A 66,743-nucleotide genomic window follows, 5' to 3' on the forward strand; every position below is an offset into this window, starting at 1 on the left:
TCAAAACCCTCACTAAACCCTACATTTAAACCCAAAATTGTCAACTCTCATCCTGAAAGGCAAAGCTTGATCTCTTGAGCACAAAATGAGATCAAAACCACTTGAAAAGACACACAACAACCTAAAACAACACATAAACCAAGCTTGGAAGCTTGAACCAAGCTTGGTAGTGAGAACCTATGGTAAATGCATCAAAACCCTCACTAAACCCTACATTTAAGCCCAAAATTGAGGACAATCACTAAACTTGCTTCATGGAGCCTAAACCTGAAAAATACTTGAGCTTAGACCTCTAAAACCTCATCCAAGACAATTTTATTGGTGCAAATTCCCATTGTTGGGCGGGGTGAGCAAAAAGATGCCAATTAGCCCTCCACGAGCTACTAGCCTTCTTGGTCTACAAAACTGCATTTTCAAGGACCCGTTTGGTTTGGGCTTGTTGGAACTTGTGAAACATTTGGTGAGCTATCTAGGAACACTAAGATAGACCCCTCCACCTTCTTGAAAAAGGACAGAAACTTGGGGTTTGCCACCTAGCAAAGGGGTTTGAGTAGAAGAGAAAAAATGTCTAAGTGCTACAAGAACATACATGATCAAAGACAAAACCTTTGCCTTGCTTCATAGAACCTTTGGAGGAGTTTGCCTAGTCTTGGTGCAGTAGGTATGTATGCCTAGATAGCAGAGCATTGAAGTTAGAAGAGTATACAATCAAGGAGGAGTGAGTTGAGTAAGGGTGTAAACCTTCATCAAAGGATGGATGTTGGAGAAGCTATGCATGAGATACTTAGCATTAAAACCTAAAGATGATTCTGCAAACATACATGACAGTCACAAATAAGACTTTTGGAAACCAATTGAACCATTAGACCTAATTCACCTTGTTGAGTACTTCTCTAGCATTCTCCCTATCATAGTGGTATCAGAGCCATTGAAAGATTCAGGAGAAAAGGGTCATTAGAAGAAAACATGGTGGCTAATGCTGAATTAGCCAAGAAGGTCGAAGACCAGGAAGAAGAAAATAGAGCACTCAGAGAAAGGTTGGATCAACTAGCAATGAAATTAGTTGAAGTAGAAGTCAAAACTAAAGAAGTCCATGATAAGGTTGGAGATCAGGTCAAAATGGTGGCAATAGAAGATGAGGTTCCCATACCTGACCTTGTCATTGAGCAAGAACCATTATTGAAGGCTTTGAGAGCTATGAGTGGTAAAACCTTAGAGGGAGTGACTCTTTTCAGTGGAAAGATGGATCCAGATGGTCTTATAGAGTGGATTGAAGGTCTAGAAAACCATTTTGAATGTGATGGAATAACTAAAGCACAAAAGGTTAAGGTAGCAAAATCAAGGTTGAGAGGGGCAACCTTAACTTGGTGGAAGTTCATCCAAGAGGAAAGGGTGAAAGAAGGTAAGCAACCAATAGCCACCTGGAAAGCAATGGTATCCAAAATTAGAGAAACCTACCTTCCTGAAGACTATGAAGTCCAACTTCATAGGAAAAGACAAAATTTGACATAAAAAGACTTAGATGTCAGTAGCTACACTGAGGAGTTTCAAAAATTGTGCATGAGATCCAAGGTAATAGAGGATGAGAGTATAAAAGTGGCAAGGTACTTGAATGGATTGAGAAGGAACATCTAGGAAGAGATGAGTTTGTTATGCCCACAAACAATACACAACGTTATCAACTAGCAGTTAAAGTGGAAGAGAAAAGTAGGAGAAAGCAAGAACAAAATAACAGAGGAAGAGGTAGGGGTAGAGATGGTAGAGGCCATAGAGGAAGTTTTGGTGGAAGAGGAGATCAAAGATCCCAAGGAGAATCCAAACTTATTGAGCAAAGTGGGGATTCATATGGCAAGAGCAGCCATAGAGGAAGGGGATCTAGCAACCCAAGTAGAGGTAGATCTAGTGGACCAGGAAGGGGGTCCTACTTCTCCACCATGAAATGCTACAACTATCAGAAGTTGCAGCACCCTGCCTATAGATGTCCAGAGAAACCCACCTCATCGGAGGGGGGTGAAAGAAGAGTGAGTTATGTGCAAGAAAATGCAGCAAGTAGTAAGTCTCATGAAGTGAGCTTAGCATCAGAAGATGGGGAAAGTCTGATGATGAGAAGAGTCTTGATAAAAGAACCAATCAAGGAGGAACCTACTCAAAGAATGTCATTGTTCAGAATTAAGTGCAAAATCATGGGAAAGGTATGCAAGGTGGTCATAGATTCTGGATCCACAGATAACATAATCTCAGAAGAAGCAGTTGGTAAACTCAAATTTGAGAGAATCCCACACACACATCCCTATAGAGTCACATGGTTGAATAGGGAGCAACATGTCCTTCTAAATGAACAAACATGGGTAGAATTCACCACAGGAGGGTATCAAGATAAGATCCTATGTGACATTCTTCCAAAGGATGCTTGCCATCTACTTCTTGGTAGACCTTGGCAATTTGATAGGAAATCCATCCACAATGGGGAAAAGAACTCCTACTCTTTTAAGAAGAATGGAATTACATACAAAATTCAGTCCATAAATGATGAGAAAGAGGGCAGCAAGTCAGCGAATCAGAATGTTCTAATTGTGAGTGAGAAAGATTTCATAAGTACACTTAAAGAAGGTGAATGAGTGGGATTTGCACTCGTAGTGAAACCCAAGGAAGTAAAGATAGCAAATAAAGTTGAGATACCATATGAGGTGCAACAGATCCTTGATAACTTCAAAGCAATAATTAGTGATGGTACACCTGCAACCTTACCACCTCCTAGAGCCATTAGCCATCAAATTGATTTCATACCTGGAGCCTCTTTACCCAATAAGGCAGCCTACAAGATGCCCCCTGAACAAAATGAAGAAGTAGCAAGACAAATACAAGAACTCTTAGACCAAGGGCTGATTAGGAAGAGCATTAGTCCTTGTGCAGTACCTACAATGTTGGCACCTAAGAAGGGTGGAACATGGAGACTTTGCACAGATTATAGAGCCATAAACAAGATCACCATCAGATACAGATTTCCCATACCCAGGATAGAGGATTTGATGGATTGCTTGGGGGGTGCACAATATTTTAGTAAGATTGACTTGAAGAGTGGTTACCATCAGATAAGAATCAAAGAGGATGATGAATGGAAGACAACTTTCAAAACGAACGAGGGTCTCTATGAGTGGCTTGTTATGCCATTTGGACTCTCTAATGCTCCCAGCACATTCATGAGACTCATGAATAAAGTTTTACATGATTTCATTGGCAAGTTTGTTGTTGTGTATTTAGATGATATTCTTATTTTCAGTAAAACTAAGGAAGAGCATCTGAATCATTTAGCTGTTGTTTTGAGAAATTTATCTGATGAACAGCTAACCATTAGTCTAGAAAAGTGTGATTTTATGAAACAAGAATTGGTCTATCTTGGTTTTGTTGTATCAGGAGGCAATCTAAAGTTGCAGCAATAACTAGTTGGCCAACTCCTAAAACAACCACTGATGTCAGAAGCTTTCATGGTTTAGCACAATTTTACTGGAAATTCATCAGGGGATTCAGTGAGATTTGTGCCCCTATGTTAGACACAATAAAAGGGGTTGTGAAGGTAAAGTTTCAGTGGATAGATACAGCCAATAAAAGGGTTTGAATTATTGAAAACTAAAGTAGCTTCTCAACCAATGCTCATTTTACCTAGTTTTGATAAACTATTTACTATTGAATGTGATGCTAGCAATATTGTTGTAGGAGTTGTTTTAAGTCAGGACAATAGACCAGTTACATTCTTTAGTGAGAAGTTAAATGATGCCAAGAAAAAGTACTCTTCCTATGATTTAGAACTTTATGCATTAGTACAGGCACTTAGGAAATGGAGACATTGTCTTCTTCCTAAAGAGTTTGTTGTATACACAGGTAATCAGGCATTGAGTTTCTTGAACTCACAGGATAAACTGAATCATAGGCATGTTAAATGGGTAGAGTACTTGCAAACTTACACTTTTACTCTTAAGCACAAGAAGGGTCAGTTGAATAAAGTAGAAAATGCTTTGAGTAGGAGGTTGTTAACTGTTCATGAGATTCAAGTATAGAGCATTGGTATTGATAGTTTTAAAGATATGTATCCTACTTATGATGATTTTGCTGAAGCTTATAAAGTTTGTCAAGATTTTGAGAATCATTTCCATGGTGCATATGTTGATTTCACTTTGCAGGATGGTTTGCTATTCAGGGGTGGACAATTATGTGTTCCAAAAGGTTCTATTAGAGAGAACCTCATTCAGGAGAAGCACAATGGGTGCTTAAGTGGACATTTTGGTCTCAACAAGACCTTAGAGTTGGTTCAAAGATTCTACTATTGGCCCAAGATTCCAAAAGACATTAGGAGGTATGTTGAGCAGTGTTTGGTATGCCAAAAAGCAAAAGATAATTCCTCCAATGCTGGTTTATATCAGCCTCTTCCCATTCCACATAGGCCTTGGGATTGCATTAGTATGGATTTTGTGGTAGGATTACCTAGAACTCAAGCAGGATTTGATAGCATCTTTGTAGTAGTTGACAAATTTAGCAAAATGGCTCATTTTATTCCTTGTAAGACAACACATGATGCAAGTCATATTGCTTACTTGTTTTTCAAAGAAGTTGTTAGAATACATGGTTTGCCTACTAGCATTGTTTCAGATAAAGATGTGAAATTTCTTGGTCATTTCTGGAAAACATTGTGGAAGAGACTAGGTACTAATCTCTCTTTTGGTTCAGCTTATCATCCACAAACTGATGGCCAAACTGAGGTTGTGAACAAGTCTCTTGGAAACTTGCTTAGGTGTTTGACAAAGGAATATGGACAGAGTTGGGATCAACTCATTCATCAAGTAGAATATGCCTACAATGTTAGTGTCAACTGGTCTACAGGTAAAAGCCCTTTTGAAGTTGTTTATGGTATGCATCCAAGGGGTATAATGGAGTTGAGAGATATAACTAACTTGCAGCCTAAGAGTGGAACAATAGATGACATGGCTCGATCCATGAAGGAGGTTCATGAGCAAGTAAGAAAGGCTCTTCAAGATACCTCCCAAAAAGTCAAGGCAAGAGTGGATACTACAAAGAGAGATGTTCAATTTTTTGTAGGATATTATGTGATGGTTCATTTGAACAAGGCAAGATTGCAAAAAGGAGTTCCAAGCAAACTTTAGATGAGGAGAATAGGCCCTTGCAAAATCTTGGCTAAGTATGGGTCTAATGCTTACGAAGTTGATTTGCCTACTAATATTTCTTTATCTCCCATTTTTAATGTTGCAAATTTGATTGCTTTCAAGGGGCAGCCACCTGAGGAGATTCAAAGAGTTTCAGATGTTACACAGTCCCTTTCTGATCTTTATTTACCTCCTCTCTCTATTCCTCAAGCAGAACAAGTTCTAGACTCCAGGGTTCTCAAGAAGACAAGGAATCACACCTATATGGAGCACCTCCTCAAATGGAAGGATAATCCTATCTTAGAAGCCACATGGATACCTGAAGATGACTTTCATAAAGCTGGAATACCTTCTTCTTTTCTGCCTCAAGGAGTCACATGACTTCTTTGTCTTTGGGGGAGTATGGTGCAGGAGCACCTAGTTGAGTAAAAACTCTCCTTTTTGAGTATTTCATGCTTTCATGTTTGTAATGTCTTGTGTTAGGTTTATGTGTTGTTTTAGGTTGTTGTGTGTCTTTTCAAGTGGCTTTGATCTCATTTTGTGCTCAAGAGGTCAAGCTTTGCCTTTCAGGATGAGAGTTGACAATTTTGGGTTTTTAGGCCAAAAAGGGCAAAAATGTGTAAAATTGCCTAAAAGGTCTAGAAATGCTTTCCAAAGCATTGCAAAATGTTTTATAAGTGTTTTTAAGAATTTCTTAGCTATTTAGATAAGTTGATGAGGTTAGGTTGTCAAAAATGCCTCTTGGAGCAACAAATGTTGTCATTTGGGCTTGAAAAGTTGTCATTTTTGGACATTCCTAGTATAATGAAGTTGTGGAAGCCTCATGTCCATACTAGGCTTGATAACTAAATTGAAGGACTATAAAAAGGCCTCCATTCTCCTTGAAAAGGGTTGGTGATTGTACTAACTAAGGTTTCCTAATATGAAAATGATGAAATTATGGCTTTGAATGTGTTTTTCTCTCTTTTAGAGCAGCAGTCCGTACTGTAGCACATCTGGTCCATACTGTACCTTGTGGGAAGTGTTCATATTGTTTTCCCAATTCTCTCCAAGTGATCATTGTATCGGTTTTCCATTTGCAAGTTGATTCAATAAAATTTCTTTCATTTTGTATGCTCACTGTCCTGTCAAGGGTTTGGAGTTTCAAAATGCAGCAACTTGACTAATCTAGGTCTGGGCTCCCACTAAATGGATTTGGTCAAGTTTGCATGCATGTGCATAGTGTATATATTTTCATTTTATGCCAGAGCTATGCTTGGAAAGGTGAATTTGAGCACTTATTAGGCAAGTTGTCTAACTTGGCTAATATTCTTCCTTAATGCTCAAAATTTGAATTCTAAAGCACCAAGTGTTGAAACAAACATGGATAGAGGTCTGTACCTATCCTAGAAGCATTTTGAAGGGATTGGAGCACCAAACTTTATCCATTTTGCAATATAATGTGTCACTGTTTGTGAAGGGCAGTGAATTCCCTGTTTTGGGAAAGTGATTAGTTTTGTTACTAAATTGGCTCTATGAATACTTTTGTATTGGAAAATGATTCCTGATGTTGTAGTAGAGTTGAATACTTTTTTGGTAGCATCTATTTACAATGGTGGTGTTCTATTTGTGCTCCTAACCAACTGCCTTGCAGAAATAATAGTGAAAAGTCAGAAAAACAGTGATTGACAGTGAATTTGTGCTCATTTACACTTTGATCACCAAGTGTTTGGCATAATGCTTGCTTGTTAGTGGTAGGGAATGCTTTTGTTTGTTGTGGCAGAGGTTTCCTAGCAGTGTGGAAGCTTGAACCAAGCTTGGTAGTGAGAACCTATGGTAAATGCATCAAAACCCTCACTAAACCCTACATTTAAGCCCAAAATTGAGGACAGTCACTAAACCTGCTTCATGGAGCCTAAGACCTGAAAAATCATCGAGCTTATACCTCTAAAACATCATCCAAGATAATTTTATTGGTGCAAATGCCCATCATTGGGCGAGGTGAGCAAAAAGATGCCAATTAGCTCTCCACGGGCTACTAGCCTTCTTGATCTACAAAACTGCATTTTCAAGGACCCATTTGGTTTGGGCTTGTTGGAACTTGTGAAACTTTTGGTGAAATATCTAGGAACACTAAGATAGACCCCTCCACCTTCTTGACAAAGGACATAAAATTTTGGGGTTTGCCACCTAGCAAAGGGGTTTGAGTAGAAGAGCAAAAATGTCTAAGTGCTACAAGAACATACATGATCAAAGACAAAACCTTTGCCTTGCTTCATAGAACCTTTGGAGGAGTTTGCCTAGTCTTGGTGTAGTAGGTATGTATGCCTAGATAGTAGAGCATTGAAGTTAGAAGAGTATACAATCAAGGAGGAGTGAGTTGAGTAAGGGTGTAAGCCTTCATCAAAGGATGGATGTTGGAGAAGCTATGCATGAGATACTTAGCATTAAAACCTAAAGATGATTCTGCAAACATACATGGCAGTCACAAATAAGACTTTTGGAAACCAATTGAACCATTAGACCTAATTCACCTTGTTGAGTACTTCTCTAGAATTCTCCCTATCAACAACCTATTTCAAGTCATTACTCATGACTTTTTAAGCATTCCTAAGATAATTCTAAACCTCTCTAATTCTCATACCAATTTATGCCACTTTTAACCATCAAGAAGGCTAATTTCCCACTCAAACTACTACCTATTCACAAAGTGCAAACCTAGGAAGAAAACCAACTCAAATAGGTCTATACTTGACTCAAGTCAAACATCACACTCACTCCTTGGACCCTCCTAGAGTCCTTATTAGGAACCTAACTTGGCTAAGGTCAGTACAAGCCAAAACTTGTGAAAGGACTACGAGCCTAAGTCCTAGGTGCTCCTGCACCAACAACAAAAGCCAAAAAACAACTCCCAAATAATCCAGACTATTTGTTAGATATAATGTGGAACCATGAAAAGAGAGTACTTCGTATAAACAAATGCATCCAACTACACTTCTTATTTATGGTATTATACCCCGGGACCATGCAGAGAAGGAGGGCAGAGCCAAACAAAACTCGGACCAAACTGAGGATTCTGAGCAATATAGATACCAACCTGTATGTATATATTACTATACAAATGATATCCATATAAGTCAAAACTCGGTAGGGTCTCCATAGAGATAACTAAAAGAATAAACATAACTGAATTAATTTAAAACTGAGCCATCTAAATATAATCATGACCATCAGATATGAAAATATAAGCTGCTATTTGCAAAAGTAAAGTCCATATATCAAGTGCCAAAGATGCCAGATAACTGAAAACTATTGCTCGAAAACCGTACTGGTATACATCCAAGATAACCATAACTGACAAGATCAAGATTTCTTGGGATTTCCTAAGATACTAAGTATATAACGTATAAAGAAAACATACAAAACCATAAAAGGAGAGAGTGCATTATATAAACAAAGACATCCATTTACACCACCCATAGAACAATATATTATTCCAGGAACATGTCGAGAAGGGGTCAAAGCCAACCATAGCTCGGACCAAATTGAGGTTTCTAACCAATACCAATACCACATGTGTGTATATGCTAACCTACAAGCGACATTGATATATGTCAGAACTCAATAAGGTCCCCATAGAGATGACACAATTCATTTAAAAATGAGCCATAATAAACCATTTCTAGATATATACCCTAGGAGAGCCCCATTAGAGCTCACAACCCAAGCAAACAAACAAACACATCATAAAATATTAAAAAAAGGGCTATCGTGAGACCTAGAATCAAAAGTATCATCTTGACTAAAAATAACAGAGCAACCATCATAGCAGAAACATATTAATAACTACCATAGTTAATAACAAGTGTGAGTCCATAGTTCAACTATAGTGTTTTTATATAAAGTTTCTAGGGATATGCCATAATTACTTATCAGGAGTATGTCCATAACGCATAAGTACCTATCCATAGAGACTTATTTTACCATATAGCCGACCTTAGTCCAGTGAACATAATCTTAAATACATTCGATAACAAGGCCAAGATTACTAAATTGCCTTTCCCCTACTGGGCTTAAACCATCAAAATTCTGATACCCTACCAGACTTAGCCATAGAGGCCATCACTTGACATGCCCTCATCCCCACCTCTTGTCTTTCACTTTCATCCACACCATTTTCGATGCTCAGCCTTGCAACCTTCCACTACAACTTTTTTTTCGTCTTCATCATCATTTAGGAAAGAGGCATTGGGTATGTTTAGGACTTCATACCCATAAATCCCTTCCTCCGTGAGGTATTGAGAAAACCAATGGCAGTTATTGGGCCTCTTGATGCGGAAAAGCCATAAAAGAAAATTGAGATTGCGGGTAATTATAGGTTCTCTCCTTTCAAACCCATCCCAATCCTCAATTACTAGGATAGGATATTTTGGTACTGGTTTATCCCTCCACATAATCCTATCGTAATTCCTTGGCTTAGGAATTTTGAGGTCATCATAGATGTTAATTAGGACTTTATCAAGATTCACTAGAATGAAACTCTTGACAAGGCTTTTACAGATGCCTTTAACCACCCCTCTATCTCTTTCAAAGTACATTGCTAATGCTAAGAACATGGATGCAATATCCGACCAAATTAGCCCTGGTTCTATCTTCATTTAGGACATATTCTTTCCCAAATATTTTCATTATGGCATTGATTACCAGTTCATGAGGGAAATTGATAATACCTGCTAGACAGTCCTCTGTCACTACATCTGTGATCGCCATCTACCTCTTATTGCAAGATAGTTTCACCAAGGTATCCATCCTATAGTGAAGTTTTTCATCAAGCCAAAAGATAGCAGAATTAAGAACCGAGGCGTAATGAGAGCGATTCACCACACAAGTCTAATTAAAAGCTTGAGTGTGAAATTAGTTGTCTATCTCATCATGATCTAACATTACACCTGACACTTGAAGTACTAGAAGCTAGTCCTAATCTCAAAAGATTATAATTACTCTATCGGTATTGGGATTATGCCTAAAGATAGGGCACAATAATCTTAAGAGTCCTATCTTAAGTTACAAATGGGGATATGTCTAAATAATGATTAGACCTCACTCCCATAGTTAAAACAACAGCCAAAATTAAATATTGCCACGAGTGAAAAGGTAATATATATATATATATATATATATATATATATATATATATATATATATGCAAATATACAAATATATACATGACTGTATATATGCATGAACATATATGTAACCATATAAACATAGATATAAATAAAATTATTTATGTGCACATATATATAGGGGACTCGACAATTGTGATTAATGCTCTGAGAAAGGGGTCTATGCCAGACTGGAGGCTGAATACATTACTTTAGAGAGCTTTACACTTAGCCCAATCCTTTAAAAGGATAACATTGAATCACACACACACACACACACACACACACACACACACACACACACACACACACACACACACACACACACACACACACACATGTAACTAGTACCTATTGATTTGATAATTGGGCAAATACGCATATATTCTTATCTACATACATACTCGTCTATATATATGTATGTAGATAAGAATATATATGTATTTGCCCAATCATAAAATCAATAGGTACTAGTTCTAAGATAATGACCACTCCTCAAAAATCCCTGTATTACCCAATGGTAATCCCATAGGCACCTTTATTTGCTAGTTCATCACCTCTAGAATTGCCTTCCCTATATATGTGATTCAATGTTATCCTTTTAAAGGATTGGGCTAAGTGTAAAGCTCTCGAAAGTAACGTATTCATCCTCCGGTCTAGCATAGACCCCTTTCTCAGAGCATTAATCATAATTGTCGAGTCCCCTTCAATAGCCAACCTTTCCATCCTCATCTCTTTACATATTAACATCCCTTCCACCAGAGTTGTGAGTTCAACAAAATTATTGTTTTTTATCACCTATGGGCCTCGCCAGTCTTGCCACTTCGATTCCTTCAGAGTTGTGAAGACAACATCCTATACCTACTTGAATAGGATTTCCTCGAGAAGATCCATCAAAGTTGAGCTTGAACCACCCACACTCAAGTTTCTGCCACTTACATTCATCTCTTCTATGCTTACCCTCCCCAACCCTAGTTCCTATAAAAGGAGGAATCTTAAACCCTATCCATCTGCCTCTCATCTTCTCATCCCAGGAGGTTATGTTTGCCTCCACTCTTTGCATATTCATGATTCTACTATTTACTGTCTCAATAATGACAACTTCCATCTTATTAGTAAGTTGCTCCCAACACATTCTTTTATCTTTGAAAATGCGCCTATTTCTCTCCTTCCATAACTCCCATATGACAATAGATGGAGTGGCAATCCAAAGGTCACCATACAAGCAATTCTTATTTCTAATAGGCCAAGCTTGAAACATGCTCATAATTGACTTTGGAATTGTTGAGTTCCATCCAAGTTTGTAATGTAGCCAGCTCCAGCACCGATGAGAGAATTTGCACAATAATAGTATGCAATTGACATTTTCTTCAACCTCTTCACAAAGAGGGCACCTGCTAGGTCCTACATATCCCATCTTCCCAAATCTATCAACAATTATGATCCTATTTTTTAATGCTAACCATGAGAACAACCCTACCTTAGGTAGGCACATCTTATCCCAACAAAGTTCTAGTGGGATGTTTGTCTTAGGTCTTAACTGTTTTCCCATTAGGTAATTATAGCCCTCTTTAGTGTAATAATCCCCAATTTTTGAGCCATCTCAAACCAATTTATCCTGCCCAAAGTGAAAAGTAACAGTTCTAGAGTCTAAGATTTTGGTAAGCTCCTCCCTTTCTCTTTTTGGGATAATGATGCTATCTGAAGATTTTCATCTCCAGCCTTTAGCAATATCTCCATCCACAACGTGAATGTACTTTTTGACATATTTTCCCCAATTTTCTTCCAAGAGGGTCTTAGAGATTTCAAGGTTGGCTGGATGCACCTAATTTGTTATTTTAGACCTAATCACTAATTTAACAAATAATTCTCAACTATTTAAGTGACCTTTTTGAATAAATTTAAGCATTCCATACATCCATACATCAACATTTTGCAAGAAGGTTTGATTATACAAAGTCCAAAAAAGGAAAATAGAGATTTCATAGCTAATTACTGACTTTGTATACCACACAACTAACATCCTGCATGAATATATGTGTTTTATCGTTCTAAGGTGTTGCAATTGAAACATCTATTCAAGAAATTCATAAAACTCACAAGAAAAAATGCACCAACTACCAAAACACACACAAAGGAACGGGCTTTTGAAGCCAATGAAACTGGACTTTATTAATGAAAAAGTGCTTTTACAATGATAAGCTCTAAAAAATATTTGAAATTTACTTGAAAGTGAAAACTTACATCTATTGTTTAAGTAAAAAAGTGACTGATTTGAGTTAGAAGACAATATTTTTGCTTCAAAATCTATAATAGTTGCAAGGATGAAAGCAAGAACTAAAAAAAACTCTGAGCCTACTAGATGAGTATTTATAAATTACAATGCTCGAGCATATTACAACATGTAAAATTGAAAGAGTGTGACATGTGTCTTGCCTTGAATACTTGAAGAAGTCTTCCATCATTGTTAGGTCAAATACAATTGATTTTACCCTTTAAAAGATTCTCAAACTACCTTGAATTGAAAAATTAATGAAGAGTGACCTCTTTCTTTGACTTGCCTATGAGTTAGGCCTTTAATACTGCCCCTAGATGCCTGAAATCAAATAGGTCTTCAATTGCCCCTACATCTTCTCAACCACTCCTTCCTAGATGCTGAGGAAGTTTCTCAATCTGACCTATATATCTTCTTTAGCTTGATAAAGTACTCGAACAACCCCTCAAATGCTTGCAACCATATGCCAACTGCCTTAAGTTGGATGTAGTTGTTTTCTTGCACTTAACCATCATAACTACTCCAAAAAGTCTCTTAATAGCATCAAACTACTTCTTGAATGCTTCTTTTTCCATTGGACACATTTTCACCTGTCAAAAAGACACCTAGGAACCCCAAAACTACTCCTTTACTGCACTTAAAACTCTAATTCCTACATTTGTCACTTGCTTTTGTGACATTTGTCTTATGACTGCTCCCTTATGCTTCTACATAGCAATACCTCTGATATTCATGACTATTCTAACTATCTTTATGTCGAGATTGCCACAAAACTTTGGCCTTTACTTGTCATCTTCAAACATAAATCTTCTCAATATCTTTTAATTTGACATACATATTGTTATCAATAAAGCCTGCACCCTCTGCTGAAGCTGTGAACTTCAGCTGCCTATTGAAACATGGGAACACTTCAAGGTTGTGGGTAACCTGAAGACTGAAGTGGACCTCCAGAGTAAGCTGGTTCTTTTCAAATTCTTCAAGGAAAAGAGTGAGGAGGAGAACATATGAAACTAAAATCTAAACCTAAGGTGATGCACCAAAAAGATAATCTGAGATTCACAACCAATAACACACAATAAAGCCAGCAATGAAAGACTTTCCTACACAACCCAATGATTACAATCTTTGCATCAACAATTCATAAGAAGGTTAAAATTTACAGTCTCAAGAGGAAAAAACACTCTTTCTCACAACCTAAGACTGCTATTTCAGACACAAAGCTTATAACCTACAAAATTATACTTTTGCATAAGATCCCCCACATAAAAACACAGTTTTAACGACAAAGAATGTCACAAAAAGCCTGTACTAACATTAAGGACACAATACCAGAAGAAAATGGGAAGGTATGAACTGATTATTACTGCAAAAAGGTGTTACGATGCTGTCAAACTCTCTGAAACTGAGTTACAAACTCCTTCCTTTCTGTAGAGAGAACTCTAAAAATTACAGTCTGCAAGAAGCAAAAGGTCAGAACCCTTACAAAAGTGAAGGAAGGTAGAATATATGCTTTCCAAAAAGCAGATAATGAATAAAATATTCCACCTCCTCTTGGGCGAGCAGAACCTAAAAATCCACTTTTCAGGCCCTCAAACAGGTCTAAAATGGAACACACTTGAACCAAAGTCAAGCCAACCCATACTACAACCATAAAAGCCACTAAATGCATCATAAATGACTCTGAAATATCCTTGACAGGCCTGCAAGCCTTCATTAATGCAACAAATATCTCTTTGACTTCACAATAAATGAAAGTAAATATCTGTTAAAGTGAATTTAAAATTCATTACTTAATTTAAACATTTGTTTAATTTTATTTTTATATTTAAAGTCAAAATTTATTAACATGAGAACAATAAGGTTATTTATTAAAGTGATTAAAATTACTTTAACAAGTAATTTTATTATTTTCATGTTAAAAAATTTCATAATTGTAATAAGAAATTTTTTTTCAATAAAGCGATTTATTAAAAAATCACTTTAATAAATACTTTTATTACTTTTATGAAATTGTTTTGACTTCAAATGTAAATATTAAATAAAACAAAGATATTAAGTGGTGAACTTTAAAACATTTTAATCAAAATTTATCTTATTCGAAAACCCATGCTTTATCTCCATTAAAAAAAAGACAAGGGGAGGAAAATAAAGAAAAACGACCCCCTTACATTTTCATGTGGCATGAGAAAAGGCAAATAAAATGAAACAAGGCAAAAAAAGAAAAAATGCCTTAAGGCATCGATGAAGATATAGGGAAAATAAAACCCTAAAGTCTTCATTTCATCTTCTTCGATATTTTTCTTCATTGCTGCAAAACTTTGGGCGCCGCCATGGGGTTTGTTGTAGGCTCGAATTGCTACCTTTTGATGATCTAGGGCACATTTTGGACTGAACGTGGATGGATTTTCTGCCATTATCTGCACGTCCTTTCACCATTAGTGAAAACTGGGCATATTTTCGTTGGTTCTCTAGTTGTTGGGCGCGATTTTCTGCCAAATGTCTGACCACCATGGATGATTTTATGCACATTCCTTGCACTTAGAGAAAACTGGGCGCGATTTACTGGGTTCTCTTGGATATTGGGGTACCGCCATTGATATTCTAAGGGTGAAAGGTGTGACGTTTCTGCATTTACTGAGGGTTATTGGATGAATCTTTCTGAAACCAGAACTCCATTGTAGGCTGCTTCAGGTACACAATCTTCTCTATGCATGATAATCTTGCTTAGAACAATAGTGACTGGAAAAAAGTGAAAAAATACCACAAACCCTTCCTATGAAGCTTTTCCAAATCTCTATTATGCCGCGTATTAAAAGATGTATCTTCTTGTTGGCCGTAGCTGCATATGAATCTTGGTTTGTAACTGAAAATTGGTTGATTTCTGAAAGTTGATTCTCAGAAGAAAAAAAAACTTCATGACTGAAAATATTTTGATTTTCTGGGTATAGTTCCTTTAAAAGGCTGATTTTATGAAAGAAATTTCCATAAAAGGTTGATTAATATTTAAGACCTTCCTGCACACAAAAAATCTTTCTGAAAAACCCCCATTGGAACCATATAAAAGAACCTGGCCTTCATTTTCATACTACTGCAAAATATAGTTAATAATCTTGGACTGTTGCTGCAGGTTCGCTAGTGATGTTCTTTATCTGAAAAATAACTATATCATAACCTCCTAGTGACCGCTCTTGTCTCATATCTTTCTATTTGTCATTATAGTGAACATTTGATGAATGCAATTTGCTGCTCCTTCAATACTATGAGGCTTTGACTCCATTTTCATATTCTCTATGCTTGAAATGTCTGAACTTGATTGGGGTTTGCTCTATGCATTAGATATGGACATCACGATTGTTCATGACAATGGTGCACATTACTCCTTAATTCTGGTTTAAAGACCAACAGTTGTATGGACTGAAAATATATATCACTGTCATTACCCTAGAAAGGACTGTAGCCACCCTTATTGTGATCATGACTGCCTTTTGATGTTACTATGCTATCTCCTTATATGATTGCTACTTTTGCAAAATGATCACGGTGATTGTATCTTTGATTATATACATCCCTTCTATAAATGTGTTCAACTGTATCATGCATTGTGCTAGGAAGTTGTCTTCGTCATGATTTTTTGAAAATGAATCGTATTCCTTCATATTTGCTGCCCATTGTATACCCTTGCATTACCCTATTCTCCACTAAGCATGAATGGTGACTGAAGTGACCTTAAGCTTATATGATTGTTAAAACCATGTTTGAGTTGTCTTCCTTTGTTCATTTGCTATCCTGAAGCATGTTGGGCTCAACCCTTGTGGGAGCCCATTGACCCCACATGTTATGCATGGAAAGACACTTATATCTACACATGAAACAAACACATTAGATAGGAAAAAAGACATATGATAAGTGTGTTTGATAATTATTACTTTCTGGACATCTGTGACAAACTAGCTGCCATGATGCATGTGAAGATCAGATTGTATGTTTATAGATGCGTGCATAAGTAGTGTTTGATGACCCGACATTGCTCTAACAACAATCTCTCTTTCAGGTGCAGGCATGCAGAGCAACAATGGTGCGATAACTGGATGCAAGGCAAGCGGGGAGACTAAAGACGATGCAGGGCAGCTCAAGCCAGACTCGTCATTGAGGCAATGACGAGTTACCCCTCATTACTTGTGCATTTTATTTTCATAGCACCTATAAATGTATTATGTGCTTTTCATGTGCATTATAGCAGTTAGTTTCATGGCTTGTGTGAGACATGCATTCTATCATTTTAATAAAGATTACATTCTTTCCGAAAGACTTGCCTAATCTTTCTATGCTTCGTACATTTATATCAATGAAATGATTTTACTTTGCAATCTTTGCTTTCTGCATTCTTTTGAGGTTATTTCATTTGTAATGAAATGCAACATAGAGAGGTCATTAAATACCACTTGCTCAAAAACTTAGTGGCTCTACCTGATTGAGCCTGTAGGTGAAAATCTGGTAACACATATTTCTCTTATGTTTTGTCTGAGACTACCATTATTACCAACACAACACCCTAATGACTACACAACCTTTCTTCACATGTTATCAATCTCTTATGCATGGAGTGTCTACAATCTATTGATCATACTTTTTCTTCATATTTTATTTGTCTTGGTTTTACCATTCAATATCAATGTCAAATACGCCATAACTATCCTTTACCCTTGTATGTTGCTACAGTGACCTAAACGTGTGAAATCACATTATGGCCTCCATCATACAATTAAGCACACAGACTGCTCATGTATTCATTTAATTATTTCATTGGGGTGATCTCGAAATCAACATCATCACTGGCTTCATCATGTACTTTTGGTTCATCGTTATCATAGCACATGCCAGATTGACATCCTTTTATTTTATAGTTTGTTATGACTTACTTACCCTCATGCATCAAGAACCTAAGCATCAATTGTCTTTTCACGAGAGATGACAGTCCTAATGTGAGATGATTGTCCTCTAAATTGATTTGGGAAGCCTTGTGTTTGTCTATACGACTGTCTTTATGTTATTCTTTTATTATTCATGTCAAAACGTGAATCTATCTACCTTCTTCATGCCTTGTCACTGCTTGGTGCCTATTGTCTTTTTGTGACTCTTTCTATCACACCATTGTCTTCAAACATATGAGTGCCACAAACCTATTTATTTGGCACCATTTATATTCTCTTAGTATGCACTCTACTTTGCTTGGAAACCTTGTCATTGCATGCTTCTCACTATGCTCTTTGTATAGTCTTCTCCCTTGTAACTGACAATTCCATGATGACTGTCCTTGCACATGATGCCATAGAATCTTAAAAACTCTCTTTTGAAGTCCATGGTTTTGTTTAATCTATCGTGTCTTAGGAAACTCATTACTTACTTCTGTCCATTGTCACTTTCCTAGCTTATACCATAATTGCTAGGTCCTTTCCCTTACGATGCACTTTGACCTTTTGTCTTTTCCTCTTTAGGACTGCCTTCTTTATTCTCATAGTTACCATGGACCATTGTCATATTTTCTAATTTTGATGATTGCGTAGTCCTTTTGATTATTTTCACTTTCAAATGGCATGTATTGTCCTCATTGTCACTTCCTTTTGATGTAGCTTCTTTGGATTAGGTTATTGTAAGATGATTTTCCTCTTCATAATGGATGTCATTTACATTATTTGGAGTTGGTCTATTTGGAAATGGAGTAAGCTTATAAATTATGCACCTGTAAATATGAAACCCACGGTCTCCCTTTATGCATTGAGACTCCATAGAACTCCCTACTGTCAATTGGAAGGGTATCACTATCTAGGATTATACATTACTTTAAACTATGCATGATATTATCTTGAACACCTTGATTGTATCAATATGGTTCATGCAAAAAAAATTTAATGGATGTCAATATGTCTTTCCTCATTGTCTTCGTACTAATAAAGACTATTACATGTATTTTAGGAGCAGACTATCCTCTCCTTTTCCTAAGCAATATCTTTCTATATGGTTGTCTTCATCACTATCACTAGCACAAACTAAGATCACTGCACACCACTTATGACAGTCCTTTGGTTACTGTCTCTTTCTTGTTTAATCTCGAAACTCTCTTTACCTTTATACCACAAAAAATTATCCCTCATTGTAGCTATCGTAAATGCTATAGTGACTGCTATATTGGTCCTTCTAGAGAACTGTTGTATGAATTGAATTTGACTTTGAGCCCTAAAGAGTACTTACCATTTTAGCTACAAATTCTCCTTGTCATCATACCCCTGAAGCTCATTAATAAACACACGATTAAGTATGTCCCTTAGCTAACCCTGTATAACTGAATTCATTTCTCTAATAGGCCTATCATTTATGCTCTTGGATTTACCTTATACTCATGCCAACCTTGCTTGACTATCTCATAATTTTCACCAATGAAAGACCTTATCTCCTTGGAAACTCTTTGACATGCTCCAATAATCATAGTTGACTGTCCTCTTTATCCTTTCATGTAGAAACTATACAAGCTCTCTAATTTGCCAAATAAAACACGATAGGAATGTTTCCTTTCCTTAGAGCTTGATCCAACTTTTCACTATGGACATCATAATTGATTCCCTGAACCCACACATTCTAAGGTACAAATGATGGTCCAGTTAATCCAACGCAACAAGAGACATAAACACACCATTCATCTAGGTTTGTTTTGAACCACAAGCTTTGCAATAAAAACCTAGGTATCTATACATAGGCTATGTTAAAGGCCAACTAGGAGAGAGATGCATTATCAAGATAAATTGACTGAGTTCTTTCTTGAGGTGAGTAGTAAGAGGGAAAACTCCTTTCATATGCTTTGGTGTGTCAAATAAAACTATAAAGTTTTTTGTGCACGTATATATTCAATATGCCCTATTCATGGGCGATTAAAGAATCACACCCCTTATTTTCATGTACATACCTTTATTTTAGACTTGTCACTGGAGTGAAATCCATTTGATGAAAAATAGATGAAAAGAACATACCAGTCAGTGTACATATTTTAGAAACTTTGCAATGTGGGTAAGAGTGCAGTAGGAGACTCTTTCAAACTTGTTCCATGTTCCGTATACTTTTGCTTCTTTACTGCAATGTGATATTTCAACTGATTGCAATGTACCATCATTCCTTCTCTCCTTCTTCAACATGAGTCGAGTTCCCAACAAACTTAAAATACCCTTGCAATTTCTTCAATTTCATGCATTATGCCATGAATCTCCTGCATGGTCTTGCTACATGCCTCACTCAGGGCAACGACAATGGGCTATGTTTGAAAAAGTATGACTTGTTCAACATTCACGGAAAAGCCCTAACATTTTCAAAGGAGGATTTTACACTTTGTCAAAACTTTCTTTTAAATTTGGCATCTCATCATTTACCTTTTTCAAAGTCAAGACCATTTTCAAGCAACTATGTCCATTTCAAAACTTCTTAAAAGACTCTTCAAATAGGAAAATAATTTTAATAGTTCCAGTGTAAATGAATCGTATGATGATTGATATTATTGAATTTCATTATTAATAACAAACATACGCATGTATGTATGTATGTATGCATGTATGTATATGTATTTCTGATTGGTAAGCTTCAAGATTTTTAGTCTCACTCGAGTCTAGTAGATATCACAAGAGGACCTCCTCCCTAAACAACATATTAGACTAAGAATCCACTTAAATCAACTCGTATCAACATAGAAGCCATAATGGAAGTCCAAGAGCCACCACTTGGAATTGCAACTCTAAAAGTCATTTTGGTGATTCGAACACGGATCTCCATCTTAAGAACACTATGGACTTGCCATTAGAGCACAACCCCATTGATTATATATATATATATATATATATATATATATATATATATATATATATATATATATATATATATATATATATATATATATATATATATATATATATATATATATAAGTAAATAGCTGCAGAGGGGAAACACCCTTGTATTAATCAAAATAAGAGAATACAAAGTCTGATTCAGTGAGAGCGATAAGGGGAAAGAACCAGGAAGAAAACCCCCCACCTTAGCTCTATTCTTTAAACAAAGAAAAACCAGCAATGAAGGTTGGATGAGTACAAGACATCAGATACCAACCTCTTAGAAGTAGATAATAGAAGCTTTAAAACAAAAATAGACAATAACAAAATTAGAGAAACCGGAGAGAACAATGACAACCGGAGTCAAAGGGAGTCTTCAGAAACACCATCCACAGGAGCATGAGCCGCATCCAGGAAAATAGGGCATTCAGTGCCATAGTTCGAGTGAGTCGTCGATTCTGCCTTCTCCCTAGGGAGTCGGCAGCCGTTTGGGAACCACTCCTCACCAAGCCCAAACCCTCAGTCATTACCAACCACCAAATCTCCATTCTCCAAAATCCCAAAATCATCAGCACCCGCTAGCTCTTCGTCACGAAGAAATTTTGCCCTCCATTCTAACGTGAAGTCGTTTGGGATGCCAGTCGCTTTAAGCAGAAATTCAATGTTCCTGGTAATGACAGGCCAGGTTGCTTGAAGAGTATCAAAGTCTAGGGAGTTAACAATCACAAGCTTCCTCACCTCCGCCCCGTTGCCTAAGGACATATAGTAATTTTGGGGAAGCGAAATTCTCAGATTGGCATCAATACTGTCCAATACAACATCAATTTCCCCCAACAGGCGATGTTTAAACATCATTTGAGTTAACAACTTTGCTCTCTGCTTGCTAGTTCCCATATATATCACCATTGCAAGGAAAAATGCCTGGATATCGACATTGGCTCTGTACCTGTGATAAGCCATAAGGAATTCCTTTCCCAGAATCCTCTTAAGGCTATGGAGAATAAGAGGATGTCGAGAGAAGAGGACCTCCTACAGACATTTGTCCGTGATTTCGCCTAGGAAAGCCATCTGGCAACAAGTAGCTTCAAGGAGAATTGGGGTCTCCATAGCAAGTCACCGAGAAAATAAATCAACTATTTGATGGAAAAATGAGTGCATTCCATTGTTAAATAGCAAGGCATCAAACCAGAGAATATGACACCCGACAAGTAGTTCATGCCAATTGAATACACACACGCGTGAAATGCCAATGTCCAAACAACATCTGAGCCAAAGCTCGTCAACTTAATGTCGACCGACTTTAACCATCAGGTGATTATAAGCAAATCTTGAAAGGATCAAGTCGTAACTAGATATTAATTAAAGTACACTTATATCCAATTGCCACGGGGCCCAAACCGACATAGATCAATGATGACGGTATTGTGTCACATCTTGGTGACAAGAAGAAACCTTAACAGGATATCAAATCAATCGGTCGATCTATCCACTGAAAACCACAACCATTAGGTTAAGGAGTAAAGCGGCAACCGGGGAGGCAATACACCGGCTTGCACCACAATCGGTGATTAATACAGAGAGAAACTCAATCGAAAGAAGAGAGAAGAGCGCAACCGATAAGAGACTCAACCAGAGAGCACCCCCCTCAATGAGATAGTGAGGATACCATGTCAATCGGTGGAGGCAATACTACATCACCAACCGACCCAACAGAGAACCATCATCTGGAAGGAGAAGACAATTGGTAGGAGCCACTACCGACAAACTCAACCGAAAAACATCATTGCTTGGCAGGATAAGCATGCCATAACACCGGTAGAAGATTATGGAGGGTCACCAACGGCTACCGCCAATTTAAAGAGTCTATCAGCCTCTCCATTACCTTCCCTATAGATGCGGCTAACCCAAAATTCATCAAAGGTGGCTAACAACACCAGAATCGGTTGAAGCCACAGGTTAAGGTGCCAACTAGGGATGTTATTACAACGGATCGCATTAACCACACTTAATGAGTCTCCCTCTAGTTGGATTCTCTGCACCCCAAGCTCCTTCCCTAATTGAAGACCTCTTAAAGCCGCTCTAAATTCAACTTCATTGTTAGTAGCAACTCCAATATTTTCAGAGATTTCTTTTATATAGATATCATCGGAATCCCTCAAAATACAACCAATACCACTTTGATCCGGATTTCTTGCAGAAGCACCATCAAAGTTTACCTTGCTCCACCCAGACTCTGGTGCATCCCATTTCACCCCCACTCTTGGATTGACCTGATCCACTGAGGTTCCCATGCCAAAAAGCGGTGGAATGAGTAGATTTGGAAGAACCAGCTTAATCTTCCAATCCCAGTCCGTGTACAAATTCTTCTTTAATGATTTGGATTGAGCAACCTCATTCAAGAGCTCAGTCAGGTGGTTCTCAATTTTCCCACAAAGAGACATTAAGCTCATCTCTTTACCCTGGAAGATTCTACGATTCCTTTCTTTCCAAATTTACCAAATCAGAAGCAATGGTAGGATATACAACAAATCAACAAAAATATCCTTTCCTGTCGGTTTAGGCCATTGCAAGAACCACTTATCCAACCCTGATGGGAAGGGGTTGAAGATTCTCATTTTTCCCATGAAATGCTACCAACAGTGGCTGGAGAATTTGCAGAGGAGAAGTAGATGATCCGCAATCTCTTCATGCTCTAGACATAAAATGCATCTGTTGGGTCCATTGATACCCATTGAATAGAGTCTTTCTTTAGTTAGGATCTTTTTATGACAAGCCAACTAGGCAAAAGAGCTTGCTTTGGGAAGGAGGTGTCGATGCCAAAAAAGATTAACATGCCAATCTTTTTTGTCTATAGCCGCTTCTTTCAATTTGTAACCAAAACATACTTTGTATTTACCATTAGAGGAACCGCACCACCTAATAATGTCCTTTTAGGGGAAGGGAAAATAATCCTTTTGCTGAGAATGTCGGCAAACAAGTCTTTCTGATGCTGATCCAAGTCCAAGGGATCCAAGGAGTTCCATTTCCACTTAGCAATACCATTTTCTTGGATAGAATAACCATAATCACAGATATTGTGCCCCCAAAGGCGACAAGTTTCTACCATAATAGGTTGCAGTGAGGGATTGAGACATAAGGCATCTTTAACAGCCCAAAAGTCAATCCAAAAGGAGGCATCCCTACTATTCCTGACATCCTAGGTAACCTGATCACTTATGATTTCTCTGCTATCCATAATAAAATTCCAGATGGCCGAGCCTCTGGGGTTGTTTATAATGAGAATCCTTTTTTGCTCTGGGGAGTCCAGATATTTATGTTTTATAAGCCTTGCCCATTTTTGCTTCCCACCACTACAAATTTCCCAAACCAATTTTGCACCCATAGCTAAATTCATAATCGAGATTTGGCGAATGCCAGCACTCCCTGCCTTTTTTGGTTGGCAGATCTTTTTCCAAGCTACCAAAGGAAATTTACCTTTGTCATTCGAACCATTCCAAAGGAAATTTCTCATTAGAGAGATCAATTCATTTTCAATTGCCATCGGTAATCTCAGGCAAGCCATGGAAAAAACGGTAGTGCAGAAAGGACCGATTTTATCATAGTGAGTTTCCCAGCAGAGGATAACCACTTGCCTTTCCAAATTGCAAGCTTGGATTTGCACTTATTAATAAGATGCTTCTAATAGTGAGTTCTGTTACTGCCAATGAAGAGGGGGGTTCCAAGAAATTTCCCTGGGAAGTTTGCAACTCTGAGATTAAGAATCCTTGATAATACACCTTGCAAGTTAATTGAAGTGTTGAGAACAAACACTTCAGATTTGTGCCAATTGATTTTCTGCCTAGAAGCCATACAGTAATCATCGAGGCATGATTTAATTGTTCTTGTCTCCCTCCTACAAGTCGAACCAAACATAATGGTATCATCGGCAAACTGCAAATGAGTCATTTTTTCAACCCCTGTTGCCACATTGACTCCAATCCAACGATCATCTTGCTGAAGAGCTCTTATTGATCGACCTAAGGCTTTAGCCATTGTGATAAACAAAAATGGTGATATTGGATCACCTTGTCGAATTCTTCTTGTCAAGGAAAAGAAGCCATGAGATGAGCCATTAACCAAAACAGAGAATTTGGGGGAGGATATACAACTTGTGACCCATGTGATCCATTCCTTGCAAAAGCCAAATTTATTAAGAACTTCAAATAAGAAATCCTTGTCCACCATATCATAACCTTTCAGAATATCTAGTTTTAAAATCATACAGGAATCCTTGGTTTTCTTGGCCGTGTGAAGCGTTTCATGAGCAATGATAATACCTTCCACAATGGATCTTCCAGGGGCAAAACCACTTTGTTCATTTGATATGATGTGCTTAAAGAGGGGCTTCAATCTGTTGGCTATGCTCTTTGTTACAATCTTATAGACCATGTTGCATAAAGCAATGGGCCTAAAATCACTCATCTGTTGAGGGTTTTGCTTTTTCGGGATTAGAGTCAAAAAGGTGTGATTAATAGCACCTAACATAGTCATTTTCTTTCTTGATTCTTCTATTGCAAGATGTAGATCTTGAGCGATGATATCCCAGAAATGATGGAAAAAAGCAACAGGGAAGCCATCAGGGTCAGGAGTCTTATCAGGTTTCAGCTGGAAGGTAATTTTCCTTACTTCATCAATTAAAATAGGAGTAAAGAGAGCTATATTTTGACTACCAGATATTATGGATGGGATTGAGTTAAGAATTCTGGCTCTTGCTTCATGATCGATCTGGTGATCACCATTCAATAAAGAATCAAAGAATATTGCAGCTTCTTGTGCAATGTCCTCATAGTTCCTGACAGTGACTTCATTCGGTCTCATAATCTCTGATATTTTGTTTCTATTTCAAATGGCGATGGCCGACCGATGGAAGAATTTGATGTGTTTGTCACCTTCCTTTAGCCATAACTCCCTTTATTTTTGATGCCAATGGATTTCCTCACACCGAAGGATTTCATTTAGATCAGATTTGAGAGTATTTTCTTTGATAAATAAATCCTCATTCATTCATGAAGTAATAACAGAGTTGGTTATTTCTTCCAGCTCAGCCTTAATTCTTAATTTCTCCATATGAATATTCTTGAATTGGGTCATATTCCATTCTTTGATCTTAACCTTAATATACTCGAGCTTCTTAAGTATGAATAATCTCGAATGGTTCCTAAGAACAGGTTCATTCCACCAAACAAATAAAAGATCATAGAGCTCAGGCACTTTGAATCACATTTTCTCAAACCAGAAAGGAGTACCTCCCTCCGCTTGTCCCATAGCGACCTCTAGACAGATCGAGTAGTGATCTGATTCGATAAGCGGGAGAATCGATGACTCTAAAGCTAGATTTTGACCTAGCCACTCACTAGTAACAAGAAACCGGTCAAGCCGTTCAACGATATTAGTAAAACCCACTCTCCTGTTCATCCATGTGAAAACTCCATTTTAAGGAACAATGTCTAGTAGGTGATTCTTCTCAACAAATTCCAAAAAGTCCTTCTGGGACGTACCAGTCCTCTGAATACCCCCACTTTTCTCAATGCTAGAAAGGATCGCATTGAAGTCCCCGGCTACCACACAACTGCCATCGATAATACTATTAAGTTTGATGGTTAAGAGATCCCAGAGAGCACATTTATCACCAGTAGAAGATGGTTCGTACACATTAAAAAGATTGAAATTCTCATTCCGTCCAAGGATAGTTACTAGGCAATGTTGCCAATACTTATCTTCCCCAACAAGAGAGATCCTAACATTCATGGGATTCCAAATGATTCCCAAGCCACTAGAAGCTCCATCCGATTGCCTAAACAAACCATTCCACTGTTTCCAAACTCTCATTTTAGCATCAGTCTCAACCTTACTCCATTTAGTTTCTTGTAGTGGCCAAATATCTCCTTTGGTGTCATCAATCTGGTGCTTAATCAAGCGCCATTTGTGATGCCCTTGACATTCCAAGATAAGAGTTTCATTGCTCCTGGGGAAGGGCATTTCCCTTCCCTAAATTAAGTTTGGTTTGACTAGTGGCAGCACCAGCCACTACTAGCATAATTTATTTTGATTTGCGCCCCCGCACGCCTTTTGGCTTAAATTTTGGTTTGTCAATAGTTGAATCCGACTTCCCAAAACCTTTTGTAGTAACCTCCAATATAAGATAAGAGTCAGGTTCAAAGTCTTCATCCCTCTTTGAGGAGGAAGATTCAATTTCACCATCTTCCAATTCAATACCTATCGAGGAGAAAATCTTCCCTCCCATCTCCCCTGGAGTAATAGCCTCCATACCCTGAGTGTGAAAATTGCAATCTTCAATTACCAATTGATTCCTAGGCACAAGAGGAGAGGGTGGAAGCGAATCCACTAATTTGGATTCAATATCCACCTGTAAGGTTTTAGTCTTTTCCAGAAGCATGAGAAGATCTTGTTGGCTCTCGCTTTGACCAGAGGAGGGAGGAGCTATGTTCAAAGAAGTTGCCTCCGTGAATGGAACATTCTCATTATCACGCGTTTCATTGCAAAAATCTTCCCCGGTATCAGTGGAGATAGGGGGTTTCGGTTGCATCTTTTCTTCAATAGGAGATTGCATACAGGAATAACTTCTTTGTATCGTAGCCGAAACATCATAACTTAAGCCGGTGTGGTCCAAGGAGAAGCATTTAGGATAAATATGCAACTAATCTTCTCTATCAATCTTTTGGATCTAGATCTTCCTAGTACCAAAAATTTTGACTTCATCGGGGATCTTGGTGATTTGATTTGTGCTAATGCAAATTCTAAGGAAGCTTCCCCATAATTTATCCTCCAAAATGTCATCAACCGATACAAAGGTGCCAAGGTTTTTGCATATATCCTTAATGACATCAATGTGCCAGTAATTCGAGGGACAGTTGTAGAATCTTATCCATACCTTGCTGTCCGGTAATACATGTGTTTGGGGATTGAAATTGGTCTGCCAATCAATGATGTGAACTTCAATGCCATCCAAGATATATGGACCTTTGTTTTTAGCTTGCCATTTCTCCTCATTGCTCATAAATTCAATCATATAGAAATCATTTGGGAGAATATCAATGTTAATATCCTTTCCCCATTGTGCTCTACACCAGGATTCAAAGTTGTCCTTAACCCATTTTCCACCACCCCACTTGATGAAAAGGCAAAACTCAAGCAAACTCAACCTAGCAAAATTAATTTTATTTTCAGCCAAAAAGATGGTAGGTCTTGAGATTTTTCTTACCGGTTTAGGATGACGGGGTCGATGAGGGAGGAAGGTCTGTCTTCAGAAGTTAGGGTTACTCTCTCGGTCTGACCAAGGGTTCTGATTTTTAGGACGGAAGTTGGATCTCCAAAACCTGGCATGGTCCGCCCTTGAGTTATCTTGCCCGAAGTGCCCATTCTACATTTGGAAATTACCATGAGATTTCAGAGGGACCATAATAGGTTCAGAATGAGGATTGCCTCTCTCAATTTCCGAGTCGGGGATGCTAGATTTAGGCGATGGATACCAGTTTCAGGGGGCCTCAGAAGCATGATGCTTATCCTTGTGAAACCAACCTTTGTTATTCCAAATGAAACCATTTTCCTTCCATTTATGCGGGTCAATAGGGCACTGGTTACCACTTGAATACGAATTTCCATAGTTCATCCGCAGTCTGGAATATCTGTTACCCTGGAGCATGTCTGCTTTCCCAACATTAACCGGTTTCTGAACAGATTGCAATCTACTTGTTTCGATGGGAAAGACAATATCTGCTTCATCGCTCCATGATCCAACCTTCGCGGCCTGAGTGCCAGAACTTCGCACATTGGTATCCCTGCTCCTATCGCCATTGCCGCTCCTGTTGCCTTCCAACACTGCCATCTTTTCACCTTCAATTTTGGCAAAAAAATTGAGGTAAATAATGGTTTGAACCAAGGATGTAAGCACTATAGGCAAGAAGCCCCACTATTTCTCCAAGGTTCTCCCCAAGGTAAGGGTACTCCATTTTTAACACAGTAGAGACGAACCCGTGGGGGTTTGAACCTAGGTTGTAGGCACTACAGGCAAGAAGACCCACCATTTCACCAAAGGGTCATCCTCCCCCCCCCATTGATTATATTTTTACATGAAAAGAAAAGTACAAATAAAAGAATTACACAATTTCTTTTTCTTTTTTGAAGAATTGATGTACTAAATTGCTAAATTTAATATTTCTACTTTGACTATTTTGTATTTGTATCTTCAATCTTCATTGATATATGGGGATGACTCATATATTTTACTTCAAATCAAACAAATATGTCCATAATAATAAAAATAACTATCATCGATAATACATATGTTTTTACATATCATTGAAATAAAAGGATTAAATGCTTCTAAATACAAGGATATGGCAATTTATTATGTTATGTACTTTGATTCTTGTTTCTATCATTTTTGGATTCTCAAACTTTGAAAGTTCATTATACTTGTAATCTTAATAGATTCCATTAATACTCTTTCTTCGTATATAGCTTTAATTTAGCTCATTAATATCTACCTATATGTAACTTACATTACTCTTATTTAGCATTGAAACATTACAAATCTATCTATCTAAAAAAACATTATTTAGTTCAAATCTCCTAATTAAATTCTATTCGTACATTTAATCTTGTATAGTTCATAATGGACCACCCACATATCATTTTCAAAATTGAATAGAAATAATTTACATGGATAATGCAGTTCATAATGCCAACCTATGAGACAATAAAAGAAGGTCTCGAGCACTTGCAAAATTTCAAAAGTTGGGTTATTGTGAATGGTACCACATATAAATCCACTGATCATCATATGTACAAAAAAGAAGCATAGAAGTTTGTTGCTCAAGTTGCAATTGAAAATTTTACAAATAACTATCAATTTGAGGTAACTTTTCTTAGTTTTTCTCATCTTCTATCTAATTTAAACAATACTCTTTTGTTATATACATTATAACTTTCTATAGAAAACTGACTAATTTTTTTTATTGTTTCTTTCAACGAAGAAAGAAAAAATTGGCAAAGCACTCCTCAACCAACTTCTCCACAACATGGATATAGATTCCCCTACTTTCACTTTCACCAAAACAAGACCCGATCATTGCCCATAGTACACTTCAACAATCCATATTGGACAAGCTTCCTAAGTTGGTGGAAGTGCAAAAACAAAAAAAGAAGCATAAACAAAAGTTGTGTTTGAAGCATTTAAATTAATTACACAACAATCTGGTAACTTTACTACTCTTTATATTCTATTTCCTTATGAATGCTATATTACAACAACTCAACAACTAATGTTTTCATATACATTGCCAACAAAACAAATTTTAAATAGCTAACTATGTTGTTATTTACACATAGGTATACACGAATAATAAATAAGAAGACAAAAAATCAAACACATTGTCTCCACATCAACAAAGCACAAAAAAACTTGTGCAACAGATAAATTCCTCCTGGGATGTGGACACAACACAATAGTCACAACACAACAATTTGATGAAGAAGAACAATCCGAATAGATTCAATTACTTGAATTCGACAATTTCTTATTATTATATTCGTTCAAATGTTTGTTGTTCAAACTATCATATTTCTAAAACAATTGTTAAATATGTTTTTAAATACTCAACATAGTTACAATTTTCTTATATTATTTTATCTCAAAATTGTAGTTCCCTTCATTTCATCCAATAATTGTTTGCAAAGTAGTATTAGTCTCTTATCCTTGATAATTGTTTGCAATGTACTATTAGTTCCCTCCATTTCATTAGATTGTACTGTTTACAATGTATTGTCAATCTCTTAGACTTGATAATTGTTTGCAAAATACACTATTTATTTTCTATTACAAATGTAAAACGACAGGCACTCGCCACTACATGTCACTTGTTTTTATTGGCTATAAAGTTTGAGCTGCTAATGCAATGTGTGAAATTCACCATTATGGCTAATAGCATTTTTTTTTCTCATGTTGTCACAACATTTAAAGGACATTTGTATGGAAAAGAAAGTGGTAAGAGACTTTGGAGAAACTAAAACAATGAATACGTTGGGTTTTTTTTTGGTAATCATGTTGGAGAATCTATTCCATACATTTGTTTTTGTTTGAAACTCTACACAACAAATGAAACTAATCATTTTGTATTAATTTTGTTTATATATGTTAATTTTTTTGACTTTTTTAATAAGATTGTGGTTAAATATATTCTCATTCTGTCCTATGACGTACAATTTATAGTTAAGCCGAGAGGTGTAACCTACAATGACAACATGGTGTGGAGTGTAATAGTGTGAGTGAGCTAAAAAAAAAATGTTATATTAAATAAAAAAATGGTTAACAAAGTAAATATAATAATTAAAATGCACACACACAACAAAAGAAAGAATGTAAACGTGTAATAGAAAACAATGACCTATTAAGAATAAAAAAGGTGCAATGAATTGCAGGAGGAATATATTTCTACACACAAATATCAAATGTATTAGTTTACTAATAATTGCCTATTCTTAGTGATATGAGACTAGTGTAGCCAGTCACTTGGATGTTCTCTACATGTATCAAATGTATTATTTTATAATAATTGCCTATTCTTAGTGATATGAGACAAGTGGAGTTGGTTTGGATATTCTCTACATGTCACTCATTTTCTTCTATGCTAGATATATCTCCTCCTCCCATGATGTCACCATTGTTCACCATTGTTTAGCTAGGCAAAATATTGACTAACAAATACCCACAATACAATATTTATTAACTCCCACAACAACAAACATACACTACAACCATGCATACAAATACAAATACAGGAGAATGGAACTCCATCAATTACTGTTGAAATGCAAAGGTATTTTTGTAGATGACACCTCATGAAGTGTACCCTGATGTATGGCCATTTGAATGGGGAAAGCAAACAACTTTCCTTATAGTTGCTCGTGCTTGTTTCAGCTCTACTTCCATGCACTCCTCTTTTCCCCTTTTCATTTCGCCTACGCTTAATGTTTGTAATGCTTAATGATTTCATTACTTACAACTGATGGTTATAAAGCTCTTTCTCAAACTCCTTTTCATCTATTGAGTTCTTACACCATCTTCCATGTTAATTGCCAACTCAACTTTTTGGATTGGAGAATGAATATCAAATTTACTCAAAAATCAAAATATTTACCAATACTTTTGTTGTCATGATAAAAAATATCTCAACTTAATTATATTATAATAATTATAAATAATATTTTTATTAGATTTAATATTAAACATAAATATAATTCAAATATTATAATCTTAAAATATTAAGTACATATAATTAAAATAATAATTGAAAATTAAATTTTAAAAAATTAAGTTTATTATTATAGTTATAATTGCTTTATCTTAACTTTAAATTTTATTAAGTACTTCAACAGTCAATATGTGACACTTGTTTTTATGGATTTTGGTTTGCCGTACAAAGTGACTTAGCCCCTCGCCAGGTTTTAATGGACGCTCTATTTTCTCACCATTCAAACGTTTGGTTGGCAAGAAGATCAAAATCCACTCCAAATTAAACCGACCTTTTGGGTTTTGTTGCTATCCGTATTCCACAGGTTAAGAAAAACAGCAGCTAGGGTTTAGGGTTTTAGCAGTACCGCCTTAGGGTTTCAACACTGCCATGACAGATTCAATGGCAGCGAGGAAGCAACAGCTGGAAGAAGCATTCACAGTTTTAGAAACCCAAAAGACCATTATTGAAAAATGCACGCTCCACTGGAAAGAACTCTCAGACCACTATGCTTCCCTCGAACAAACCCTCGATAAAAAAGACCAAGAGTTGGCAGAGAAAGAGAAATCGCTGGAGCTCAAGTGCAAAGAAGCCGAGGCACTGCTTGAGAAAAGGGAACAATCGCTCGATGAGAAAGAACAGAAATTAATTACCCGGGTGGGGGAGCAGAAAAAATGCGCAGTCGAAGCCATTGAGAAGGGTAAAAGTGACGGAGAATTGAAATTCCTGTGTCAAAAGATGGACGCCGAGGGCGTTTGGAAATACTTAACGGAGAACAAAAAGGATATTCAGACGTTTCGGGCAGAGCTGCCGCCTGCGTTGGAGAGTGCTATTGATCCTGCAAGGCTCGTATTGGAGGCTATTGAAAGTTTTTACGATAAAAATAGCGAGAATAATAGTAGTAAGAAGCAACCGGCCCTTGCAGACCAGAGAAGAGCGTGTTCTTTGCTCTTGGAATCGCTCGTGCCCGTTTTGGCTGATCCAATTTTGGGGGAGGATCATCCTGTTGTTGCTCAGGTTTTCAAGGTATGGGATGTTTTAATATCAAATGTTTGTCATTTCACTATTTATGTAAAAAGTATATATATTTCAAATTACGTTCTTGTTAAATTTGAGTTGAGATTATAGACCTTATTTAATGTTTCGACGTACTCCATTTAAATGTAAAGGTTGTTTCCTAGGTCACGGCTAAGTCCCGAGGTTGATCATACGATAAAAATTCTGGTGCAAAAAAATTAAATGATATATTAGGTAATTAAACGAACAATTCCCTCACGAGCTTTAGCGAAAGGGTTTGGTACATTGAATTGTTACGAATCAGCGTATGCTCAGGATACACTACAACCTTGCTAAGTTAAAATACAAGCCAGCTTATTGTGGTGATTTTTTTCCATTTGAAAATTTATATTTGCTTTAATTTTTGCAAGTGATTTTTAAAAACTTGTGCAAAAGTATATGAAATTTTGAAGAATTTGAAAAGATACTTCGTTTCAGTTTTATTGAGAATTTTGCATGGGAATAGAATCTCTGAAATGTGTGCCTGCTTAAAATCTTAAGGAGCGGGCAAAGGCCATTGCAGATGATTGGAAGTCTAAGATTGATGTGGATGGGGACTTGGCCAATGCCAAGACCTTGGAGGTTCAGGCCTTCTTGCAGCTCTTGGCTACCTTTGGCATTGCAGCAGAATTCGACAGGGGTGATCTGCGCAAGCTTGTTTTAGCAGTGTCATGGCGCAAACAAATTGCTAAGCTTTGTGGACCACTTCGTCTGTCAGAAATAATGCCAGGTTTGTTTTTGTGAAATTCTCACATGGAAAAAATTCACTGCTAATTTTTGTGCCATTTATTTTGTATAAATTGAGTTAGCCAATTGATAAAGTCTCTACATTATTGCAATTAAAATTAGGATACATGAACGAGTAAAAGTGTGACTATATTATATACCAAATTAAACTTAGTCACCAAAAATTGTGGATTCTGTTTGTATACTGGTGTTTTTTTAAAACATTGAGTTTCTTAGCATCATTTGTGAGTCCTTCACTAAAAGTTATCTTTGATAGCTTGCCACTGTAACAAATTTCTTAGAAATATTACCTAATAAAATTGTAGTTTCTCTATACAAAATTTCACCCAACTCGACTATCTTCAAGTTCTCTCATGAGCTAGTTCCATAAAGTATTGGCCTAAATGCCTATTCATGGCCCAGTCTACCGTGTTAATTTGGTATATGAGATTTCCCTTGTAGGATAAAGTGGACTTCTTTTCTTAAGTTTATACATACAGTTCAAATTTTGTTCCACTTGGTTTTGATGTCATTTGAGGTCAAGGGTAATTTGATTTTATATGAAGTGGCATGATTGGACAATAATTCTGTCTTAAAAAAGATTTTCACTCTTTATCATAAAGCCAATTACACATGTTTGACTCTGCCCTCCCAAAAATGGGGCAAGCCAACTCATTGTAATTTTTTTTGTGAAATCTTGTGCATGACTTTGTTTTGTAGCTATCAAATGTCTAATTAAACATAACATTCTGTATTAATTATGAAAAAATATACATTGATAATGTGCATTCTATTGGAGTGACGTGTGCCTATTCATTTTGTTTTTAATTTTAACTTTGATGACTATGAAGTGGATTTTATCATGGAATGAGAAATATATTCTATAGCTTCACCTATTACTTACCAATGTGAATTTTGTGACTTTGCTTCGCACAGCTTTTGAACTCTCTAGTTATGGTCTATGCATACATTATCAGCAACTGTTTTTAAGAATAATTTTTTTCCTTCAAACTAAATGAAGGATGGAAACATTAATATATTAGTCGATTATTCTGCATTCCATAAGATTTCTACTCTGTACGTATGATCTGTTTTAAAATTGTCACTACTTATCTGTTTGTAAAGTTTATTTTTTCAGAATATTGATATGCTGCCATTCCATTGAGGAAGATTTCGTACTGTAGATTATGTGATGTCCCCATCCTAGTCAGGGCTTTAGAGTTGATGAGTTAGCTTATTTCTTGGACCCTCGTAGGCTAACAGGGTATGGACAAAGGGTCATGGAGATAGTGGATGGAGGATGATGTTCTTCAATTCAGTGTTGGGTTCAGTTCAGGCTTCGTTTGAGCAGTTTCTGACTCCGTTTGAGGATTTACTATTTATAGATGGGAAGTTGGCTATTTTTAGACAGGCCCTTGGTCACATGGGTTTTGTGAGCTTTATCTCCAGCTTCTGACGGTTCATCTTTTGGAGTCATATTGAGAGAGATATTAATTTTTTAGTGAATTACAGGGTATATTTAATTAATGATGTTTATTATAGTCACATTGACTTTTTAATAAAATATTTCACTTAAATTTATTTAAGTGGCTTATTTATTTTCTCTATAGTTGGGCGCCCATATTGAAAAGTGTTTTAACACTTATTAAACTTTTTATAATCCTAAAAGCAACCCTAATTGCAAATCGTGGGTTTTTGCATAAAGCCGCCCCTTATGAGAAATCAATTTGATTATTGTTGAATACTTGATATCTCATTTCTCTCTGGGTTTTGGAGCTTGAGGGTTTCAAACTGGATTCTTCATTGGAGAACGTCCATTCTTCAGTGCATGGTAATGGTGAGACTGTGAAAGATCAGTTGAATTGTTGCAGCTGTGGTTGGCTTCATTCAGAAGTCAAATTGGTGATTATTGCAGGCAGATCTGACTTCTTCAGGCAAATCAGTGATAGGAATTTAATTCTTTGTTGTTGTCGTTTCTTTGTTGGGCCTCTCTTTTCCAAGACTCACAATTTGCTCATTTTGGTGCCATCTTTCATGCTGTTTGGGCATCTAGTTTCTTAATAAGAGCAATTCTGAATTGTTTCCAGAATAAAAAAAATTAGAACTGTGTAATTTGCTGATTGAATCTTTTTAATTCAATAAATTGGCTAAAGGACCTACGGGTATGCTTCTAAATTCTCCAATTTATTGTTTCAGCTGATTAATTTCATGTATTCTGTCAATATGTGTTGAAAATTAAAAAAACCTTTTTTGCAACTTCTATCTATTTTTGAAAGACCATCTCTAATAATAAAAAAAAACACAAAAAGAATAATAAATTACAATAGGTTGAAGAATTGAACCAGCAAGGGTTCATCACAGTGGTATCAGAGCTCTGATCTTGCCATCCTGGAGGGTTAGGGGATTTTATATGCATCACCAACAGTTTGGGCATCATAGGTTTTATTCTTGCTGGAGATTCGGTTTACAGGGAAACCAATTTCAATTTGTTCAAAACTGAATTGAAAACATGGGTGACAGGAATGAAGCCACCAGAAACACTACACAAAATGATGACAACGAGGCAAGGGAGGTCATGAGAGGTATAGCAACTGGACAACAATAGGTAGCAATAGTATTGCAACAGCTAACTACCGCCATACAACAACTTTCAATACCTAAAGGTAATGATTATAATCAAGAAGAGAATGGCAGTATTGGCCATTCCAGCGCTCGTGTGACTAACACACGCACATATGACAGACCCACGCGCCCCACTTTTGTCAGAGCTAACCTGAAGATGAGGTTGATTCCAAAGCTGGAGATGACGTGGTTTTCGGTGACAATATCTTGGCAATCCATGATGAGTGGGATAGGTTACCACAGAGAGTTAAGGATCACCTTAACTTTGACAGGTATATTAGTCAGAAGAGAGATCATAACAGGAATTGGAAAAATTAGAAACCTTGGAACAAAACTAATGATCTCAAATATGCAATCAATTAGCTCACACTTTCTACTTTTGATGGGAGTGGTAGAGTTACAGATAGAGCTTGGATTAGCAAGTTGGATACCTTCTTGACCCTACGTCCTATGTCAGAAGAAGATGCTATTAAGTTTGCAGCTTTGCATTTGGATGGGGTAGCCCATGATTGGTGGCACCATGGGATGGTGACTTTGCATCATGACCTTATTACTACATACCAAGAATTCACTGACAGATTGGTTGAGCGTTTTGATAAAAGAGATCCAGGGTTGTATTTCAGGGATCTAGCCTAGCTGAAACAAATGGGCAATTTGGAATCTTACATTAGTGAATTTCAGAAGCTTTCAGTTATGGTAACTAACATCTCAGAGAGAAGGCTGGTCATTTTTTTTGTTGAAGGTCTTTATGAGCCTATGAAGGGTTGGATTAAGGCTTTTGATCCCCCTACCTTGCAAGAAGCCACGAGGAAGGCACGCAGCATGGAACTTACCGCTCCTCTTAGTAAGTTCACTCCAAACAACTCCAAACCGTTCTCATCATTTAATGACAGCAAGTCTGATCCAAAGAAATCAGAAAATGTGGATCAAGGGAAGAGGTTTGCAGCACCTTTGGATAGGGAAACACTTAATGATTTGCATAGAAGGAAGCTATGTTTTCATTGTAAGGGCCCTTATGATCAAAACCATGATTGTCCCCTCAAGCCTAAGGGTCAAAATAGGAATATGGAGTGGTTTTATGAGGGAGAAAACATGACTGATAACATAGACCAGCAAGCTGATCAAGATGATTCAGAGACTGAAAATTCAGAGAAGGGAGTTGAAAATGAAGGAGAATTTGATCTACAGGAAGCTCATATGTCTAGCATGCAAGGAGAAGGTTCTTTTAGGTTGTGTGGACTCTTGGTGGGTCAAGGAGTCATTTCTCTACTTGATACAGGTGCAACTCATAATTTCATAGATGCATGGTTGGTGGAGAAGCGTGGGATTCAAACTCAAGAGTTTGAAGGCATAAGGGTGAAAGTTGTTGATGGTAATGTGTTGATTTGTGATAAATGATTTCAGACTTACCCATGAAGCTCAATAATTATGAATTAAAGCTGATTTTTATGTGGTTAACATGGGAAACATGGATGTGGTACTTGGCATGACGTGGCTTCATGCAATAGGTGAATTTACACCCTACTTGGCATGACGTGGCTTCATGCAATAGGTGAATTTACACTCAACCTTAGAGATATGGAGATGAAATTCAAGGTTGATGAGTCTAATCATGTTCTTAAAGCTATCAAGGCCAGCAACTTAAAATTGATCACTCTTAAAAGAATGGAGAGACTTATGAGACATGACATGGTGGATTGGGCAACAGAGTGTAAACTAATGCCTACTTATGAAGAGCAACATAAAATACCTTACCATTCAGATATTTAGGAGCTTAGACTTAAGCATACAAAGGTGTTTAGTGACATACCTCTTGGTAGGCCTCTTGATAGAGGCATAGAGCACATTATTGAGCTTGAAGAGGGCACCAAGCCCATCATGATTACACCTTACCGACATCCCAAGCGGTTGAAAGATGAAATTGAGAAAACCATCAAAGAACTTCTAGCAATGGGACACATAAGGCCGAGTAAGTCTCCTTTCGCTTCATTGGTTGTTTTGGTGAAGAAAAAAGATGGCACACTTAAAATGTGCATTGATTACCGTATGCTGAATAGAAAGACTATAAAGAACATGTATCCCATTCCTCGCATCGATGAGTTGTTAGATGAGCTTCACGGAGCTTGTTATTTCTCTAAGATTGACTTGAGGACAGGTTATCATCAGATCAGTGTCAAGGAGTAGGATATTGAGAAGACTGCATTCATATGTCATTGTGGACACTATGAGTTTTTGGTTATGCTTTTTGGGTTAACCAACACACTAGACACCTTTCAGTCCACTATGAACAGGGTCTTCCAATTTCAGTTGAGGAGATTTGTTTTGGTTTTCTCTGATGACATTTTGGTTTACAGTAGAACTTAGGAGGAGCACTTGGTTCACTTGGATACTGTTTTAGGCATACTTGACAGGGAGTCCTTTTATGCCAAGGAGTCCAAGTGTGCATTGGGAATGGCAAAACTTTTGTATTTGGGTCACATAATCAGCTGAGAGGGAGTTCGCATGGATCCTAATAAGGTTCGTGCCATTGTTGATTGGCCTACGCCTGAGACCTTGTCTTAGCTCAGGGCATTTGTTGGTTTATGTGCCTTCTACTGTCGGTTTGTTAGTGGTTTCTCACGGCATGCCACACCACTTATTGATTTGACAAAGAAGGGTGTATTTATTTGGACACCTCTAGCACATGAGTGTTTTGAGAAGTTCAAGCAATTGATGACTACATGTCCAGTTCTTGCTTTACTCGATTTCACTAAACCTTTTGAGCTTCATTGTGATGCATGTGGAGAGGGTATTGGTGCAGTGATTATGCAGGATCGTCATCCTATAGCTTACGAGAGCAGGGAGCTTAGGGGTCCGAAGAGGAGCTATAGTATTTATGATAAGGAAATGTTGGCCATCATGCATGCAATGGCTAAGTTCAGGCAATATTTAGTTGGCGGCAAGTTTTGTGTCAGAACTGACCATAATAGCTTGAAGCATTTCCTTGGACAACAGGATTTAAATGAGTGTCAACAGAAGTGGGTCAGCAAGTTACAGTCTTATGATTTGACATCTCATATGTCAAAGGGACTCGGAACATTGTTGCTGATGCCTTATCTCGCCGTCCCCATTTGAGCTCCATGGCAGCTGTTTTCGAGGATTGGAAACACTTGATTATAGCAGAGTATGCGAAGAATCTATGGGCCTCTGGTATTATTGATGGGACAGTACATGATAGTAGGTACTCTCTTGCGAATGACCTCATTATTTACAAAGAGAGGATATTTCTAGTCCTAGGTTTTGAGGTGAAGTGCATAGTGTTGAGGACTTTCCATGATTCACCTATGGCTGGACATCCCTGTTACTTTAAGACCTATAGGCAGGTACGGGAGAGATTCTCTTGGAAGGGTCTCAAGTCTGATGTTCTTCAGTATGTTAGAGAGTGTTCCGTTTGCCAGCAGAACAAGCAGGAGCACAACTTTCCTGCAGGGTTACTTCAGCCGCTTCCTATTCCTGACAGGAAGTGGGAATGCTTGTCTATGGACTTCATCACGGGCTTGCCTAAAGCCTAGGGTAGTCACAACATTTATGTGGTAGTTGATCGGTTGACTAAGTATGCACATTTCTTCCCGATCACAACTACTTATTTAGTTGTATAGGTGGCCGATCTTTTCTTTCGTGAGGTATTCAGATTGAATGGTTTACCTTAGAGTATTGTCAGTGATAGGGACAACAGGTTCATGGGTCACTTCTGGTAGGAGTTATTTGGACTTTGCAGGACAAAGCTCACTCCGAGTACCAGTTACCACCCCTAGACTGATGGATAGACAAAGATTGTCAACAAATGGGTGGAAGGATACCTGCGAAACCACATTTCAAGGCAACAGAAGGCTTGGGTGAAGTGGTTACACTTGTGCGAGTATTGTTATAATTCCACTCGCCACATGACTATTCAGATGACACCTTTTAGAGCCTTGTATGGTTATGATGCACTGAGTTTCCTAGATTTATTGTTGAGCGATTGCAGAGTGCCTAGTGCTGGGGATTTGTTACAGGAGAACCAGGACATTATGAGAGCTCTTCGTGAGAAGATCTAGAAAGCTCAGAATTAGTAGAAGCAGTATGCTGATCAGATCAGGGTTGAACGAGCATTTGACATTGGAGATATGGTATATCTGATGCTTTAGCCCTATAGGCAGTCCACTTTGAGGAAGAATGGTGCAGAGAAACTCAAGCCACGCTACTATGGACCATTCATGATTGTCAGGCGTATTGGTGAGGTGGCTTATGAGTTAGATTTACTGACAGATAGTAAGGTTCATAATGTGCTCCATGTGTCACGCCTTAAGAAGGCATTGGGACAACATATAGTTCCTTATGTAGTTTTACCACCCCTGGATGATGAGGGGAAGTTAGTGCTAGTACCTGAGGCCATCTTGGAGTTCAGAGAGTGTCATTTGCGGAGAAGTGTCATTAGGGAAATTTTGATTAAATGGAAGGATCTGCTGATAGAGGATGCTACTTGGGAGAGCGATAGCATTTTACAGCATCCAGCATTGAGTTTGCTTGAGGACAAGCAAATTTAGGGAGGGCGGACTGTGATGTCCCCATCCTAGTCAAGGCTTTAGAGTTGATGAGTTAGCTTATTTCTTGGACCCTCGTAGGCTAACAGGGTATGGACAGAGGGTCATGGAGATAGTGGATGGAGGATGATGTTCTTCAGTTCAGTGTTGGGTTCAGTTCAGGCTTCGTTTGAGTAGTTTTTGACTCCGTTTGAGGGATTTGCTATTTATAGATGGGAAGTTGGCTATTTTTAGACAGGCCCCTGGTCACATGGGTTTTGTGAGCTTTATCTCCAGGTTCTGACGGTTCATCTTTTGGAGTCATATTGAGAGAGATTAATTTTTTAGTGAATTACAGGTTATATTTAATTAATGACGTTTATTATAAAGTCACATAGACTTTTTAATAAAATATTTCACTTAAATTTATTTAAGTGGCTTATTTATTTTCTCTATAGTTGGGCGCCCATATTTTAAAGTGTTTTAACACTTTAAAATTTTTTTATAACCCTAAAAGCAACCCTAATTGCAAATCGTGGGTTTTTGCATAAAGCTGCCCCTTATGAGAAATCAATTTGATTATTGTTGAATACTTGATATCTCATTTCTCTCTGGGTTTTGGAGCTTGAGGGTTTCAGACTGGATTCTTCATTGGAGAACGTCCATTCTTCAGTGCATGGTAATGGTGAGACTGTGAAAGATCAGTTGAATTGTTGCAGCTGTGGTTGGCTTCATTCAGAAGTCAAATTGGTGATTATTGCAGGCAGATCTGACTTCTTCAAGCAGATCGGTGATAGGAATTTAATTCTTTGTTGTTGCTGCCGTTTTTTTGTTGGGCATCTCTTTTCCAAGACTCACAATTTGCTCATTTTGGCGCCATCTTTCATGTTGTTTGGGCGTCTAGTTTCTTAATAAGAGCAATTCTGAATTGTTTCCAGAATTAAAAAAATCAGAACTTTGTAAGCTGATGATTGAATCTTTTTAACAATAAATTGGCTAAGGACCTACGGGTATGCTTCTAAATTCTCCAATTTATTGTTTCAGCTGATTAATTTCATGTATTCTGTCAATATGTGTTGAAAATTAAAGAAACCCTTTCTGGAACTTCTGTCTATTTCTGAAAGACCATCTCTAATAATAAAAAAAACACAAAAAGAATAATAAATTACAACAGGTTGAAGAATTGAACCAGCAAGGGTTCATCACAGATTATATATAAATTATAAGAATATTATTTCAGTCCTTGGGAATTGTGAATTGGCATAAGGGAGCTGTACCCCATATAGCATTTTACCCCAAAAAAATTACCGTTCAAAAGGGCTGCTCCATAGGAGGGCCAGCAGTCTTTATATTTCATATTACGTATCAAAATAACATTTCTATTTCTATAATATTTTAAATGTAGTATAAACATTCCTCTTATTAATTTATCATTCCATTGACACTACCGCAATATCTTCTTCTGTGTCTGAATCTTCAAGATCAATAGCGAGCACCAATCCTCACTGTTAGTGTTTGAAGCCTCAGCAACCATCTTCAAAAATTCAGTGCCCACCTCACATTGTGCGTGCATTAATTATCTTTTGCGCCCACTGCTCGGATTAGAAAACGCACCCATGGGCTGTTAAAGTGTGGATAGATTGAGGGCCAATCACCTAGATCATTGGGGAACCCAAGCCTCAACACTGCATCATCCAACCCTTTTTTCAACCCACCATGCTAGTGCAGCCTTATTAGTGTTTTGGCCACTAGTTTGATGCAATCTTTTGGCTCAGCAAAGTCTAACATTACTGCAACAAAAATCGAAGCAATGTTATATTAACTTTGTTGCTATGGGCTGAAGACAAAAACGTTTTACTGAATAGCATCCTCAGAGCCTATAACACCTTTGGAGACTTCGTTTTAAACACCTTCAATCGTAGCTCCAAAATTTTACCCCTTAAAAAGCTATTTGCTCTTTTTAGCTATGAACATATGGTCAAGTCCACTTTTTCATTTGGGACACAACCTCGTCTGTCTCAAATGAATCTCTCTACACAACAAATGGCATTCACATTCATCATTATGCAAATAATGGAAATGTACTATCCTTACATTTCTCACAAGCAGCCAATCGAGAAGCACAACCTCCTACCTCATCAATTTATTGTGTGATCATGCACCATGAGGGAAATCTCTACAATAATCTTTTTGCCCATATTCCAGCTCAACCACCGACACTTAATCATCTCTACATTGGTGAGCTTATTTGCCTCTTTGTTTACTTGTACACGTGTTGCATAATGATCGCATCAAATAAATTCAAAAGCTCTTGACAACTCTCCAAATGTCGTTTAGTTCCCCATTTGTCATCCTTCCATTGCAAATAGCATTTTATTGTTATCAACAAGTCTCTTGTGATTACCAGTCTCCTTATTCCAATTTTGGTTCCTTCTTGAATGCCATAAAGCATCGCTTGAAATTTGGCTTCATTATTAGTACCAACGAGTAGTTTTTGCCATTGTCCCTAGAAATTCACCATTATGAATTTTAATGATACATCTAGCATTCTACACTCCTAGGTTTCTCCTAGATGCACCATCAAAATTCAGTTTGACCTAGCCATTCTTTGGAGGTAGCCATTTTGCATTTTTTACTGGATTATCCCTAGGCCTCCCAAGAACGAGAGGCACTCCAAACTTTCCTAATCCCCCCATCCCAATTTGTGAACGAATTGCTCTTCAATGTTAGGTGATTGGTAGCATTACCTACCACTTCCTTAGTAGCATTGTGGACTTTTTCCTCGATTCTTCTACAGATAAACCCAAATTTAAAGGAGATTGAGATGAGATCGAATTCTGAAATTTGAAGGCAAAAGTTACAAGTGGAAAAAGCTCAAACAAGATGTAAACAATGTCAATGGTTGCTCACTTTGTGGAAGAGTGCAAAAAAATAAACAAAGACAAAAGAATAAAGATGAAGAATAAAAAGAAAAATGATAACAAGGTGATTTTAAGTGAAAAGATACGCGAAACCGAGGACTCCGGGGACCAACCACCTATGGGAAAAACGAAAAAATAGAAGACGAAATATGCCCAGTAGACGATGGTAGCCCTCTAAGGATGTTATTATAAGGGGATCATACAATAATAAATCAACTTTGGAGGTATGTCTTGAAATGTTTGGAATTAAGTCAAGACAGGATAATAAAGAACATGTGCCACTGGAGCTGACTTATACAGAGGAAGAGACTAAAGAGCATTTGGCAGATGAATCAGAGGAAGAAGTGGACATGTTGGAGGAAAGACTAATAAGTCAATTAGTGTCAAAGACAAAATAAGGAAAAGATAGGGGAGAAACATGCAAGGGGACAAAAGACCAATAAAGTGAAATTGGAAATTGCAAGCAAGGCTAAAGGACAAATGAAGTTGCCAGTATGGGGGTGATGTGGTCCTCATTACTAAATTGAGATTACCTGGTTACCTTGGTAAAAATTGATTCTAAAAACTATACTTGATTCTACAAAATATCACACTTCCAAAAGCCACTAAAAAAATAATTAGTGGTCCCCAAAAATGATCTCCATGGTAAAGCTTACAAACCAGGGATTTCTCATCTCTGGGATTGCAAGTTGGGGACAAAATGTTCCCCTTCTGCCCTTTGGGTGCCACCTGCAAAGGGGTCCATCCTCATGATAGCTCTGCTGTGAAGGGGATGTCTCTAGGAATGTTTCCTTCTGCAGGGCATGTCCAACGACATCTTGCTGTTCCTAGGATTCGGTTGTGCATACATTCCTAAATCGTCCCAGGGATAGCAGTGTGTTTTTACATCATTTAACATAACATTCATTTTTTAAAATTGCAGTTAAGCGTTGTCAATTTTCATTTCATAAATGTTTGTGAGTTTCTGAATCCTTATTACTATTTCCTTGAGTATCGGGTTTGGGTTTGGGTTTGGTTTAGGGTATGCAAACATGGGCAAATTAATTTTTGGGGTTAGGTTTGTTTTGGGTTTCTTCGTACAAAAACCATATAAATATCATAAATATATACATTTTTGCAGCCTAGAAACAAGAATTAAGTTCAGAGTACCATGTAGTATTGTTATCCTCGTTTTTGGTTATTTTACAAAAAAAAGGATAACCCCTATGAATTTTTATCCAAATTCGTAATTTAACTCTCTAAGTTCGTTTTTCGAGGCGAGTTTTCGCTTCATTAGTCTTACTAGGATTTTCGTGGTGGTTTCCCTGATACTAGTTTAAGTTGTTAATTTGCAAAAATTAAAAAGTTTTTCTTTTAAAGTTTTTGTAAATTGGTGTCATATCGGATTTCAAGTCCAATCTTGCACTTGTTCTTTGGTTTTTAGCTGCAATTCGGACTTATAAGTTCGACTTACACCTCTTCTTGTTTCTAGGTGCAAATCGAACTTACAAGTTCGAATAGCACCTATGTATAAGTCATGCACCAAAAATGTGTATTTTGGGGTTGTAAACCTGAAATATACACATCTTGGTGTATTTCGGGTTTACAACCCTGAAATACACATTTATTTCGCACGATAACATTTAATGACTAAGTCATTGAAACCTTTTTGATTTCCTCTTGTTTTTGATCTTCTTTTTGTATCTCTTTTGGGTCATTTCGCATTCTATGATTCTCCGTGCCTAAAGCTTTGGTTGAGTTGTGGAGATCTTGGAGCCGAAGCCGGATTTTCAAGCTTCGTCCTTTTCGGTATGTCATCATTTCTTTCTTTCTTGTTTTGAGTTTTCTTGCTTTAGGGATTTTGTGTTTACCTGAGTGTTATTTGGGCTTTTCTTTCCCATTCTATCTTTATTGTTTAACGTTGTTTGGACTCATGAGTCTAAGCAACGCTTTTTGAGAGCGGTTGTTCGGGCTCATGATCCCAAACAATGTTCTGTTTTCAAACCACCCTTTTCGATGGATGTTGGGGTTACAATCCCATCATACATCGAGTATCGTCTTTCTGGTATATGGTGGGGTGTAGCCCGACATACACCGGAGACTTAAATAATCCTTCTTTGGTGGATGTTGACGACATAGCCACGACATACACTGAAGACTTAAATAATCCTTCTTTGGCGAATGTTGACGACATAGCCCCGACATACGTTGAATCCCATCGTTTGGTATATGGCGAGGCTATGACTCCGACATATACCAAAGACTTAAGTCATCCTGATTTCGATGTAAGGCGAGGTTTCGACCCCGACCTACACCAAGTTCTTCCCTTTGGGTGTAAGTTGGGGCCGTAACCTTGCCTTACACTGACATCAATACTCAATGAGAACGGTGCTTTGTTTGGTGCATGTTGAGGCCGTAACCCCAACCTACACCTAATCTCTCCTTCGTGGTATAGATCGGGGTTACGACATCGACATGCACCCACACGAATCATTTAACTTTGTTGTTTCCAATGTGGTGTGAATCGGGTTTGTAAGCCTAATCTACACCACATTTTTGTATAAAACCTCCCAAGTGAAGATCGGGTTTACAAACCTGATTTGCACCATTGTGATATGCCAAACTTTCCTAAATGCAAATTGGACTTACAAGTCTGAAATGCACTTCATGAACCACACTTATGTTAGTGCACACAAATGTAAATTGGGATCACAAACCTGATTTACACCCAAAGACAATCTTGTTCTACCAATGAATTAGGGTTTTTTAGAACCCTGATGAAGTAAATCTGGCGAGCTAAACATGGTGATGATCTCTATTTCAAACGTTGCAGTTACAGTCACAGTCAAATGACGGAGCCGTCTCCAAGTGAAAGAACCACGAAGTTTAAGAAGTAGGATTCTCATCCGGTCTTCCCACCTTCTTTAGTGTCATCTAATATTGACAACATTAGAGACACAAAAATTGGTTATGTGGATCTGGAAGAGTTTCTTAAGAGAGTTAAAAGAGCCACTTGAATATTACAAGATGGAGGCAACTATTAATAGTGGTATTCATTTAGTTGCAACTGTTCCAATGTCAGCACAAAACCCTAAATTTGTGTTAGCATTAGCTAATAGGTTTGATCCAGCAAGCAAGTCTGTCAAGGATGTAGAAGGAAAGAAGACACTCACTAAGTTCTCATCCAATTTTCAACTGTCCAAACATTGATCAGTATGCTAATATTGACATTTAGTCAACTTAGACATATTATGACAATAATTCAGATAAGTGTAGGAGGAATAGCAATGATAATTGGCTAAAGTCTCCTAGGCCCACCATTGCAAGATGGCCTAAGACCATTCACCGAAGTGACTTCATTGAGGAGGTAAATGATTTAATTACCCTTAGTAGGGTGAAAGGGCTCCCCGTTTTAGATACATATCATGAATGGATGTATCAATAGATCCATATCATTTGACAAAACAAGAAAATGATCTATTGGGGTAAACAAATAAGTGATGCTTTGTGTGAACAACTTACCAAGGTCCCAACTACTTCGAAGTTTAATACGACTTCATATCTAGTGTATGCAGTAACCTCAACAAGGCACTTTCCAGAATTGTCTACAATAGGGGATAGGAGCCAGATTCCATTATATCAATATTACTCTTAGTTGACTCTAATGAACAGTTCACATCATTTTAGGAGAGTAAATGATGCCTTCTTCTATCATTACATGTGTATGTTTGACAAGGATCTCTAGATGAAGAAGGTGTCAGATGAAGCTTGGAATGTAGTGAATAAGTATATCTGCATGTTCCTACAATTCCCCACTTTCACCCGTTTTAGAGTAGGATGCTATGATGATGATCTTTTCATGTTCCCTAGGTACCCATCAAACAAAATTGTTCTCATGGAGTTGGCCTGTTAGATGGTAGCAGTACATGAACGCTAGTTAGGTTCATACAAGCCTGGATTCAAGTTTTCTCTCACCATTGGGAGATAATAAATTCCATTTACAAGGCCAAGGCCATGGATGAGGAAATGAGAAGGGTTACAATGAAGCTCTTCAAGGCTAGGAAATATTTTGACTATAGGGGCATAAAGAACAAGTTAAAGAAAAGCTATACTCATGTTCACCGTGTAGAAGATATCTAGATAGATTGTAGAACAAAAGAGGATATCAGAAAGCTTGGTTATTGTCATCTTACTGTGGAACAAATTGAAAACCTAAATCTTGCTGATATTCCTAAGGATCTTGAAGATGATGGGAACATTCTAGATTCAATATATGAAAAGAATAATATTGCAGATTCGCCACTTCCACTCATCCAGTGGTCACAGAAGGAAACCACTTCAATAAGGGGGAGGTTCCTGAATATTCTTGCCAATACTAATGTCTAGTTAACACAAAAAGGAATTCAATTGAATCCATTCTAGACTAGATCGGAAGATGACATTGCAGGACTAGTTGGAAAGACTTTTGAGCTGAGGATTAAGAGTAGGCAAGATGCAACTGCCCAAAAGGCTCCCAAATTCAAGTTTATTGTTGGAAAAGGGAAAGATACGGGCTAAGGAGAATCATCAGTTCAAGATACTCAGACATAAGAAGAAGCCGAGGAAGAGCTGCAACAAGAAGGACAAGTAGAGAGAGAGCAAGAAGAGGAGCTTGATGAGGAGGGATTACTTGAAATTCCTAGTACCTCCTAGTCCGAAAGGGCACAAAAATCCATTCCTCACACATCTCATGATGCTCCAGGTGGTATTCCTCAAGTTTCTGTTTCTAATCCTATTCCTTTCGGTTCCACCATTTCCTATGCTTCGGATGCCCCTGCTGTAGTGATTCACACTATTCCCTCCACAACAACTAGTGAGTCAGCCTTAGACACTCCATAGGACTATTGAAAATGTGTTTCTCCCAAATCTGACTGAAGTGTCTTCTTCTATGTTGGAAGATTTTGATAAATTCACGTTAGAGACTGAGCTTACACCTAAAGTTTCAGTCACGAAGAACCCACCTACAATTGTGACTTCTACTCCTCCCATTGTGACTACAAATGTACAGGAGCAAGAACTTTCATCTCAAGTATTGGCCACAACGTTTGAAGATGACTATTGAAAATGTGTTTCTCCCAAATCTGATCGAAGTGTCTTCTTCTATGTTGGAAGATTTTGATAAATTCACGTTAGAGACTGAGCTTGCACCTAAAGTTTCAGTCACAAAGAACCCACCTGCAATTGTGACTTCTACTCCTCTCATTGTGACTACAAATGTACAGGAGCAAGAACTTTCATATTGGCCACAACGTTTGAAGATGACACACCTCTACCACCTTGGTTAGTCTCTAATACTCCTAAGAGGAAGAAGCAAGCCATCTTTCCAGATGATTTTGACTTCAGTCAGTTGGCTCCTGATAAGCCAAAGGTTACATAGAAGGCTAAGACTTTGTCTAGGGTTAAGGTAGATAAGTCAAAGAACAAGTATGTTGAACTTGCAATACCTCCTCCAGATATAGATGTTGACAAGATCCAGCCCATAGACTATGTTATCAATAGGATTGAATTGGGCAGGCAAACCCATGAAGGAATCATAGAGGATGCTCAATCATCTTTTGATAATCTTCTGGCAAGGTATAACGAAGAGAGTAAAACAGGATAAGCTTAAGAAACAAGTGGAACAACTCACCAGTGTGTTGATTAAGATAACAAAGTCTTTAGAGATAATTCAGCTAGTAACTTCGTTAGTTGACGAGCAAGTCATCAAACAGATTGAGAAGGTCACTTCACAAGGCAGATCAGCGAGTGAATTGATGGATAGGATTTTAAGTCAAGGAACACATCTTCTATGCTTTGCAGTTACATTGATTAACAATTTAGGTGTTAAGTTCGAGATAGATAAAACATTGGATCTACTTTCACAGGAATTGGAGACGCAAGAGAAAGACTTCGACTCATGGTTGAAGTTAGAAGATTTTTAGTTGGATGTTTTGATAGATAATGGAGTACTTCCTTCAAGAGACATGTATATTGAACAAAGAGAAGCAATAGAACATTAGATGAACACTTTAGAAATGCTTATCAAGGATATGTGAAGGCACAAAAATAATGTAATGATAAAGGAAAGGAAATCATTGAAAAAGTATCAGAACTTCCGTGCACATTCCTTGATGAGAATCAAAACCTCTTCATGAAGATGTTATCATCAGAGAATTCAGCTTGCTCATCGGAGAAGAGGTTGCTAAAGAAATTATCTCAAATCTTCAATTGATAAAAAGATAGATATTCAGGTTAATCTGGACAAGTTGGCTTCCCTTCTGAAGAAGAACAAGATGTTATGTTGGCCTTGGAGATTCTATCATTCGAGTCAAAGTTGTCACGAGTCATACTCAAGGACCTGATGAAGAACAAATGAAGATTGCCTTGCAGAAGTTCGAGGAATTCATGAAACAAGATCATAATGGAGTGTCTGGTGACACTTAGTAGTTTTACATTTTCTGAAGATGTAGGTGCATTTTTGTAGTTAGCATTCGACACTTCAAGTGTCATTTTATATTCATGTTTTTGCATCTAGAATATGCCCAAGTTCTAAGTCAAGTAGGACTCATTTTTGACTTAATCATAGTTTGTTGTAGCTTTCCTAGATTAGCTCTTTGCCCCTCTCCTATATATATGAGGGTGCTCATTGTAATTATCATCTTTAATTTTATGCAACAAAACAATGCCCAAGTGAAGAGCAAAGTGAAACTTTCAGTTCATATTGTTATTTTGCAAACTTGATCAAATAAGAAAACATCTTTGGCATTCAGACTTTGTGTTGGATTCATTGTGGTTTATGGTGAGAGTGCTCTTATGTCATTCTTATTGTAAAATCTTGTTTTGATTGGGTAAAGCATTGTGGAGAAGTATTGTTAAAGAGTAGAACAAATCTTGTTTTGTTAACTTTGTGTTACATCGCAGCATTTGTAAGGTAGAATTAGTACAAAGATAACCATTTAAAGACTTTGAGTTTTATTTTGTTGTTTTAGGTAAAAGTTTATAAAATTGTAAGTGGGTATCAATACAAAGACTTTGTGCTTTGTCTTGTTATCTTGGAAAGTTCAAGTGTTATTTTCTCGTCCAGAGGAAGCAACGAAAGACTTCGTTGGAAACTTTGCTTCTTGTTATTTGTATATTTCATTAGTGTACTTTGAGTTATTCTGTAGTAACTTAGAAGTTGTTTAAATCTTTATTGCTCTTAATTGTAACTTCTTTTCTGAAAAAAGAGAAAATAATAACATCTATTCTAAAAAAGAGAATAAGATGATGTATCACCCAAGTTTAGATTAGGATTCATAGTTAGAGTTTTGTTCTAAGTAGAGAAGAGTAGTAAGCAAAGGGGGAGCCTTCCCTTATAGGTAGGAGAAATTTAATCTCTCGTACTGTGGATGAAACCACAATTTTGTGAACTTCCCCAGTTTACAAAATTTTCAACCACAAGTATCATACAATAAACATTCATAAAAATGAAAAATACTATTTCAATGTTAATTTGTCAAATTCATGACATTCATTATTCATTATTAAAACAGTAAAATAATTAAAAATGGGATACAAGCAACACTGTGGTGCCAGGGAGATGGGATCGACTTACCAGAACAGTCTTTTTACTGCTGGTTAATGATACAACGATGCACCTTAAATTCAATCAGTTTCATTTCCTTATGTGAGGAATTTTTGGTTTAATGGTTCGTCCATGTTATTTTGCAGCCTTTTAATGTCCTGATGGGCCTACTCCCTATACATGTCTATATAATAAATATGTAGCTTTTTTCCTTTTCTCAAAGATTAGTAATGTTAATGTTGTACCATTAGAGAGGGGAAGAGGTGTTTGAGCTAGGTATATTACAATATAATAATTTGACAATAATAAACATAGCCAATTTTGAGATTATCAAACAGTATATTTGCATACCAACATAATTCATCACTGTATGCACGTACATAAAAGAGCATCAGGATATATTCCAAGGGCTTTTTGGTAGCATAATGAAACAAAAACAGAAGAAAAGAAAATATGGCAGAGCCCATTGTAATATGCCAAAATAAAAACACAATTGTTTTCCTTTGAAAAGTAAACTGATTCCCAATAGTAGTAAACTTGCCCAAACAATCAATCAATATATATATAAATGGCCTGGTCAAAAAAGAGAAAGAAAATTGTTCTTTTAAGGAAAAAAAGTTGTATTTTTTTACAGTGGGTTTGCCTGGGGTTGTTTCGGTTGAATCCAGACCTGTTTGACAGGACTCTGGATATCTCCATAGGCATTTCGAATCAGAATCCAGATTTAGTTTGAATTGGACCCAGATCCGTTAGGTTTTCTGATCAATCAGTACTCGGCTGTTTCCTTGCAAGCAGATGAAACAAAAACAGAGAAGAAAAAATAAAAAAATATTAATACAAAATATTACTTCATTTATTTTGAACTTTTTTGTTTTTAAACCTTGAATTACTAGATATAAGAATTTACCAATTCAAGTTTATTTTTTCTATGTAATGCCTGCCTGTTGCTTGCATATTAGATGAATTGTAAATTTCTACTTTTTCAACTTAAGCTCATTACATTTGATAATGTTCCGTTGTATTTGTTATCTCTAATGAAAGACCAGCTTAAAATAGTTAAAGAAATGATCTGCCTTGGGGATTTAACATTAAGAAAGGGATTTAGCTGTTCTAGTGATGAGGAGTATGTCGTGGCATTTGTGTTGGACGATATATTTGGTGAACCCATAAGGACCCTCAAAAAAGGGAATTACATAAAATGGATCTGAAAAATAAGATTTTTATGATACTGAGAGGCATTCTATAGTGAGACAAGGGGTTTAAGAATTTATGTCAATAAAAACCCATAGATAGTAAAAAGGTGCCGTTAGCATAGGTCTGTGCTTGGTGGTAGTGGAAGAGTGGATTGCGCCGCAAGTAACTGACATCGAGGAAGGTAACCCAATTGATTCCATTATTTTGGATGAAAAATGCTTCAAGCATCTTCAGTGGTAGTGTAATGCTTTTATATATTTCAGATAGGCAATACGAACATCAAACTGGGATTATGTGATGGAAGGATATTTTCAGAGAGACTAGCAGCCAGATGCTGCTCCAAAATAATAGAAACGTAGCGGCAACATGAAGAGGCTCATAGCTAGACTGTTAGATGTTATGAAAGCCTTGAGTGCAGCCGAATGCATCAGCACTGGAATACCTTGCTCACTGCTCATTCTCCCTGGAATTGCGAATGCTGCAGCAAGAGTAACAGTAGCTATCGGAGCTGCAATTATTGAAAGCGTTAGGATGAGTTCCTTTTCAGAAAAAGCCCTCTTTAATATTCTGTGTCTTCTTGAGACATTTTTTATGATCTGACTTTACAGAGGATGCCTCTTCTTCCATCTTAATTATCTGTCTTGCCTCTCTTTTGCCAAAGCTATTTCTCAAGAGTTTCCTTGACTACTCTGAATTATTTCCTATTCTCAGACGTATTGATTCCGTTTTTAAGAAACGGCCCCTGCTTCCATCTCTCAAATTAGTGCACTAATCCCCTTTCTTTTCACTTCCACTGTCTCCTTGTGCTATGGTCTTCTACTCTTTTCTGTGATTCACAGATAATGGCATTTACAAATCCTTAAATAGCCAGAAAAAACTGCATTGAGATTGCTGGATGGCCACAGGCACTGATTTTATATTCCCCCTACGTTTTAATGGCCATTGATAAGATTAAAGAAATTGCTTTCCCCATGGAGGATGAAATGGTTTCCCATTTTATAGTGCTCCAAGAAAGATCAATTTACATGTCCTCCGGTACCCACTTGAGCTGGGGGGAGCTGGACCTTGTGACCCCGTGCTTTAACACAGGAAGTTCTCACCAATCGAGCCAGGCCCCTATAGCCCAATTTATTATTAGTATTTAAATGATAATATATCTTTTAATTATGTTGAAAAAAATAAGAATATGCAATAGGTAAATTTTGAACTTTTAAATTCAATTGCTGATTGGAATGAGGTTTACATCTTAACTGGTAGATAATAAATGTTTATTATTGTCTATTTGGAATATATAGTTTTAATTAGGTAAAATAAATAATAGAAAAATGAAATAATTGTAAAAATATGTTAAATTATATGTTTGATTTTAAAATTTGAGTGCAAATGTAAAAACCACATAAAAATTATGTGATTATTTGATGTTAAATAATGGTGGATGATTAGAATTTAATGCAATGAATGTCTTTTTTTCCATGAAATTGTAAAGATTTGTGTAAATTTGGCCTACAACCAAAGTGTATGATGGGGCAAGTTGGATATCTCTCGCCATAACACATACACACCCACGCGCACGCACACACGCACACAATATTAAAATTAGAAAATAAATTTAATATTAATATTTTATATTTCATTATAAAATTAATATATAATTTTATAATATTATATTAAATTATAAAAAGTAATATTAAGTTTTAATATATAGCATGTAAAAACAAATTAACATACATCTAACATAACTTTTAAAACACAAAATTCTCAACTGGAAGATTTGAAAGCCGAGATTGTTTATAAAATGAATCGCAATAGTTATGTTAGATGTATGTTAATTTGTTTTTACATGCTATATATATATCATTTGTTAAAATTTAATATCATTTTTTATAATTTAATATAATATTATAACATTATATATATATATATATATATAGCATGTAAAAACAAATTAACATACATCTAACATTTATAAAAAGAATCGCAATAGTTATGTTAGATGTATGTTAATTTGTTTTCACATGCTATATATATATATCATTTGTTAAAATTTAATATTATTTTTTATAATTTAATATAATATTTTAACATTATATATTAATTTTATAATGCTATATTAAATATTAATATTAAATTTCATTTTTAATTTTAATATTATATTATAATATTATATATTATTAATATTGTATAACATTTAAAAATATTATTTTACATCAAACATCAAAAATATTAATAATATTTATTCTACATCTTTTTAGAAATTTTTTTTAAGGCTATAAATATATATTTTATATGTTTTTGTAGTGATGAACCCAAAACAAACCCATCCCCAATTTTTATTTTGTCCAAACCCGCAATCGAACCCGAGCCCGAACAGGAACCAGCAACTTAGTTATTTAATATATGTAGGCTAGTATTAGAAACACACAAAAAAATATAGAAAAACCCAAATAACACTAGCTAACTTTTTAAAGATTTTGGAGTTTGGTCAGAAACCATGGGTTAGAGGGATCTCTTTATTCTTTTTTGAGGTTGCTAACTGCTTTAACGTGGGTACCATTTCCATTAGAGTTTGAACCTTGTACAGTGTGTTCCCCTTTACCACTACACTACAGCCTTTTAAACAAGAGACACGTCTTCTTGGTTGTGAGATTCTACATGCAATTTATCATATAGTAATATGCCTTTGCCTTGATCGTGTCCATTTAGTTTACTGTTATTCCATATCTATAATAACACTGATCCTTTTATTTCATATTTATAATAAAAATATGTTGCTGATTTGTAATGGGACATTCCCAGAATTGGGTCACGCATGCGAGGGTATTTGGCAAAGGTGTGGTGGGACACCTTTGGGTTTGTCCTGGGTGAACCCTGTCGAACCAAGCCCTGCAAAATGTCTTTTTCAATTTCTGTTTTATGAGCTGGGTGAAGAGATGTACCTCTAGGTGCTAATCTGCCAGTCCCAGTGAGTTCTTGTCTCAGTCCTCATCTATATATCTGGAATGTGATTTCTGGTAGAGTACGCACAGGTGTCTTGTTCAAATCTTCAATGCTAGCTGTGACTATCATTTGGAAGCTTGACAATGGGTGACATGCATCACTTTATTGTTTCTTTTCATGCAAGTTCCATCAAAATAGGGGATCTACTCATTTAAGCCACAATCAAATAATAGTCAACAATGGCACCAACTCATCCAACACCGGCAAAATCCTATTCTTGGTTGTGAATTCTTTCTAGTTTGTCATTTCTTTGAGAATGAAAGAGGAAATGCGCAAACAGAAATTAAACTATTTGATTCACATGCCACAATATATGGCAAACGTGGGTTGAGGGAGGCTCATTTCGAAAGAGTTGGGAGTGTGGGGAGCTTTGCTCACTATGTCATCCACTTTTTTATTAAAGAAGAGACTATAATATTATTAGATATTGGAGAGCGAGTATTACAAAGAAGTCATCTACTTATATAGAGTTTGGGAGATGCAACTGACAATTATTAAATGTGACATTTGTCCAAGATGCTAAATGCTAATAATAGCAACACTAACACACCATTAGGTCACTACATCAACATTATTACTAAGATAAGCCTTATAGTCCAATGCTCCCCCTTAAGACTTACTATACTAAAAGCAAAACATACTAACGCAAACTTAAAACTAAAAGCCTCAAAACCAAACAGAACCATATATTCTTCATAAGTTCTTTGAAAATTGTCTTTGGCTGAGGTAGACCTCTATCAAGCTGCCTTGTGAGCCTTATATATTCTAATATCCACTTTAATGCTTATTGGACTAACAGCAAAACAGGTTAATGCAATGACTGAAAACTAAAAACCTCAAAACCAAAATAGAACCATATATTTGTTAAAAGCTTTTCTTTGAAAATAGTTCTTGGGCGAGGTAGAACACCATCAAGCCGCCTCTTAACTTGTAAAGGTGTTTGAGCTAAACTTCTGCTTTCCTGGATTCTACATCCCCAAACTCCTAAATTATTGAACAACCATGAACGTTGAGCTACATCCACAACACTCTTCAACTTGTCTTATGACCCTCATAGTGGTATAATCCTCAATATTCACAAACTTTATTCTAATTGTGCAGCTATCTATGCTTGAGCTTTATCTACACTAGATCTTTTCTCGTCTTTGAAGAAAATGAGTATTCAGCAGTGAATTCCTCACCACTGCCAACATCTTTTACAATGGGTACATTATCTTCATTTGTTTTTTCTTTGAGCTTTCCCTTGGAAACATCATTGGCTCGAATTCTACAGTTCCAGGTTGTGTGACCTATTTTATTGCAGTAGTAACATTCAATCTCCCTTTTGTGTTTGAGATCTTCTACATGAGTGTAATGCTAGCTTAGGTTGAGGATCATCTTCAATGTCTCTTGCACTTGTTTTCTTTTTGTCAACTAAGAGAGCTGAAATCATATCTTGTTGAGCTTGAGGAGGTTGTCAAGGCAGATTGCTCAACAAAATGGCTTTGGCATCTTTGTCATGTACCATAGCATTGACTTATCTTTGTCATCTACCATAGCATTGACTTATGCTAGTTGTCAAAGGAGAGATCTTAGATTGTTTATGTGGCTACACGTAGATAATGACTTTGTCAGAAATCTTAAATCTGAAAAGCTGAAGACAATTACAATTTTCCCAAACTCTTAATTACAAATGCCACTTTCCACTTCCCCAAACTCCCAAATTATTCAACAACGATAAATGTTGAGCTACACTTATGACACCTCGGCTTACTTTGAACACTTTGAAAATCCTTTAAGAATGGGTATGATAAAAAATGGAAGGATGTGGAGGGATAAATTAAGTGGCGGGAAAGGTTTTTTTTTAAATAAAGTGGGACTTAAGTAAATTTCAAAGCCCAAGAATTTCAATATTAATTAAACTCTTAAAACATTATAAATGACACGATAAACATTATAAATGATACAACTTCACATCATTACATGATGTTAATGAGATATCAAAAGGATATTAATAATTAATTATTAAAGGTATAGTGAAGCTTCTATCATGGTATGGTCTATCTCATAGTTGAACTACTCGCGACTCGGCTCGACTCGCCAAGCCCTTGAGAAAAAAACTTGGCGAAAACTCGGGAAAAACTCGGAAAAACTTGGCGAAAAACTCGGCAACGTAAAAACATGCTTAATTTTAATAAAAAATGCATTTTTTTTGCAAAAATTAATGAGAAGATGCATCCTATGAGTCAATAAATGATAACACAAAAGAAACAAGCTGATTCTAGATATATTTAAATGCAAAGTGTCTACAAAATCACATCCTCATGAGAAATGCTGATGGCTGGAAGCAAAATAGTAAATAGTTTTTGTAAAACCAAAAGTAAATACAACTTCCTCTTCCCAGCTCTAGCCAAAACTAGTTTCAAACTTTCATCATATTTGAAATTTCATCATTCATACTCATAGTTTCAAACTTTCAACTCTAAAATGTATAATACCAATATTTCTTCAATGCTAATTATGTTGTTATATGGAGCCTAATGAGACTCGGAGGTTAAATTTTCCCTACTTCCATCAGCACAGTTTCTCCCTATATTTTTCGACAGGGGTTTGGGGACAGCGCCCCCAGGTTGGGGTCAAGGGGCATCGCCGAAGGATCCTGAATTTGACTAAGTCTGGAAAATTGAAGAATCCTCCAAAAACTAGATTTTGCATTATAACTCCTGGAGGTCCGAAACCACTCTCAAACATCCTGACAGTATATATGGAATATAACTTAAAGTATAAGAAAGAAGAACTTATACTTAAATGTTATATTCCATGTGTATATTCTGATGAAGAGAATGAAACTGATCTGAAAAAACAAAAATTGATAATTTTTTCACATGTTTGGGCCTCTTTTTTTAGTCTAGCCGAGTTTTTAAAAGAAACTCGCTGAGTTTTTGCAAAAAACTCGGCGATTACTCAGCGAGTTTTTTGCAAAAACTCGGCGAGTTTTTGCTGCGAGTTAAAGTCAGAAAAACTCGCAAAGCCGAGTTTTTGCAACTCGCCGAGTACTCTGCGAGTGTGCCATCTATGGTCTATCTAGTTAACGTTTAATATTTATAATTTAATACAATATTTTAAAAAATGGAATATAATATTATAAATTTAATAATAATATGATTATATATGATTATATATTTATTAACATAATTTTTACTCTAAATGTGTATTTATTTACGATTTTTATATTTTTTTGTACTGACAAAAAATAAACTGAACTCAACCATGTGTTTTTTTTTGCCAAATCTGCATGCTGAACCCCTGTATCTGAACTTGAACTGGCAACTTAGTAGTAAAGTAACATGTTCATATTTGTCATGCAGATATTGTAGAGGAATTGATTAATAAGGGAAAAGAAATTGAGGCTGTATATTTTGCATACTCATCTGGACTATCTGAAAAATTTCCTCCTGTGCCTTTGCTCAAGACATACCTGAAGAATTCAAAGAAAGGTTTCAGTGGAAATAATTCTGTTGCAGCGGTATTTTCTCATCTCTTATCTTCTGGTAACATTTCATGGTAGTAATTATATGCATTGAAGTTGCATTTGGTTCCTGAATTTTGGCTTCTGGCTTTGCAGAATGAAGCTAACTCAAAAGAGCTCAATGCTTTGAGGGCTGTTATTAAGTGCATTGAAGAGCTTAATCTTCAAACTGATTTTCCTCCTGATAGCCTTCAAAATCGTGTTGTTGAGCTGGAGAAGAAAAGGTCAGAAAGGAAAAAAACGGGCGTGGCTGTCAAATCTCAGAATAAGCGTCCACGATCAAGTGGTGGTGGTTCTGGAGCACGTTTTCCTCAAGCTAAATCTGGAAGGTTTCCTAAAACATATGCTTCAGCTAATGCTTCTGACAGGAGCTTCTATCATCGGTCTGCAGTTTCAGCAGGTGGTGTTGCTGCCTATAATTTTACTGGGCAGAGCACTTATGATAGGTCGAGTCAGCCAGTCTATGGATCATCCTATGGTGTAAGCCGAAGCCCAGTTTCTCTTTCAAAAACATACGCATATCCATCAGATGACATGGGGACATCTTTAAGGGGTTCTGGGTCTTACAATGCAACTGCCAATTATGGAAATTACAATTTTGGCAGTAGTGTGCCTCCTGTGTATCAGTCTTCGTATTTACAATAGTTACCTACAATGCAACTGCCACTAATGGAAATCACGATTTTGGCAGTAGCATGCCTCCTGCGTATCAGTCTTGATGGAAGGTATTTTCCTGATTTTCAGGGTTTATGACTTAGAAAATCTCGATGAAATGAAAATTATGCTGCCAATATGCATTTTTGACCGAGCAATGAAGAATTGTTTTTAGAGGATCTGACTAAATGATTTTGATGCATGTATTGCCAGAAGTGGGATGGCTTTCTGAATATGGCTCATAACAGCCATCTTGGGTAACTAATTTAGAATATGTTCAAAATATGCAAGTTAAAAGCATCAATTCACAATTCTGTCAAGAGATATATGGAACTTAGCATTGAATGAGATTATTTTGCTTGCATTAATTTTTCTGAAAGAACTGGTAGGCGACTAATAGTGAATCACTACTAGGGTGATTTTTATTTGTACTTCCTCTACATATGCTCTTTTGTTCTACAATTTCTTAAACATCATAGATCTCGTGTTGTTTCAAAAACTTTAATACATTGATAAGAATCTTCTTTGAGAATATGCCATGGTCTACCTTTTTCTTGCACTCCAATCAATGCTGTATCTTATCTTTTTATAATTTTAGTTGTAGTTGCCTTGACAACTAGCCTTCCAAAATGTGGATAGTTTTATCAGGATTATGTTTGTCGAACAGTCGGTCATTTAAAAAAAAAAAACAAACAAACTTACAAACCTAGATTTACTTACAATTAATATCTTATCTTAGACTCAAGTTTTATATATGCCAATAAATTCTGATGATATGCAACATGATTGTGCATGCGAGTTCTTCTGGCTATAACTGTGCCAAGATTTATAATGTCAGTGTTTCAACTGCCTCTGACATTATTCTCTTATAAACCAGTGAGAATGGTGTAGGCCTCTCTAAAGTAATTGAAAAAAATAAAAATACAAATTTGATTTAATGTTTTGTTTTAGAATTTAAAACCAAATTGTTTTTCAAATGGTGTTGGATTAAAAAAATATCTTGCGAAAGATTTTAATGATGTTCATACGCTCAAGCAATTTATAAGACCAATAGGAGCAACAAAAAGAATGAAACAGATCCAACCCTGGAACCAGGGCCTCCCCTGTAAAACTCAACATATCGAAGTTCACTTTGGATATAGAAATACCTTCTGAAAATGTCTAGCAGGCATTCGGAATATTTGGTTATTATCTACATGTTTTTGTATTTCAATCTGTTGAATGCCTGCAGACGTTTGACTGTCGTCTCCCCTGTTATTCAATTCAATTATTGTTAGGTGTACGTACAATACATGTGCTATGGAGGGAAATATGGACAGGTTTTTTTGGTCCTGATTGCCATAGCTGACCATTATATTGAAAGCCTGCATGCAATTGCCAATTAACCTTCAATTCAGTTTGTGTTACCTTCGCTTGAATGATCTTCGATATTTTTTTTTTCCGATTTCTTTAGACTCTGGTTTCGAATCATTAAAATTATGAAGTTGCTTGTCTCGTTTCCTTCATCTTGTTTTTACAAATACTTCTTGGGGTAAATTTTTTTTGCAGAAAGTTCCATCGTCATATAAAATTACTTTATGCTTGAGTTGGTAAATAACGTTGTATTTCTTGAGCATTTACCCAAGTGTGAGAATTTGACAGTCTTTTTTTAGCTTAATCAAATTTATACTCTCAAATTACTAATTTGCTAGAACTATGCCTATGAACTCTCGTGTGACTAAATAAAATTACATTAAGATGATCAGAGTAAGGGACAAAAAAATAAGAAAAATATATCAATTAAAACTTATATTAAGATGATCAGGGTGAGGGATTAATAATAGGAAAAATATATCAATTAAAACTTATATTACTTTTCTTGACACTTTGATAAAACTTATTCTCTAACTGTTTATTTGGTCTACATTGTAATAATATTTATTTTAATTAGAAATATATATTTTTAAATAAAATGTATATAAAGAATAGAAAATGTGAAAAAATGATTTTTTGTTTTTTAATTAATATATTAAAAAAATCATTAAATTGGTAAATACAACCTTAAGTTATTGGCAAATTCTCCATCTTGTCGATTGATAGGGAAAGCATAATATATTGTTAATTTTAGAACACAATATTATTCCATTTCTTTACTATTATAACATTAAAAACATTTGAATTTTTTATATTCCACAACAAAAAAAATTTAAGATCAATTAAAATAAATTTATTAATTTCTAATAGTAAAGTATGAATTAAATGTCTAAAAATGAGCTTATTAAATTCCAAGCGTGACACCCTTACTAGTATGGATATTGGTGATCATGATGACGATGCTTTTATAGCATGATATGTTGTACGTAGAATGAGGTACATTATGTGCACATTAGAGAACAATAAACAAATTAGATTGTTGAACCATGAAAAGTGAACTATAAACCATCTCCTTGTTAGAATACTTGTGAAATTTGACAAGGCATCTCATCATTTCCTTCACAACGACTTACTAACAACAATAGTAGAAATTATCTTAAGAATAATAAACAACCCTTATGATCACACACAACTAGATGAACATGCATACTTATTAAGAAACATTGTTGGGTTTATAAATAATGCTCTAATTTATATTTATAACTATCTAAATTAAGCTCATTTTGTTGAGCACATAGATTGTAACGAATGAGGAATGCCATGGAGTTTGCATAAATAGTAGTAGTTTGTAAAAGCTAGTAGTTGCCACCTTCGACTTGACCAAATAATCGTCTTACTCTACGATTAGTTTTGTGAGTAGTTCTAAGTAAGTAGAAAAGGAGATTGGCTTTATCTAAGATTTGACTAATTAGCAACTGGACTTGGATAGCTAGAAACTCGATTGGAGAATGACATCAAATTCAAGTACTAAACCAACTATGGTGTTGAGTGAAATAATACGAGTACTAAAAGTTGGCTATAGACTATTTGAAAACTTGCACAATCACACATACTTATATAGTTGCACATACATATTTAAGAATATTGGATTCATAGTTTCACAATTTAAGTAACAATTCACCAAGTTCATAAAGTAGAAAGAAGAATGGATAAGGTGTTTTCTCCCAAAGATGTTATTATTGAAATGGCAAAGGGTATTGGTATTGAGGAGGAATTGCAAATTGATAATCCCATGGAATGAAAATTCCATTAAGGTGGGAGGTTCTCATAGTGGTAGTGGATGAAACCTACAAGTCATCTTTAAATTATTTTTTTAATAAATATAATACATTCTTGAGCATAAGTATGTGTTAGTTTAAAAATAATTTAGTGTGATCATTAATTGATATATATATGAATCAATTGAACATATAATGTAAAATCGTTATACATCTTTGTCTTAAATAATTAAATTATGAGGCATTGATAATATAGTTATAACACAAGATGCTAGTAGGCAAGAAGAGATATATTTTAAATTCACTTTTTAATCAACATATTATTTTGGGAATATGACCATGCTAAGTGAATTTTTCAAAATGCAAAAAATGTTTTCAATCAATTGTTGACTCGGTGGTCAACACCTCCTTGGGGACTCTTGACATGGCTTAACCGCCTCTTGTGGGTCGAGTTAAATCTGGCATTTGTATCAGACGTTGATAGTTTGAGCTTTTGGCGCAACGACAAAAGATTCCAACAATTTGTATCAGAGCCCTGGGTCATGAGTTTGAGTCTCCCTTCAGTGGGTGCTGAAGGCTCAGTCGGTGCTAATGGGGAGATTTTTGACTTGGTGGTCAACACCTCCTTAGGGACTCATGACATAGCTTAACCACCTCCCGTGGGTTGGTTAAATGCAATGTCTGTATCAAGTGTTTATAGTTTGAGCTTTTGGCGCAACGACAAACAATTCCAACATCAATGTCATCAAACATAGGATGATCATGTTTTTTCATAAATTTGAAAAGCCACATACAATATAAACATAGTTTTAAATTCACATGTCATCAATTATGGATCATTTTGACACAACAAACTAGTCTAGAATCTAAGGAAATAATGCAATATTGATACAATTCTTGCTAAGGACATTCTATAACATTGTTATCATATTTTTAATTTGTCTTGTAAAAGTAGAGGAAGTGGGAATGTGCACCCAACCAAAAAGGAAGTGTTGAATTTTTGAAGTTGTTAAATTTGTACCATTGAGATGAATCACAAAAACCATTGGTAATAACTCATTTACTAGTATTTCTTTTTTTAATTAAAAATCCATTTGGTGAGAGATTATTGATTTTTTTAAAAAAAATCTCTTTAAGTGGATAGGTCTTATGACAATAGGTGGTGAGGTGTCAAATGGTCTTGTACTTGAGTCAATTAATGTCTTGTCAAACTAGGTGGTTTCCAAGGCCATTTGCAAGAGTGCTTATGTTAAAAATAGCTCTAACTAAAAATATCGTAAGATTTTAATCTATGAAAATATTTGCAATATAATCTATGAAAAATTATTAAAAACCTTTTGCAATTTGAAATGATTTTTTAAACTATTTAGTTGTAGAAAATAAATCTTTCAAAGTACTATGTTTTTTCTCTTAATTTCAAAAACTTTTCAACAATTTCAAACAATAAAATTTCCCAAGTCTAAACAATGCGCTCACTTTTCATTTCTTGAAATTTAATAGTTTCACATCACATAAACATGCAAAAGAACATAACATTTGAACAATGCAGACCACATGCATAGACTTAACCTATAGGTACAAATTGTATAAACACAATTATTTAAACATAAACATGATGACAAGTTAAAAGTTACTTATTTCTATGACACTATTCTAATTCCTCAATTGAGTGGCCAACTCTCTAGAAGATAGAATTCTTCAATTCATGTAATCACAACAAATTGTACATTGCATTTGAGAACATAAAGTGATATAAGTAACACAATAGAATTATTTATATTATGTCATGCATCATAAGTTTTTTTACTAAACATCTGGAAGAAGATATATATCATGATCTAGTTCCTAAACTTTAGCATTTGGGCAACATGCATTGACGTTGCTATAAGTTTCTTACATAATTTTATCAATAAAATTTTAGTTGTATTTAATATATCAATTCAACTTGAAAAGATCATCATAAAACATGAATTTTTCATCTTCAATGCCATTTGGGGACTCAATATCCATGTTGTAATTCTCTTCAAGATAGAGGACAACTTCCTCCAAAACTCTTTCCATGATAACTTTAGATTGTGACAATTTTGGAGTTGTTGAGACTTTATTTGGAGCTTATGGAGACATCACACATTTTCCATCTTTTGTGGAATCCATTTCATTGGAGCATTGTCTATTACCCTACATTTAATAGAAATATGACTTTCTAACATAATCATCAAAGTTAAAAACCTTTATTTATGCATGAGGATAACAAACAAACATACATTATTATCAATTAAGATAGGAGGTAATTTATCATATCAATTCTAGCATAATAAGGGTTATGGATGATCAAGAAAGGATTTTTTTACCTAATTAAAAGCTAATATTTTTGTTGAATCAGTCTTCCTTAGATCTAAGGTTAAGCAGGTCCTACTTATTCTCATACCTATTACAATTGCCTATTTACTTCTCTCCCATTGTTGTCTTCTCAAATTTCTAACTAGTCTCATATATGACATTGGTTGGAGGATCTATTTCTTGAGGATTTAAAATGTAACCTCTACCACTCTCCTTATTTTCTTTCCATCTTTTAAAATTCCACTCAAATTTCTCATTATTGACACGTAGTGAGGTGATTGGTTGGAGAAGGGGAAGATCGAATCTCATTCCTATCCATTTTTTCTTAATTTAAAAAAAAATATTTCTACAATTGCTTTGGCCTTCCAGAGGGAGCATATAATGTTTGTCGAAGATATTAGTTCTCTCTTTCTTAGTTGTATGGATAAGGATTTGTATTTCTCTTCACATGCCATAAATATTGCCTTTGATAGATTAAGAATGTCATTGGAGAGAGCTTCATAAGATAATATCACACTAGTAGTTCATTGCTCAACCATGACAGGTTATTGGAATATTCATTCAAGTTGAATCTTAAAGGCATGTGGCTTGTTGTATTGATATCTCATGAGTAGTCCAATAGTATCCTTTACCTTATAATGTTCTTTTGTCCTTTGTTGTGAAATGAATGATCTTATTTCAATTTAAAAAAATGATTAATAAAGAAATCAATATGTTGCTCAACCAATAATTTTTTTGTCAAGAATCCACACAACAAGTTCTATTGCTTTATAGTAGTAATTATGAATGCCTCCAATGATTTTTTTTTCATGAGGCTCATGGGGTAAATCACAAGAAATTCTTAGCAACTATTTATGTATAAATATATATAATATACATTTTGGATGGTCTTATACATGTAAGAAAAAATTCTCCTATCTTACTGACTTCAATTTTGCCTTCTTTCAACTATTTACATTTGCCCTTTAAATTTGTAACTTCTTCCTATGTAAATTTTCATTCTCCTTTTTATTAAAATTTCTTTAATTCCCTCCTCCTTAGGGTGCTATAGATATTTCCTATAGCTATTACAATTGCTCTTTGAAATACAAAAGTTCTTTTTCTTTTTCTCACTAACAAATTTTGAATTTCAAATTTTTGCTAAATTTTTTAATGCTTTGCCTTTGATAATTGAAGTGCATGTAAGATTTCCCTTCAAAATATCTCTTCATATTCCTCCATAGTTATCATGAGGGCTCTCCCTTTTGTTGGAATCCATTGTAGAGGAGCTTCAAGCTCAATTTTCTTCATGGTCATGACCAATACAAGAAGACAATCTAGTTTTAGAAGAGGAGACCTATCTCTTAGGGTTATTTCTTAGGGATTTTATATTATTGGGATGTTCCAGGACCAATGGTTGATTAAGTCTTTTGATGTTTTTTCCTTCGAAGGGAATGAGGATTGGTTGCTTCTTGTTTAACCCATATTTCTTTTATTTTCCCTATTTATTCCTCATCATTGGAGGAAATTATTTGCAACCCTTTCTAAAAACTGGGCTTTTCTTGGATTGATTGACTTTATAATTGTTTCTCTATAGGTGTCCAAATTAGGATTTTGAAGTCTCTCTATCTTCTTTGAGAACTCTAAACTTTTAGAGCTTGATGATTTGGGTTTTACGAAGTACTTGTATGGATAGCCTTGAAAGTTTCTCCTAATCCTATTTTAAATTTTTTTTTTTACCTTAAATGGTTTCTAAAAATACTATCAATTTCTTTCTATTT

The 66,743-nt window shown here is 36.1% G+C and overlaps 1 protein-coding gene across 1 annotated transcript; it reads left to right on the forward strand.

Annotated features, from left to right (window-relative positions):
* Positions 1 to 31,922: 31,922 nt before the first annotated feature.
* On the forward strand, positions 31,923 to 60,046 carry LOC131054348 (FRIGIDA-like protein 4a). The gene is made up of 4 exons (XM_057988834.2): positions 31,923 to 32,758; positions 33,290 to 33,518; positions 58,698 to 58,855; positions 58,955 to 60,046. Exons 1-4 carry the CDS (start codon positions 32,123 to 32,125, stop codon positions 59,501 to 59,503), a joined length of 1,572 nt encoding a protein of 523 aa, XP_057844817.2. The 5' UTR covers positions 31,923 to 32,122; the 3' UTR covers positions 59,504 to 60,046.
* Positions 60,047 to 66,743: the final 6,697 nt, after the last annotated feature.

Source organism: Cryptomeria japonica, chromosome 3 (assembly GCF_030272615.1).
Source record: "Cryptomeria japonica chromosome 3, Sugi_1.0, whole genome shotgun sequence".
Lineage (NCBI taxonomy): Eukaryota > Viridiplantae > Streptophyta > Pinopsida > Cupressales > Cupressaceae > Cryptomeria > Cryptomeria japonica.

Bases quoted from the DNA above. Each gene is read 5' to 3' on its own strand.
- LOC131054348 (XM_057988834.2), top strand. From the start codon at position 32,123: ATGACAGATTCAATGGCAGCGAGGAAGCAACAGCTGGAAGAAGCATTC. The intron at 32,759-33,289 runs GTATGGGATGTT...TAAAATCTTAAG, and splicing joins TTGTTGCTCAGGTTTTCAAG to GAGCGGGCAAAGGCCATTGC. The intron at 33,519-58,697 runs GTTTGTTTTTGT...TTTGTCATGCAG, and splicing joins TCTGTCAGAAATAATGCCAG to ATATTGTAGAGGAATTGATT.